Genomic DNA, 72,089 nt, shown 5'->3' with positions numbered 1-72,089 from the left:
CCATCACTTCCCTCCCGAGAGGTACAAGAAGAGCCCCCGGCAAGGTAACCCTGCCAAGGAGGAAAAAAGGCCCGAAGAGAGGCGCGGGCCAAGGGCTCCTTCGCGCCCTGTAGACGCCTTCACTGGCGAACATGCCACCGCCGATGCATGTACCACGCGTCCTCCCACATGCCAGCGCAACACCCCAATGGTTCCACGTGTGGGTACGTGTCCAACTCCCCGTGAGAAGGACAGGCAGCCTGTCAAAGCATTTAATGCGCCACAGTAACACTGTGGCAGGAGGTCGCCGCTCTTCCACTCGTGTACCCACCGTTCACCCTCTAAGCCACTATGGTGACCCCTTCGCCTATAAAAGGAGGCCCGAGGCTCAGTAGAAAGGACTTTTGGCTTTTTGACAATTCGGAAGGCCATAAGAAGGACAGATCTATGGTAAACTAAAACAAATAACTAAACACATGCAGGAGTAGGGTTTTATGCACAACGCGGCCAGAACCTGTGTGAAAACTATCTTGTCAGGCCCTGACTGTTGGTTCTGCTCTTGTCGCGACCTCTCTCCCCGCCGAACCAGCAAAAGGGGACCGTTGAGGCCCCCATAGGTGTCGATCCTTTCACCGACCGATTCGTCCATCTATTTTTCAGCTTACTATCAATCCTGAGCCTGATGCTAAACCGGTTGTTGATCATCAACGAAGGTTGAACCCGAAGATGAAGGATGTTGTGAGGACCAAAATCCTCAAGCTTCTAGCCGTAGGTATTATCTACCCTATAGCTAATAGGAAGTGGGTAAGTCCAGTACATTGTGTTCCCAAGAAAGGAGGTACGGCTGTGGTTCCTAAGGATAAGAATGAACTAAGACCTCAAAAAATTATTATTGCATATAGAATGTGTATTAATTACAGGAAGCTGAACAAAGCAATCAGGAATGGCCACTACCCGCTGCCGTTCATCGACCAAATGCTTGAAAGGTTATCCAAAAACACTCACTTTTTCTATCTTGATGGGTATTCTGGCTTCTCTCAAATTCATGTTAACATTGTCGATCAAGAGAATACCACTTTTTCTTGTTCCTTCGGTACTTATGTTTATGCAATGCTGCTGCTACTTTTCAAAGGTGTATGTCTGCTATCTTCCATGGTTTTTGTGAGGAAATTGTGGAGGTCTTCATGGGCGATTTCTCCGTCTATGGAACCTCTTTTGACCACCGTCTCCACAACCTTAATAAAGTCTTGCACAGATGTGAGGAGACGAACTTGGTACTCAACTGGGAGAAGTGCCACTTCATGGTCAATGAGGGAATTGTTCTTGGACACAAGATTTCTGAAAAGGGAATCGAGCTTGACAGGGCAAAGGTCGAAGCGATCGAGAGGATGCGTTGTCCAAAGGACGTTAGAGGTATTCGTAGTTTCCTCGGTCATGCTGGTTTCTATAGAAGATTTATTAAAGACTTTTCTAAGACTTTGAAACCCCTCACTAATCTACTCCAGAAGGATATTCCTTTTGTGTTTGATGAAGATTGTAAGGAATCCTTCGAAGTTCTTAAGAAAGCTTTGATAACCACTCCTATAGTCCAACCATCTGATTGGAATTTGCCTTTTGAAATCGTGTGTGATGGTAGTGACTTTGTTGTTAGAGCTATTTTAGGACAAAGGGTTGATAGGAAATTGAATGTTATACATTATTCTAGCAAAACCCTTGATAGTGCTCAAAAGAATTATGCTACTACTGACAAAGGGTTTTTAGCGGTAGTGTTTTCTTGTGATAAGTTTAGGCCTTACATTGTTGATTCTAAAGTTATCATTCATACTGATCATGCTGCTATTAAGTATCTTACGGAAAAGAAGGATGCCAAACTAAGGCTTATCAGATGGGTCCTTCTTCTTCAAGAATTTGATTTGCAGATTGTTGATAGGAAGGGAGCAGACAACCCTGTAGCAGACAACCTTTCCACGATGGAGGACATACCGCATGATCCTATTCCGGTCAACGACAATTTTCCTGTTGAACGGTCAGCTGTTTTGAAGGTACAATCGAATTTTGATCCATGGTATGAAGATTATGCTATATTTATTGTTGCAAAGTTTTGGCCTCCAGGTTTAACATTCCAGCAAAGGAATAAATTCTTCCACGACTTCAGGTATTACTTTTGCATACCGGAGCAAAAGCAGATGGGATCGTGAGGACATGAATTCTGGAGCATGAGCAGAAGGATATCTTGAGACAATGCCATAACAGTCCTGATGGAGGACATCTTGCCGGTGAGAGGACCGCACACAAGGTTCTCCAGTCTGGTTTTTATTGGCCTACTCTCTTTAAAGACGCCAGAAATTATGTTTTATCTTGTGATAAGTGTCAAAGAGTTGGTAATATTAGTAGGAGAAATGAGATGCCGATGAATTATTCTCTAGTCATTGAGCCTTTTGATTGCTGGAGTTTTGATTTTATGGGTCCTTTTTCTCCTTCACACAAGTACACTCACATCTTAGTGGTTGTTGATTATGTGACCAAGTGGGCTGAAGCAATCCCCATTGAAAGTACTGATCACAAGACATGTTTGAAAATTCTCAAAGACGTAATCTTCCCTAGGTTTGGTGTACCTAGGTACCTCATGACCGACGGAGGATCACATTTTACACATGGTGCTTTTAGAAAAGCTCTATCCAAATATGATGTTAATCATAGAATTTCTTCACCTTACCACCCTCATACAAGTGGGCAAGTTGAGCTCACAAATAGAGAAATCAAGTTGATCTTGCAAAAGACAGTGAACAGTTCTAGAAAGCACTTGTCCAAAAAGTTAGGAGATGCCTTGTGAGCGTATAGAACTGCTTACAAAAATCCCATGGGAATGTCTCCGTATAAGATGGTCTATGGAAAGGCATGCCATCTACCTTTAGAGTTAGAGCACAAAGCTTTCTGGGCTTTTAGAGAGCTTAATGCTGACCCAAAGCTTGTTGGTGATAAGCGCCTCATGAACTTGACTTCTCTAGATGAGTGGAGAAGTGAAGCTTACGAGAGTGCAAAAATGTTCAAAGAAAAGGTAAAGAAGTGGCAGGACAAGAGAATTTTGAAACGTGAATTTAATGTTGGTGATACAATTTTGTTGTATAGATCTCGTTTCAGGTTTTCTCCAGGTAAATTACTTTCCACGTGGGAAGGACCGTACCATATCGAAGAAGTCTACCGCTCCAGTGCAATAAATATTAATAATTTTGAAGGCACCAAACTACATGTTGTGAATAGGCAAAGACTAAAGCATTACATGGCAGGAGACGCCATCAATGTAGAGGTGGATGTGATACAGGTAGCTACTCATGAAAAACATATTGCAATACCGTGTGAGGCAGCAGCAGAAGCAGAATAAGAAAGGTACAAAATACGGTAAGGAAACTGCGCGAACATCAATAAAAGTTCTGTATTATGTGTTTTTGCAAAATTAGGAAAATTCCGAGCCGAAGTGGAGACAGAGAGGAGCTCCAGGGGCTCCAGGCGACCTGGTGGCGCGGGCTACCTCCAGACCATGCCAGGAAGCCGCCTCGACCACCCGAAGTCCGTCTCTGACCCACTTTGTCTTGTTACCTTCCTTTTGATTCAGAATTTTTTGCTATATATTTTCCTGGATCGTCCCAGTATTGTATCTTGCAATTCCGTGCGTTTTCTTTTTGTTTTCTTTGTGCCAGGAGAACTTTCAGCAAACCTAGGTGCCATGGCTTAACCAAACTCCCCCAAGGACAAGTTCTTCGTCAACGTCATCAACCCTTACCTCGCAGAGGTAAAGAGACACCCTCAAACACTCCGGGTGGAGGATGGTGTCCTCCACAAAGAAGATCTGAAGGGACCTGTCAAGGAGGGGAGAACCAAGGCCAGGATGGAAGAAGTGGAGCAAGAAATCTTGAAGTACAAGTTGATGATCGAGCGTGGTGTCGAGGCCAACTTCGATATCATCGCCAAGCTGAACAAGCAGCATGAGAAGGATACGAAGGAAGTGCGATCAACCATATATGCACTACAAACCAAAGTGTTCGAGCTTCAAGGGCACATCTATGACCTTCAAAACTAGAACTGTGAGTATGAAATAAAGTTTTTGCGCATGAGCTTATCTGCCGAAAGCAGGATCCTGGAGACTGAACAATCCTGTGTGGAGGGAGGACCTTTGCCATGGAAGCTTTTCGCTAAGGATTACATAAGGAACAAGAACAAGGATGAAGAGTGAAATATTCTTGGGTAATGGCATTCCCTTAGCTTGTTCCAAGCTTGGGGGAGTGCCCGGTATCTTTATCCTTATCTTTTATCTTTTATGTTCAAGTTTAGTGTAGTATTATGTCTAGGGAAGTTATCTTATGAAATAGGTGTTTGCATTGAGGTCTATCACTCCTTTGTGGGGAGTCTAGTATCTGTGAGTGTGCAATGGTCTATGATGGAATATTAATGAGAAGTCTATTGGTTTCTTTGCTACACCTGGTATTCTCTTCATGCAATCAACCTTATATGTTGATTCCTATGGGAGTATTGATCTTATATATCAGGTATTGCTTCGAAAACTTTATTTAATCTTGGCAAACATAGCATTGGTCATAACAACAAGCATGAGTTTTTCTAGTAGCAACATTGCCAAAACCTTTATGTTCTTATGCTTGAAGTGTTATGCTCAGAAGGAAGACAACTTGATGTTTCGTGCCAATTCTTTATGTTAAACTTTATATTATTTTGCATCCAAGTCAACATCATTTGTCAGATCTCAAAAGTCTTTGCTATCCAACCCTGTACTAAGCGGGAATACTGCTTGTGCATCCATACCTTGAAACCTCAACCTTCCCAAGAGTCCACCATACCTTCCCTATATGTGGTATTTCACCGCCACTCCTAAAGTATATTACTCATTTGCTATATTTAAACCTTCCAATATTACTCCCTGTTTTGTGCCTCTGCTTTACCTCATGATGAAGTAGTGGATAATTCATGATCTTCTCATACTGGACAAGCTTTATCCTGGGTTTGCATGTCTAATCTGCGAACCCCTAATACAAGGAGGAACTGGCATGAGTGCACCTAGCTCGTAAAAGATAATAACAACAAACAAAACCTCCTTCACGCTTTGTCTATGACAAATCAGAAAAGTTGGGTAGTGATAAACAAAGGAGACTAAGGGGATGTGATCGTCCCCACTTTGGGAGTCGTTCCTCAAAACTTGTCCAGTAAGATAAGTATTTGGCTATCTGCTAGCATTCGTTGACAAATTATTTTTATATGTTGATTTGAAAATCTCTAAAAGCTCTAGCACATGAGTTTTCCCTACTTCCCTCTGCGAAGGACTAATCCTTTTTTTATGTTGAGTCAGTAAACCTACTTCTTTCTATCCTATAAAAGAGAAGACACCTTATGTTGACAAAGATGCATGCATTTATATTGTTTCATTGAGGATTGCCATATCACAACTTTGTTGACATTATCATTAAGATGAGTAACTTTTTTGTTAAGCCTAGATAAAGCAAGCATCTTCCTTTGTGTCAGCATTTTCACTTCTTGACTAATAACATGTTCTTTGAAAAAGCTTGAATTGATCTCATCAAAATATAAGAGAAAGAGCAAAAGTTAAAAGTTATTAGTTGTTCTTTGACCAAGGACATGTTTGCCATGGTTGGATGAGTTTCCTTAGCCCTACTTTTGATTGTAACTGATATTACTCTTTCATATGGGCCTTATCAGTTGAGATTGCTGTTGAAGATGGTTGAGTTTAGTAGAGAAATTACGATGCTTCTTGTCTGTATTCTTATTTATCGACACTTCACTCTCTAAAGTTGTGGACAGGTTAACCGAGCTCAGTATTCGCTTGGGGATAAGCGAGGTCTAAGCTTGGGGGAGTTGATACGTCAAAAATGCATCACTATTTTGTATCACAATTTGTCTCTATTCTTTGATATATTTCACATTATGATGTTGTTCTTATAGTGTTTTGGCTTATTTTACACAGTTTACAACTTTCCGGTGCCGAAACAGCAGGCGCAGGATTCAACGGAGAAAATAACACGAAGAGTTGCCAAATCATAACATCTTGTGGGGACCAGATTTTCGGGGATTTTAATTTCCCTTCAAATGGCCCTTAAGTATACCAGCCCCAGGAATACTGCTAGCTGGCACACCCTTCCTTGATACAAATGTCCAAGGAAAATACACATTGAGGGACATAACCAATGTGGTCTAATAAGTACATCAAAAAGGGTTTCTAGTGGTTGATGGCGGAAGCATTACTAGGATCTCCAACTTCTGTGGGACTCCATTTCCGACAGGAACAGCTGACCGGGTTAACTCCTATCTCGCACAACTGCTGTCCTTGAAGCCTACACTCCAAGATCGTGGTCAAGCCTCTCCTCTCCAAGCTTGCAATCTGGCCAAGACAATAGCCAGGGACAAGCCAGTGAGTACTTTGAATGTACTCGCAACATCATGAAGCAAACATATAACTTGCAGTGTTATCCATGCACACATAATGATATCGTAATACTGCCTCAACTCAAAATACCACTCATGCATTTGTAGGAGTAATAATCATACTGAAAGTTATTAAGCAATCAATAAGAATATTAGCATGGGATGAAAAATAAAGCATGCCGCAGTCGGGCTTCTCAGCGACACCACATAAAGGGATTATATGAAATAATAACAAACATGCCACAGTCGGGCGTCTCAGCGACACCACATAAAGGGCTTATATGAAATAATAACAAACATGCCACAGTCGGGCGTCTCAGCAACACCACATAAAGGGCTTATATGAAATAATAACAAACATGCCACATTCGGGCTTCTCAGCAACACCACATAAAGGGATTATATGAAATAATAACAAACATGCCACAATCGGGCGTCTCAGCGACACCACATAAAGGTCTTATATGAAATAATAGAGAATATCCAGGAGGTAGAACCGTCCCAGGGATATTCATAGTAAAAATCATAAGGGTTGTTCACAAAAAATAATGTTTAAAATCATCCACCATATTTCCCGATCAGTCTCATACTCCGTTAACTACCTCCGAATACCGACACTTGACTAGTCAACCAACGTCCTTGACCGTGGACAGGGCTACTTGAATAGTTTTGACTCAGCAGAGGGTGTACTCTTTACCCATAGTTCACGGTTTTCAATAGCCATCATTACTAATCCCGCGTACGGCATTTTAGCAGTGGACACTTAGAATCAGCACACACCCACTTTACCTCCGTGAAGTTTGGATTCACCCGGACTACGCTACCAAGTTAAAACCATAAGACAGGGAGGCTCCGACCTCGACTAGCATGGGATCAACAATACTTATATCGCGCGCTCACGGGGAGTGCCCTCGCTTCCGGTCCCATACTGGAAAGACCCATGTCACCTCACACCGGAAACACCCATGCCCCCTGACCGGATGACTGGATTTATACCACGGCCGTGGATACCTTCATCTCGGTCCCTCTACTGGTGTGTGACTGATAATAGGTTTGTAACTGACTATACCGAATCCATTATCGAGGAAACTATGGTAGCACGCAAATAAGGAGACATACTGACAAGACTCGATCTGTGGTCGACTTAGGAGGTTTAAATATTACTTGTATGATCAGCACAAACCATGTGCAAACATGGTCACTACCTACCTAACATGCCTTGTTGACCACTCTCGTCCACGAAGTGTCAATCCCACGGTCGTGTGTCCATAGGACATCGACTCTTCTGAATCCCGTCCGGTAGGCACGTAGGGTAGGAAAGAGTGACCACTGTGCATGCACCACAATCATAGAAACCTTTACTTTCAAAATCATGAAACCATATGCATGATTTTCCACATGAAATATCACCACAAATAAAACATAACCCTACAATTCTTTCACCAAGCAAGTTTATACAACCAAGTTAAAAGTAGGTTCATGATGCGTGCCTTCCAAGTGTAGAGAGGTGGGGTTCACCACAAAACTTTTGCAAGTTTCAACTCCTCTCTTCAAAGCCTATTTAAAAATATATGCTAATTAACACATAAATTAAAGCCAATAGAAAAAAATTGTCTTAGAAAATTTTCAAATAAATACTAAAAAAACTAGGCATAATTTGAAAGAGATGAGAAAAATAATCAACTCATTTGGAGTTTTCTATAAAAAGTTGTGGCCAAAACCATTTCCATATTGAATCTGTTTTTTAACAAAAAAGAAAGAAAACGCTTCGGGCAAAAAGACTCTAGCGCAGGTGGGAAAACGTACTTGGCGAAATGTGCCTCCACTTGCGCGGGCTCAGGCTGAGGGGAGGGACGCTGATGAGTGGGACCCGCTTGCAGGTTTGACCTGTTGTCTCCTTCCTCTAGCCGAAGGGATAAGGGGACTCCGGGGCGTCTCACCGGCGCTAGGTACCTCCATTCGCGAAGCTGAGGGCATCGGCGTGGTCAGGGGAGCACGACGCGTCCATTCTGGTGCTTTGGAACTGCGGGGGTGGTCGAGAGCGAGCGGCTCGTCCTCCACGGTGGAGGGAGCTTCGGCTCCGACGAGGGGGTGGCTAGGAGGGCTCTAGTGCGGGGCTAAGCTAGGGGAAAGCTTCAGGAGGTCGAGGGGAGGGTAATGGGGAGCTCAGGTGGGCGAAGAGGCTTTGAACCGACCAAATCGTGTTGCGTGGCTGCAGTGGTGGAGTTCACCAGAGTTGGGTACGAAAGGCGTCTCGGCTCAAATTGGGGCTTGGGACACTGGCTGTGGCTTCAGGTGAGTGGCTTGAGTCGACATATGACCTCGGGGCTCCTATTTATAGCCGGGGCTGTCGGTTCCTGCGGTGGAGAGGATAAGGTCACCGGGAACAGCCTCTGGCGAGGGCACAAGAACGAATCTGATGCAGCGACGGGTCAAGGGAAGGCTCTGGCTTGTCGCAGGAGTTGTCCAAGGTGCAGGTGGCACGCTCGGGGCGTTTGGGCGATGCTGCGGTGCTGCGCAGACGTTGTGGCTATCGACGGACGGCGCGGCTATGGCGAGGCATAGAAGCAGGAGTAGTCAGCTGGGTGGCAGGGCGCACAAGGAGCTCGTGCGTGTGTGCCCACGTGCCGAGGTTGCTTCGGGCGACGCGGCGGCTCAGTGCACATGCTACAAACGGCGCGCTCTAGAACAGGCTTAGGCACACATGCCAGGTGCTCGACGAAATGCTACGGCTAGCTAGGGGCTTGGGCTGGTGGTGAAATGCTCCATATCAACTAATGGCATTTCTATGGGTCTGCTAGACATGCTGGTTTGGTCTACGGAGCAAGTCTTGAATACAAACAAAAGAGCATGTCAAAACTGGTCATGGGCACCAGATGTTTGACAGAATGCCAAGGGCATCTAGAAGCACTTGCTAGCCATGGAAATTACTAGACAAAAGCCTCATTGGATGGGCACAAGGATGGCAAGATTTGTTCCAGCAACTCAACAACTCACTAATGCAGTTATAGCAAAAATTCATTCCTGGACAGAAATAAGAAGATGATGCAAGAGGGGTCAAAACAATTCCAATGGGGCTGAAAATTGATACTTAAGGGTTTTATTGGATCGACTACAAGCACAAAAAATTTCAAGAGCATTGGGGAAGGAAAAAGTGGGGTTGTAGTTCAAAAGGTCAATCTGGTCCAGAACATAAAACTAGAAGTGGTGCTCAAATATTTCAAAAGACCCACATATATTTTTGCAGAAAACTAATTCCTATAAACCTCTTGACCTCCACAATTTTTTACGGAATTATTAGAGACTTTAATGAAGAGGTTGTAGTGCAAATCTACAATTAGACCAGGAAGCAAGGTTAATTAATTTGCTTAATCCTCTCAAAACACTTGGCTATATTATTATGTAAAGTTGATTCAGAAACATAGTAGGTAATTGTCAAGCTTATGGTGGAATTTTTAGAATTGATTAATAGGTAGCTGTAGTTTAAAAGTGGACCCTTAAGAAAATAAAAACCAGTTTTTAATAATTGAGTTCGGAGATAATATTTAATGAAAAAGTCTTTTTTCTGAAATAATCAATAGAGAGGAAATATTTGAGTTAACACTCAAGTCACATAAAAGTTCTCAAAAATCTTTAGCTCATAGAGGAGTTATTCACAAAATCAAGAATAAGAGAGGTTTTGAAGTCGATAGAAAACCCAGAAAGAAAAAATTAACAATATTCAGGCCGAATTTATTAAATAGAAATATTAGCAAAAACTTGGGGTGTTACACATCTCCAATTGAGCTGAAATTTAATGGGAAGGAGTTTCCGAACAGATCACAAAGACAGGTCGAAGAAGGGCCGGAGGGGGGCCACCAGGCACCCAGGTGACCTCCTGGCGCGGGTCACCCCTAGGCCGCGCCCAGAGGCCGCCTGGGTGTTGGGTCCCGCCTCCGGTGCTCTGCTTTGGCCTATATGACCCTCATGACCTAAAAGTTATGGGGACAGAAGTTTTTCCAGAGTTCCGTCGCTGCTCCGAGGAGGAAAAATACAGAGAAGAAAAGACCTTTCCGGCGGGCAGATTCCGCCGGGGAGAACTCCTCTCGGTAGGGGAGATCGTCCTCATCATCATGAGCATCATCACGGGCCTCATCGAGATCATCATCACCATCACCATCAACACCAGCACCATCCCCATCTTCACCCGATCTCACTTTACCATTGCAATCAGAGTTGAACCTTGCACTATTCATCCTCTTTACTCTACCGGTGTTGATTACTCTTTTGTGGTGAATTCTATAAAGTATTGTTGAAGAATTATTATTATGACCATATCGTTCATCATATTTTCATCACCTCTGATCATGATCTCTTTTATGTCTTGTGAGTAGTTACTTTAGTTCTTGAGGGCATGGGAGAAGTCTAGTTGATAATAGTCATATGATGTTGAAGTAATATGTGTTGATTGATATTTAAGTTACGGTGTTATTCTTCTAGTGGTGTTATGTGAACATCGACTACATAGCACTTCACCTTTTCAAGGGCCTAGGAGAATACATCGTGTATAAAGAATGCTTATGGTGGATTGCCGGAGTGACAAAAACAAGAACCCCGGTTCGCATGCTTTTGCACGAGGGAGTGTTGGATCCTAAAGCTTATTGCTATGGTTAGGCTTTGCCTTAATTTCTCTCTTGTATTTGTGGATGTGTGCAACGAGTTTAATCATAAGAGTGTACTTGTATTACCCTAGACAGTGCACTAGTTAAGATCCACCCACATAACACTTATCAATACAAAACAAAGTAGCAGCCGAAATATGGCGAAATCACTTGACTATCTCTCCCACATGTCCTTAGGAATGCCTTAGTCTTTATAAGTTTAGTCCCTTGGCTTATTCTTTGTCTTCAAAAGGATTGGGCCATTTCCTGCACCTCAGCACCATTTACTTTCCCTGCATTTATTTCCTTGTTGCTTGTACTAGAAAACCCATAAAAAGTTACCTTTCAGTACTTGTAGTTATTCCTTGCTCAAGATCGCTTGTCAGAATCTTCTGCTCCTCGTTGGTTTCGACACTCTTACTTATCAAAAACGCTACATAGATCCCCTACACTTGTGGGTCATCAGAAGGCATCCCCTCTTTCGTCTCCAACATTATCGGTATATCTTACTTGATGCTATATTTTTATTCATAATATGTTTGCTTGGAGAATCATTTTGTTTTTATATGTTAGATGTTAGTTATAATATTGTTTTTCAATAAAAAGTTCCAAGAATTGCCTTTAGAATGCTTGAATTGCACGTCTGATGTGTATTGTACAAAAATGGAAATTGTTGTTGTAGTATTTGAATTATCCGATTTTAGTGGAACCTCGAAAGTTTATAAATATTTTACAAAATGCTCTCACACAAATTATTTATCATGTCCTAAATTCTCATAATTGTTTGAGTTATATAAGTACACATTTTAAATAGATTGCTATAGAATGTTCTGTTTGGACAGATTGATGTTATAGTTTTGTTATCTACTTACCCTAGAGTTTTCATCGCTTATATATTTTTTTTGACCGGCTACTTTAGGGAAAACCCCCCACAGCCATTTTTCTGTATTCTCAACTATGAAAGCTGTACGTACAAGAGGAGATGTAGAATGTACAAGGGGGGGAGGAGCAAAGGAATACAAACCTCAAGGAGGCAAAAAGGAAATCCATTTAAGGAGATCATCACTGAAACTAGCCTTAATTCTATGAGCTAACAGAGAAATATCATGAATAAATCCAGATCTCCATTTCCTGAACTTTGGCTGCTCCTGGTTGAAGACCTTTGCATTTCTGGTAGTCCAGATATTCCAACAGGTAGTGAAAACTACCTCAGCAAAGAAAGGGTTATGGAAGTCCTTTCTAGCCGCAACAGTAGCACGCCAACATAGATGACCCCTGTCAAGTGATCTGCAGGTAATTCCAGACCCTGGTGCTGAATAGGCAGTTGAAGAATAAATGATCTCTGTCTTCCTTGACTCGAGCGTGGCATAAAACACAAAGGTTAGAATCAAAGACCTTCCAGTGACGCCTTTCCAGCATGTCCTGAGTGTTCAGCCTGTCCATGATAAGCATCCAGGCAAACATCTTAATCTTCATAATACAGCAGCTTCTCCAGATCCAGTTGAGTAAAGGATTAGGTACAATACTGCTATGAACATGAGCATAGTATGCCTTGGCTGTGTAGACCTTAGCATCCTTGCCCCATACCCATCTGTCAGAGGCCTGATGATCAAGGTCCAGGTCCAGAAGCAAAGATTGGACCGAAATCAGTTCCTGATAAGCTTGAGCAGACAGTGGGAGGTGAAACATGGAGAGCATGCTGTCATCAGAAAAAGCAGTAAAGACCTCTTGAGCTCTGCAAAAAGGGTCAGCCACAAAGGAGAACAGTCTTTGGAATCTGGCAGCCAATGGCATAATGGAGTTGCCAATCAACCAGTAGTCAGACCAAAACAGGAAGGAATCACCCTTGTTTGGCAGAACATAAGTAACTGATCTGAATTTGTCAAGACGTTTACAGATGTCCTTCCATCAAAAGGAACCACAAAGTGCAGTGCCCTGAGGTACAGTGTTATGATAGTAAGTGTTCCAAATCAGATGAACCCAAGGGATATCAGCAGGATTGAGGAATTTATCAGCATGTTTGAGCAGGAGTGCTTCATTCTGAACTGCTAAGTTCATAATCCCTAGCCCCCTCTATTTTTAGGCCTGCACACCAGAGGCCAAGCAGCAAGAGAGGGTGCATGATCATTCCCATTTCTTCTCCATAGACATTGCCTTTGAATCCTCTCCAATTGCTTCAGTATATCTGGTGGGATATCCAGACTGCATAGAAAGAAAATGGGTACAACAAACAGTGCTGAGTTTACATATTGCAACCTTCCCCCCTGAGCAAGAAAGGAGGAACTAGCACTGAGTCTTCTTTCCATGTTATCCAATAGAGGCATGAGATCAATGATTCTAGGTTTAGTTGTCCCAACTGGCAGTCCCAGATATGTGAAGGGTAGAGAACCCACTTTGCAACCAATGGAGTCTGCCAGATCCTGCAGTTGCTGAGGAGAAGTGTTGACAGGTAGGAGTGCAGATTTGTGGTAATTCACCTGTAATCCACTGGACTGGGAGAAAAGCAAGAGCATTTTCTTAAACTGCAACAATTGTGATTTATCAGCTGGTAGGATGATAAGAGTATCATCAGCATATTGCACTATAGGATAATCCTTATCATGACAAGGTATAGGCAGCTGTATCAGCCCCTCCACCAGCAGTTGATTAACCAGAGTTTGCAGAAAATCAGTAGCAATAGCAAAAAGCAGTGGGGACATATGATCTCCCTGCCTGACACCTTTCCTACACATGAACTTCTTTCCAGGCACACCATTGATCAGCAGTGAAGAAGATCCAGAGGTTAGTAGCTGCCTAACCCAAAGGATCCATCTATCATTGAAGCCCTTGTGCTTAAGAATCTAGAAGATGATCTCATGCTCCACAGAATCAAATGCCTTTTCAAAGTCAAGCTTAAGAATAACTATAGGCTTCTTAGATTGATGACATTGGTGCAGGTACTCAAGAGTCCATCCCACACAATCTTGAATGGTCCTAGATTTGATAAAACCATACTGATTCTTGTGAAGCCACTTCACAATCTGCAACTGTAGCCTATTAGCAAGCATTTTTGACAGAAATTTGAGACCCATTCCAGTAAGGGATATTGGTCTGTAATCTCCCACATGTTTAGGTGATCTCTTCTTTGGAATGAGTGTAATATAGGAAGAGTTCATGTTTACCAGCTGGGCCTGTCCAGCATGGAATTCCGCAGCAAGTTGGTAAAACTCAGGGGAGATAATGTGCCAGCATTTCTTGAAAAAAAGCCCATTGAAACCATCAGGCCCTGGAGCTTTATCAATGGGCATATCCTGCACAGTCTTGTCCACTTCAGACTTGGAAAAAGGTTCTGTGAGAATGTCTAGGCCCTCCACCTCATTCAGCAGGGATTGTAAGTCAAATGCCATGTTAATTCCAAGAGAAGTTCCCATTCTATCCTTGAAAGATGCCCAAAAACATGCAGCAATTTGATCATGATCAGAGATGATAGAGCCATCATGATCATGGTTTATATTTGTAGATATGAATTTTGGAAATGGTAGTATATACAATTCCTAATGTATTGCCAATATTACCCCGCCGTATAACCCGCCCTATGGGGTCGGGTGATGTTATGGTGGCTTAAGACGGTACTCAAGATGGGCCTGGACGAACAAGACCAAAGGTGCAAAGCGGCGTGTTCCAACAAGTCGCCTGGTGGCTCTCTACTATGAAGGTGGAAGGTCAAGGCCCATTAGGTAGAAGATAGACAGGATATGACCTTGCTTGAAAGACAAGGTTAGTTTGAGACATACTGGGTCACGAATCATAACGTGACCAGGATTCTTGTAAACCTAGGGTCTCGACTTGTATATAAAGGCGAGTCTCTAGGGACAATAGGGTCAAGTAACAATCGATTGAGAGCTAGGTCAGGCAAACCCGCACCCTTGTAATCAGTTTCATCATCAATACACACAAAGAAGGACATAGGCTTTTACCTCCATTGGAGGAGCCGAACTTGGGTAAACTCGCATCCCGTTCTAGATTAAACCCTTTAAGTCATCACAGAGTTGAGATGGCATCATCACTAAGTCCTTTCACGAGGACATCTCCCGTGACAAAACCAGGACTGTTGGCGCGCTTCGTGGGGAGTTCTCAAAAGGAGCCCTTCTAGGGTTTGTGAGCTAGGCGGTTGGTTTCATGACCAAGAGCTGCCGCGGAAAGCGCTGCATCGACAATTCGAGCTAGGGTCCCGAGGCCGATTCGATCGGATCTGGTTACCGGGTCCCCTTTGGCAAGATTCACGTCTTCATCGGCAAGATCGGCACGTCCATCCCCAAGCCACACATATGCACCGACATCATCGAGCCGGCTCGGCTCACTCAACCCGCCCAACGTCAAATCGGGCGGCGTCACGTCTTCGTCTACTTCACGCAAGGGGTCAGCCTCCCGAATGAGCCGGCGGCCAAAGTTGTTAGAATCGTGACTCAAGTCTTCGAATCTTACGATCTTACGATCCAAACTAGCCCCTCTGATTCTACGATTTTTCTCATAGGATCTAAGTTTCTATGATCCTTATAGTTAAGATTCTATGATTCACGATCCTAGCAATGGAGCTCCGACCTGATTCAAAATCGCGATTCTGACAACTTTGCCAGCGGCTGATGAAGATACCTATGTTAACTCTGACGGCGAGTCAACAATGGGAGACACGGAGTGGATCTACCCTCTATATGATGGAAGGCTTGGGGGCTTCCCTGAGGCGGCAATCTCTGAAGGACCGCAAGAGCCGCCTCGATAGGTCACTATCTACATGGTAGGGGCCGCACTGGCCCAGGGTCCGCCAGGAGCAGCAGCCACCAATGGAGCCAGTAGGTCTAGTAAGACGCCGGCTCAAGCCATGATGGATTTGATGGGGGAGATGTCGAAACTAGTAACGACCCGAGTTACTGCCGATAATCAGGACGAGATCAATGTAGAGCTAACAAAGCTTTGTGAGGAGATGGCCATAGTACAACGGGAGATTTATGTCGAAAATGCCCGGATGGCAGAACTGCAGGCTGGAATCAATGATGAGGGAGAGGAACAGCTGAAGCGTCCTTGAAACGCCTCCGATGTGGTGCACCATAGGAGACATCAGAGTCGCCTTCTGGCCAATCTTGACCCGACTAGATTGTTTGATAGCCCTCGCACGCCGGGTGTGGAGCCCCACCCCCCTGAGAGACAAACGTACAGGTTGAGCCAGCTCAGCCTCCACCTGCCCAGCCGCCGACTCAGTGGTTACGGATGCCGCAACGCCACTTCTCCACACGTAACCCGGAGTGTCTCGCCATCCACGGAAACACCCCGATCGAGGTGGAAGCTAGGAATGCCATCGAGATGTTGAAGACTGCTGTTGTTCAACAGACGCAATTCTCCTACAGTCGTGATCGGTTGCATTCCATGCCGCATGCCAGCCGCACGAAGAGTCGCCATGAGGAGTCTCCGACAGTTTCCAGCAACGGTCGCCGTCAACAACCTCAAGACAACCCTCCCGTACCCCCGATGTCGAACACCCACGTGCTTGTCAACGCAGCGTGTGCCGCTCATTAGGGCGAAGCAGAGGTGGCGGCGGCACTGGCGGCTCAGGTGGTTCCGACTTACTCCCAGCCAGCGCCTGCATATAGAGAATTGGGTGGTAGGACCGTAGGGCTCCCCTGCTTGTCTTTCGCTGTTCGCAACGAGCGCATGCATAAATATTTCAAAGGTCCTCGCAAGGTGCCCAACTATACAACAGATCTTGAGCCAGCCGTGTGGATTAAGAGTTATGAGCTTGCTATGGACATGCTTGATCCAAGTGATGCAGTATGTGCCAATTATATCAAGATGATGTTGGAAGGGCCACTACGAACATGGTTGGAAAACCTACTTCCCAATTCTGTCAACACTTGGGTGGAGTTGAAGGAGTTGTTTATAAAAAAATTCCGAGGCACCTGCAAACACCCAATGACGATTGTGGATCTGCAGCATTGCATTCAACGCAGCGACGAGTCGGCTCACCACTGGGCCCGCCGGGTTGAGCAAATCATCCATTCGTCAGATGGTATCACGGCGGTTCAAGTCGTGCTAATCTTGGAGAAGAATTGCCATTTCCAACCTCAAGACATGAAGCATGGCCGTTTGAAACGAAAGGTGCAAGATATGGGCGAGTTGATGGACACCTTCACCAGATTTGTTGAGTGAGATGGCACGAAGGATGCCTGCTCAGATGAGGGCAAAGATAGTGAGAGTAAAAAGGGAGATGCAACAAGGGCCATTGTCAAAACCGTGGACGCAATGGTAACTATGGAGGTCAAGGAAAGAGAAGGCAGCAAGATGGTGGGTCAGATTTTTTTGCTAACACGAATACTGGGTTCAGAAATTAGCGTCAGAATACCGGTCCGTCTCAAGGCTTCACTGGGAAGAAACCGCGTAATTACGAAGAGATGCTCAAGGGACCTTTCTCCAAACATAGCACCCTAGATGTTCCCTCTACTCATTCTTGGGAAAATTATTATGTGATGCAGGAGTTTCGTCTACAAGCTTCTCGGGATCACCAAGGGGGTGACGGGGGTGGACACATGGGTCAGTTTTGTCCTGGCGAGTTCCCTGGATTCGGCTCTCATGGGCAAGGCGGCATGAACAATTTCAATGGAGAACTCTCTGGCCAAAATAACGAGCATCATAATAATCAAGGCGGATTCTAGAGCAACCCTAAGCAATTGAGCAGTGGTCAGTACGATTTTCACCACTAACACATGCAAGCGGGACAAAGAAAGTCGAGCAGAGGGCGATCAGTATGGCTGAGCCGAGAGTTCCCACATATCTCAATATGTCAGAGCATCCCATTACTTGGAGTACGGACGATCACCCACCTCGGGTTGAAAACCCAAGCGACTTAGCACTAGTGGTGGCACCTCAGGTTGGGGGATACACCCTCTCGAAGGTTCTCCTGGATCGAGGGAGCAACATTAATATCCTATACTATGACACCTTCATGCTAATGAATTTTTCTAAGGATGACCTGATGCCTTCAACGACGGTCATTAACGGCATATTCGTAGGAAAGTCAGCATACCCAGTCGGGTGGATCAAATTAAATGTTGCTTTTGGTGATGATTCCAATTATAGGAGTGAGGCTCTGATGTTTGAGGAGGTCAAAATTAAGAGTCCCTACCATGCCTTGTTTGGACGACCGGCTTATGATGGCTTCATGACCCGACCTTCCTATCTATATCTCAATCTCAAAATGTCGGGTCTCAAGGGTATCATCACAGTCGACGGGAAACAAAAATAGCTCAGGAGTGCGAGGAAGGAGATGCTACATATGCTAAATCGGCGTGCACGGCCGAAGAGTCAAAATTTCACAGGGCCAATGTTGACCCGGCCGACATGAGTCGTCTCAAGAAACCTAATGTCGATGTTGAGCCGCCTCTCAAGTTCCAGCCAATGGAGGATACCAAGCAAGTCGACTTCACCCTGGGCGACTCTTCTAAGAAATTCACTATTGGGACCGTATTGGATCCCAATAGGAAACCGCGCTCGTCGAATTCATCCTTGAGAATCAGGACATCTTCGCATGGAAACCTTCTGACATTCCTAGAGTGCCGATAGAATTCGTGGAGCACCACCTTAATGTGGATCCAAAGATGAAACCAGTTCAACAACACCTCCGTCATTTTAACGAGGAGAGATGCAAGGCTATTGGGGAAGAAGTTGCCCGGCTCCTAGCTTCCAGGTTCATCATCAATGTTTTCCATCGCAATGATTGGCTAACCTGGTCTTAGTTCTAAATAAGAACGACACCTTATGCATGTGTATCGATTACACCGATCTCAACAAAGCTTGTCCCAAGGATCCTTTTGATCTCCCCCGTATCAATCAAATTATTGACTCTACGGTGGGTTGTGAGCGCTTATGTTTTCTGGATGCATACTCGAGTTACCACCAGATCAAGATGGCCAAGGAGGATTAGGAAAATACGGCGTTCATAACCCCTCTCGGCGCTTTCTTCAATGTATCTATGCCCTTTGGGCTTAAGATTGCGGGGGCGACTTATCAACGTTGCATCCATAACTATTTGCATAATAAGATCGGGCGCAATGTTCACGCATATATTGATGACATCGTGGTGAAGTCTCAGAAGAGAGAAGCGCTCTTGGAGAAACTGAAGGAGACATTCGATAATCTTTGAATGTACCAGATGAAGCTTAACCCAACCAAGTGTGTTTTTGGTGTTCCTGTAGGCAAGCTACTAGGTTTTCTGGTGTCCGAGCGGGGCATTGAGGCTAACCCGGATAAGATCAAGGCAATCACTTCACCTGGTAAGCCGTCCAATGTCAATAAGGTCCAGCGCATGGCAGGTCGTATCGCGGTGTTGAGCCGGTTCATAAGCCGCCTTGGTGAGAAGGCAATCCCTCTTTATCAATTGCTCAAGAAGACGGATGATTTCGTCTGGAAGGATGCAGCCGATGAAGGTGCCCCAACTGACAAAGAGCCCATGCTCCTCCACGTCGCTGCTAATTCTAAGGCGGTAAGTGTTGCAGTTGTCATTAAGCGCAAGGAAGAGGGTAAGGAATATCTGGTTTAGTGGCCAGTATATTTTGTTAGTGAAGTGTTAACCTTGTCCAAGCAGCTGTACCCACATTGGCAAAAGCTAGTCTTTGGGATTTTTTTTGGCAAGCCGGAAGCTGAAGCACTACTTCCAAGAGCATCCAACCATTGTGGTTAGTTCAGCCCCGACTGGGGACATCATACAGAACTGAGAGGCCACGGGTCGTATTGCTAAGTAGGAAATTGAACTTGGTCCTCATCACGTGAAGTACATGCCTCGTACAACCATCATGTCCCAAGCGCTAGTGGATTTCATCAATGATTGTACTGAGCTTCATATCCCAGAGGATAGGCCAGACAACACATACTGGACTATAAACTTTGTTGGATCCACGCAATTGGAAGGCTCGGGGGCTGGTGTAGTATTATCTTATCCAAGGGGTGACAAGTTCTGTTATGTTCTATGACTCATGTTCCCTTGTACCAACAATGCGGTTGAGTATGAGGCTCTCTTGCATGGGCTTAGGATAGCGAAGGAGATGAACCTTAGCCAGGTCAGGTGGTTGGGCGACTCAGACTTGGTGTGTCAATAGGTGTCCGGAACCTAGGATTCAAAGGCCCCCTTGATGGCGACTTATAGAAGGGCAGTCTCTGATGTGGCAGGTCATTTTCATGGCTATCAGGTTGATCAGATCGATCGATGACACAATGAGGCAGCTGATGCATTGTCACGACTTGGATCTCAATGCAAGACGGTTCTATCTAACGTGTTCCTAGATGTCCTCCACAACCCCTCGATCAAGTTACCAACTGAGGAGGATATAGCCATCCCTGACCCGGAATTGCAGTTGGTGGCGCTCTCCGGGAGATCCCTGATTGGACGACACCATACTTTGCTTATCTCACTCTATGGGAGCTCCCGGCTGAAGAACTTGTCGCTCGCCAGATAATTCGACGATGCAAATCCATAGTTATTCATCAGGGCGAGTTGTACAAGAGAAGTGTTAGCGGTGTTTTTCAACGTTGTGTTCCCCATAGGAAGGTCGAGAGATCCATAACGAGATTCATACTGGCGACTATGGACATCATGTCGGCTCACGATCTTTGGTCCCCAAGGCTTTTCGACATGATGTTTATTGGTTGACGACTCATGGAGACACAGAGGATATAGTCCGCAAGTGTGATGGGTGTAAAAGTTTGGCCGTCAGGTTCATGTGCCAGCTCAAAAATTACGTTCGATCTCAATCACGTGGCCTTTTGTGGTTTGGGGGCTTGATATGGTTGTCCCTTTCAAGATGTCTTCCGACAAAAAGACTCATCTGCTGGTGGTGGTTGACAAGTTTACCAAGTGGGTTGAGTCGCAACCTGTCAGCAATTGTGAAGCAGAGATAGCAATCAAGTTTCTAAGGAAGCTATTTTTTTGATTTGGCTATCCTCATAGTATTATCACTGATAATGGTGCCAATTTATCAAAGGCGCCATGAAGCAGTTTTGCCAGCAGGAGCATATACGGCTTGATGTGTCCGCTATAGCACATCCATAGTCCAATGGACAGGCTGAGCGAGCTAATCATTAAATTTTGTGTGGTATCAAGCCCCGACTCATGGTTCCCTTGCAGTGTACTCCGGGTTGCTGGGTTGAGGAGCTCCCTGGAGTGCTTTTGAGCATCATAACAACGCCAAACAGATCCACTGGTTACACGCCCTTTTTCCTTGTTTATGGAGCCGAGGCAGTTTTACCAAGTGATATACGACATGATTCTCCTTGGGTTGCCGCTTATGTTGAAGCAGACAATGAGAAGGCACGTCAGGATTCCTTGGACGCCTTACAGGAAGAGCGTGATTTGGCAGCAGCATGATCAACCATATATCAGCAAGACCGACATCGCCATCACAGCCGTAGGGTTAAAAGTTGGATCTTTCAGGCGGGAGACTGATACGTCCAAAACATATCTATAATTTTTTATGGTTTCATGCTACTTTTATGCTTTTGATAAAAAATTTATATTAAGTTTATGATTTATTTGTACTAACCTACTAATAGTTGCAAAAGTGCACCATGTTCTTGTTTTACACTTTGATGTGTAGGAACTATCAAAAATAGAAGAGGAAACCTTGTTGGAGTGCGACTCTGACTTTTCTTAAATCTGTCCCCCTACATATTTTAGAGATTGTCTGTTTCCGCCTCGAAGATGACGTCAGATGGAAAACTAATAGATTCGAAAGTTATGGGAATTTTATGCTGATAATTCTACATATAACATTTGGTCCATTTCGAGTTAGGACGCTCTAGGAAATCCTGTTTTACTCGAAGACAAATATCTGATTACAGGATTATGGGAATCGGTGACGTGGTTGAGTCCAACCATTACCATATTAGAAGGATTTGGTCAAGCCATGACTTGGGAACCTCATTAGGCTAGGAGGGGTTCCTAGGAAGGTTCTATAGGTGCTCAAGAGCCCTTGGATCAAAGGGGCATCCATCGGAGGGCCAAGGATGATCGTCCTGACTCATATAAGGAGAGGAAAAAACCTGATTTCTGGAGAGCCACCAAGAGCTACGAGATTTCCTCCTCCGAGGCAGCTGCCTTGGGGTGGAGAACCACCTCCATACCAACACCTTCTCCAAGGAAGAAGGGGGGCCAAGGGCCGCCGCCCCAAGGGCCGTTGCGGCCGTCGGCTGCGGTCTCCTCTCCGGGCTGCACCTCTCCATCAACCTCTTTGTCACCATGGCCATGTGTGAGTAGTCTCTCTCGGGCTGAGGTCTTGTACATGCAGCTATGTGGTCATCTCTCTCTCCAATGATGTGATCTTGATTGTGATCATAGGCTATGTTAATATAGGGTGATCCCATGATGTTTCCCCTTCTTCTATGTATTGGATAGATGTACTTATTTGATCTTATCTAGTATAATCCCTGAGACCATGGTGACAGCAGTCTATTGGACATGGATTGGAAGAATATTTTCATGAGTGATTTCCTCTTTTGTGAATTGATCGAAGATTGAGAGTATCTTCATGCTTGTCTTTGACTATCCTTGAGATATATTGTGGTGATTGTGGTACTCGCTCAGGATGGCCGCGGCGACATTGGGAAATCCATAGATGAGAACTATGAACTCTAAGGTGTGCTTTTGTAGGCCTACATAATTCTCGTCCTCTCTTGATCACAAAGGAATGACCTCCAAGTACGTCTCCATTTCATGTTTTAGTGGAAATATCATGTGATTAGATTATGTTAATGTTATTGGGAGTTGCCACTAGTGAAAGTACGAAGCCTAGGCCCTATTTTTCACCATTGTTACACCGTTTATGCTCACTTTTGTCACTTGCTACCTTGCTGCCATTTTTATTTTATATTTATATTACCTTCCTTTGCCACACCTATCACCCATATTTTACCTTCTCTTCGCCGAACTAGTGCGCCTATACAATTTACCATTGTATTAGGTGTGTTGAGGACACAAGAGACTTCTCGTTTCTTAATTGTAGGGTTGCTTGAGAGAGACCATCTTCAACCTCTACTTCCCTGAGTTCGATAAACCTTAGGTCATCCACTTGAGGGAAATTGATGTTCTCCTTCAAACCTCGGCGCTTGGAGGCCCAACATAGTCTACAAGAATAGAAGCGTGCGTAGACATCATCGACTTAGTGCTTCGACTGATTCATGATCATACAAGCATGCACAAGCTATCACCACCATGGGAAGGTCCGTTCGTCGTCGGCAAAAGTCTTCATAATGGATTATACGATCTAGTAGACCTTTGTCCAGATAAGCCAACTTCAGAGGAGGAGACAACCCGACCATGGAACATTGCTCACCTTCGACCTTACTATACTTGGATACATGGTCTCCTTATTCATGTACGTAGTTCAAATTTGTGCACTATTTTATCAAGACAATAAAGTCGACACCCACGAAATTCCGGGTTTCTGTCATTTCAGCCTATATAATGAGCACGAGCCTTTATTTTTTTCATATGCCACCCAAGAGGATGAACCCTCGTGAGGAGGTCATTCAACCATGGACGCTACTAGTTTCAAAGAGGATGAGATGCCATGTTGAGGTCGTTCAAACATGGATTCTAATAAGCCAAAGAGGACTAGTTGCCATGATGCATGGTTCAAACATAAGCGCCAATTTTGGTCAGGAGTATCAAGTCGGCTTATCTAGGGGCTATTAGTCCCCCGATTGTTTGCCGGTAATAGCATTATCTTCTACAATCATACGCTTGGCTTTTCCTGATCATAGGTCACTTGGGGCTTCCAACTCACTGAGTTTAGCTTTCTCACCCTCTTGGTGTGCGAAAAATTACCGCATTACAATGGTTATACCGGAATGTATATTTGTGTGACTCCCCTTATTGGCCACATATACTCTTGGCAAATCAATCCATTGTGGACCCTGAACTTGTCAAGGTTAAAACATTGAGGTGTCGTGTGAGAGCCGACATATGGAAAATAGAAAAACCATGGGTTCATGAAACCCGCTTCACTTAAGCTAGACTTGGGCCTGATCAGCGAGTCTAAATTATAAAGGGTTATTGCAAAAACCTATCTTAGGGTATGACAAGAGCCTTGCAAGCTCGTCTCCCTGTTTGGCTTACTATGTCCACTTATTTCAAATAATTTGATGTCATACTATGGTGTTACCTTTTTTAGGGAACGATTCAATATTTATATCGGCTCATGCAGAGTATTTGGGTTATGAAGCCATTACCTTATGAAGGAATAATAAATTGCAAGTCGAAAAATTTCAGAAAGGAGGCTTGTAATGAGGGGATGCAAAGGCTAGCAAGCACGAAGGCATGATGCAAAATAGAAATCTTTACATCTAAAGGTATTACAAGGCGGCTACATGGAGCCCAAGTATTTCAATAATTAATACACTAGCCCGGTTGATAGTTCATCCAGGTTAGACGCTTCCGCGTTAGTCTTGGGCAGACTTCTTGTTCGAATCTCCTCCGGGTTATCCTGCATCGAGCCTTCTAGGTCCTCGATATGGAGGTCGCCCATATCCCAGTTGCAATGGATTAAAGCGTGGAATTCAGTTTCTTCATTCAAGATGGGCGACGAGTCAACATTAGTGGCAAAAAGATGCTTACGGCACTGAGGAGTTAGATCCACTAGTTCAAATGTGGGTGGATGCACATGTCTGTTGTTTTCATTATAAGCCGCATGATATGTCTTTAGATCAGCACCTTTAGCCAGTTGACTAGCTAGTAGGCGAGCCGCCTTCATGCAACGAGCATAATCTTCCTGGTTGAACGCTGATCCTCAACTTTACATTCAGGAAACCCGCTAGCGATCTCCTCCGGGTTAAGTTCTGGTGTGTAAGATAGAGCCGGGCTATGAGTAGTGATTGCCCCTCTACGTGCAGTTGTTCTCTTCAATTCTTCAATTTGTTTGGGCATGGTCGAGAGGCGCCAACATATCACTGATGAACTTCACCGGATATTTGTCTCCCATCACAGCCTTGATGGTGAACAAACCGCCAGCATATAGTTGCTCCGTTAAAGTATACAAGGCTTTCATCTTCAGTACACATTTGTCTTGAAGGTTGAATGATCGAGGGCCTGCAAAGAATTCAAGAATATAAGTCGCCGGATGGGTCATGTTTTCTACAAAGATTGAGGATGAATGTCATGAAAACAAATTCTTACAAAAAACATCCATGGTCATCTTGGAGATATGTCATTTGAGACCAGTTAGCTCTTCAGTAACCAGCTTCAACTGACCCTCGGTGTCTTCACCATGTTTAACCAAGGTGGCCTTGTCAGTTTCGGCAGCTTCTTTATATGTTGTGAACTCAGCTTTGATTTTCTCATTTTCTTCAAAGGAGATTCGAAGTTTCTCCTGAGATTAAGCTCTGGCGTCTTGTTGCTATGACAGACTTGTCCTCATTTCCCTTAAATCTGCATCGGCCTAGTTCAAAGTTTCTTATACAATAAAACAACCAGGTGGATATTAGTCAAACTCCGAGCCGCCAACATGGTCTATACATGATTTTCTAAGACTGCCAAGAAGATTGTTCTCAAGTCTCAAGCATATTGCAATTAATATACTTGACACTCGAGGGCTAATGCATATAAATTTTTTAAAACCATATAAAATACATGAAGGCCCGATTAATCTTCAAGAAGATGACTCGGACCTTGGGATCTATAGGTCGAAATTTCACAAATAAGAATGATGAAGACCCGACACATCTTCAATAAGATGACTCAGCCCTTGGGGGCTATAGGTTGCTTCTGCACAATTTTATCAAGACCCGACTCATCTTCAAGAAGATGACTCGGCCCTTGGGGGTTACAGGTTGGTCATTCATAATATTATCAAGACCCGACTCATCTTCAAAAAGATGACTCGGCCCTTGGCGGCTACATGTTGCTTCTTTACAAATTCATCAAAGATTCGACTCATCTTGAAGAAGTTGACTCAACCCTTGGGGGCTACAGGTTGCTTCTTTACAAATTCATCAAAGACCCGACTCATATTCAAGAAGATGACTCAGCCCTTGGGTGCTACATGTTGCTTTTTTACAAATTCATCAACACCTGACTCATCTTCAAGAAGATGGCCCGACCCATGGGGGCTACGTAAGGATATATGGAGTACACAATTGAGTTCAACATACCTCATATCTTTTCTTCATCATACCAACCAGGCTAGCCTCCATATCCCGGCTGGTGGTGAGGCGACTTAGATATCGAGAGTGCGGTTCTTTGAAGCTAAGTTTTTCAATATTGGGAAGCTCAAGCTTAGCTTTCCCTTTCTCTAGTTTAGGCACTGCACCATTAGGAGTATGCTTGGCCAACAAAGTGGAGACATGTGTTGTGTAACCCATCCTAGTAATAACAACCCTTTCCTCGTTAGACCTAGCGTCTTTGGTTGTTTTCACAGGACAAGGCAGGTTAGGATTGGCCTTCGGACTTGTCTCCTTGGGTGTGTCATCAGCACCCGCCGGCTCAGCATGAACATCAGCAAGATCATCAACAGCGCCTTAATGAGTTTCAGGAAGTTCAACATGTGTGTCAACCGGTCAACAAGAGTCTCAGAAATAGTAAAGTCCAATTCTTCCTGTTTAGGTGCTTCAGGGTTATTTGATGGCACACTAGTTTTCCTCTTCTTGCCTTTAGCCTTGTCCCTCGAGAGTAGAATTTAAGACATATACAACGGATTAAAAAGTACTAAGGCAAGTGTTAGATACAAAAGCAAAAGTTACCCTGGAAGGAAAACAAGAGGTGGCAGTTTTGACACGGTTAAGCCGCCCGATGAAGGTGGCGATTCCTGATAATTCGAGACAAAAGATTCAAGAGGCTTATTAAACGAGGCTAGCTTTAAGAGAAAGGAATGGGTTATCTAGTACCGCTTTTTGTCATTTACGAGTGGAGGATTTCTTTGGTAAACCCGTCGCAAGATCACCTGAAGAGCTTCGGATCTGGCACTTTGGGGAAAATAAAGTCTTCTTTAAAAGAAAATCGGGAGCCAAATACACTTCTGGGTGAGACAAAGTAATTTTCCTAAGAACCCGCATTGGTGGCCTTAGAAATAAGAGATCTGAGTCGGAAGAGATTGAAATTACCTCGACATCTTCATCCTGGCTATCAGCATCATCATCTACAGACTAAAGAAGTGTTTAGTAAGTATAAGTTAAAGACAAGGTGAAGATAAAGGTTTACCTCACATTAGTCATCAATGGTTCATGACTCCCCCATGACCGATGAATCTTCAACAGTCGCCTTGTTCTTTTCTTTTTCGGGGTGGCTTTGGTTTTCTTGGTAGTCACCTTTTGTGACCTCTGTTTCCAGAAGAGCGATTTCTTATGCAACAGTATTGACAAGGAAATGCGAGCTTTAAAGCACTAAAGGAGTCCATAAGCAAAGCATGAGATGTTAAAAGTTATTTACCTCGGGAGCTGGGTTCTGAGTATAGAACGGTTTCAGTCCAATTTTATTGCAAACTTCTTTGGGTTCACCAGATAGCTTCTTTACAATTTTTTTGACTTCATCCGAATCAACCATGATGTTGTTGAAGCGTTGCGCATTGTTCAAGTCACCGTTGTACTCACACATCAAGGCGCCACGATGACTCAGGGGCATGATTTGCCAATATACCCAACACCAGGTCAGATCAATCCCGGTTAAACCATTGGCTTTCAAGGCTTTGAGCACGGGACATATAGAAGCAATGGTAGTACGCTCTTCTTGAGTTAGTGAGTCAGGAAGTTCAAAATCGATTAGAAGGCGCTCCGCTCTAAAACCCGGCAGGGGGTATCTCTTTGCCTCTGGATTGTCACTCCATCAAGTTCCAAACTGGGTCCATCAGCAAATTCTGTTTGGCGGTTGAGGTAGAAGAATTCCCTATATAAAAGAATGGTGGGTTATATTCCCAAGTATACCTCACAGGAGACTTGGAATTGGCATAAGTTACTGACGGAGTTAAGTCCCAGATCTTGCTGGTGGAGATTGTAGAAGTGTAAAACCTCGCTCTAGTTGATCTATGAAGACTACTACTTCTCCTTCGCATGGTTGTGGACGTTCCTCCCCAAAGGCGGCTTGCCAACCAATCTCCTCTTTTGATGACAAGGCCCCTAAAGTCACGTACTGCTAGAGAGCGGCATCAGAAATTTCGGAAGGTTGCCATTTGCATGAGACATGTTTTGACATGGTCATGGATTCAGGAGGAAAGGTGTTGCAAAAGTGTACTTGGCAGTTATTCAAACGATAAACATATTATTTGATGAGCAAGGGATTCAAGAAGGAACTGGTTTGGGCGATTCTAGTTTACTGTGACAGAGCAATTTGCAAAATTCAAACCGCCTTAATGTGAGTCGCCACTTAAAAGAGAGGTGACCCATAAGAGCGGACAGGTTACAACCCTATCGAAGAAGCGGGCATATAGTAAAAGGAGGCTTATGAATGGATAATGATTCCAAATTTTCTACTAAGTGTGGGACAAACATGTTTCTACCTAAGTATTTAAAAATAAGGATCTACAAAGGATTTATAAAAGGAAACCCTAGAAGACAACAAGGTATAGAAGTATTAACCCTAGAAGACGCAAGGTATGGAAGCAGCAATAATTTCTACTTGCATATCTCAAAAGGCATCTAGGGGGTATTATGCATCAAACCGGATCACGACATCTACGGCTATCTGTCGCTGGAAAAGGTTTGGTGGAGGATAAGGCAGATTGCCAATGGTGATGAACACAGGAAAAACTCTGATGAACTCCATTAGTTGTGATGGATTAACGGACAAATCTAAGGAGAACAAAGTAACTTACCTAATGATGCTAACAGTGGCGGAGAAGATCCACGGTGATTAAGTGAAGTCGTGGGATGCGGCGGTCCTAGATGTGGTGGGCCAACGATGAAAGGGCGACAGTGGCGGAGCAGAAAAAGTACGAGCTGGAGCAAGAAGAAGAAGTAGGCAATCAAGGTAAAAATAAAAAGGGCCATCGATGGTATTTAATGTCCGGGATCCGAAGCGTAAAAACACGCGCGAGAATCAAGGAGGTCCACCAAGCGTCGGAGCTAGGGGCGCCTTGATTTTCGGGCTAAACGGATAAGTACGAAGTGTTGGAAATATGCCCTAGAGGCAATAATAAAGTGGTTATTATTATATTTCCTAGTTCATGAGAATTGTCTATTATTCATGCTATAATTGTATTAACCAGAAACCGTAATACATGTGTGAATATATAGATCACAATGTGTCCCTAGTGAGCGTCTAGTTGGCTAGCTCCTTGATCAATAGATGATCATGGTTTTCTGATCATGGACATTGGAGGTCATTGATAAAGGGATCACATCATTGGGGAATGATATGATGGACAAGACCCAATACTAAGCGTAGCACTAGATCGTGTAGTTCGTCTAATTAAGCTTTTCTAATGTCAAGTATCATTTCATTAGACCATGAGATTGTGCAACTCCTAGATATCGTAGGAGTGCTTTCGGTGTATCAAACGTCACAACGTAAATGGGTGATTATAAAGGTGCACTTCAGGTATCTCCAAAAGTATCTGTTGGGTTGTACAAATCGAGACTGGGATTTGTCACTCTGTCTGATGGAGAGGTATATCTGGGCCCACTCGGTAATCCATCATCATATTGAGCTCGGTGTGACTAAGGAGTTAGCCATGGGATGATGTGTTCCGGAACTAGTAAAGAGACTTGCCGGTAACGAGATTGAACAAGGTATAGGGATACCAACGATCGAATCTCGGGCAAGTATCATACCAGTAGACAAAGGGATTTTCATATGGGATTGATTGAATCCCCGACATCATGGTTCATTCGATGAGATCATCGAGGAACATGCGGGAACCAATATGGATATCCAGACCCCCGATGTTGGTTATTGACCGGAGAGGTGTCTCGGTCATGTCTACATGCTTCCCGAACCGGTAGGGTCTACACACTTAAGGTTCGATGACGCAAGGTTTATAGGGAAATAGTGTACGTGGTTACCGAAGGTTGTTCGGAGTCCCGGATGAGATCCCGGACATCACGAGGAGCTCCGGAATGGTTCGGAGGTAAAGATTCATATATACGAAATGAGGATTTGGTCATCGGAAGTGTTTCGGGCGACACCGGTAATGTATCGGGACCACCGGAAGGGTTCCGGGGGGTCCAACGGCAAGGGCCACAACCCCCAAGCTGCTACATGGGACAAAAGTGGGTGCGAACCAGCCCCTAAATGGGCTGGTGGGCCTCCACAATCAGACCAAGGCGCAACAAGGGGTGGAGGAGGCAAAACCCTAGGCGTCGGGAGGCCACCTTGGGCCCCAAGGCCCACCCTAGGGCGCCTCCACCGTGGCCGTCGCCCCAAGGGCCATGTAGGGATGTCGCACCCTTAGGGTGGGAAACCCTAATGGTGGGAACCCTCCTCCCTCTCCTCCTATATATAGTGAGGGTTTTGGGGCTGATTGGAGACAACTTTTCTCTCACTCTCGGCGCAGCCCTACTCCTCCTCCTCCTCGTCCTCCGTAGTGCTTGGTGAAGCCATGTCGGAGTGCCACATAGCTCCACTATCACCACACTGTCATGCTTCCGGAGCTATCCCTCAACCTCTTCTCCCTCCTTGCCGGATTAAGGCGTTGGAGACGTCACCGGGCTACACGTGTGTTGAACACGGAGGCACCATTGTTCGGTGCATAGATCGGAATCCACCGCAATCTGAATCACTGCGAGTACGACTCCATCAACCGTATTCTAGCAACGCTTGCACTTAGCGATCTTCAAAGGTATGAAGATGTTCTACGCATTCGCTCGTTGCTGGTTTCTCCATAGATAGATCCTTGCATGACATGGGATTTTTTTTGAAATTACTACGTTACCCAACACAAAGAGCCGTTACATTGACATCATTAAGTCCCTAAAATCCTAGGGCGGGTGATGTCACTCGTGAACAGGGCAAGAGCTCATAAATATGTTTGAAGATGACATTTCTACCTCAGGAGACAAGACATAAATTACACACAATCCGCCAAGATTAAAGTAAAGAATATTGACATGAATAAATTCATGTCAATCTAAGGCCTAATGTTGGGGATATTATTCCACCGTATAACGCTCCTATGGGGATTGGGAACGGGTCGTGATTATGGTGGCTTAAGAATGTACTTGGGATGGGCCTAGATGAACAATAGGAAAGGTGCAAAGCGGCATGTTCCAGCAAGTCGCCTGGCGGCTCTGTACTATGAAGGTGGCATGTCCAGGCCCATGAGGTAGAAGATAGGCACGAGATGACCTTCTTGAAAGATAAGGCGAGTTAGAGACATACCGGGTCACAAATCATAAGGTGACCCGAATTCTTTTAAACCTAGGGTCCTGACTTGTATATAAAGGCGAGTCTCTAGGGCCAATAGGGTCAAGTAACAATCGATCGTGAGCTAGGTCAGGCGAATCCGCACCCTTCTAATCGATTTCATCATCAATACACACAAAGCAGGACGTACGCTTTTACCTCCATCGGAGGGGCCAAAACTGGGTAAACTCGCCTCCCATTCCCGATTAACCCCTTTTTGTCGCCACAGAGTTGCGTTGGCCTCATCACTAAGTCCTTTCACGAGGACATCTGTCGTGACAAAACCACGACATAATGTTTGATAATTATTATGTAACTTGTCTTGGCAGTACATGATGTATTGATTTTTTCTTATGCGCACTAACCTATCTCATGAGTTCTTTTCTAGTTTTGTGTGGATGAAGTTTTTGAGACTTAGGTGATACTGGGATATGAGAGGATTGAAGAAGATACAAAATCTCAAGATTTGGGATGCCCAAGGCATCCCAAATAAATATTTCAAGAAGTCTCAAGCTTGGGGATGCTACGCATCCCACTTCTCTTCGTCAACAAATATCGGTTAGCCTATGTTGAGCCTAAACTTTTATTTCTCCACATGATATATGATATTATTGGAGTGCATTTTTTCTTTACTTTTTGAAATAAAATATCAGATTTGAAATCTTTATTGAGAGAGCATCCTCACATAGCTACTTAATTGTTTGACTACTCATTGATCTTCACTTATATCTTTTGAGAGTAGTTTGATTATTTGCTCTTGTGCTTCACTTATATCCTAAGAGTAAATTGTGATTGAATGAAATATAAAAAATCTGAAATTATCCATGTGCTTTATGCTTAGTAGTAGTTTACTTTTTTTATAAAGCAAAATCTATTGAATTTGACAATCATCAAATTGGCCATACAAGCAACTCATGAGTGATTAGTATAAGAAAGAGAACTTTCACATACAAATATATTATTTTGGACACCTTTTACGATTGTGAACACCCATTAATTATTTCCAAACTTGATCAAATAGTTGAAGTTGGACAAGGAAGACAACGGAATGGTTATGTTTGGATATATTTGCATAGAAGTTATATTTTCATGGATCCTCCAATGTGTGGTGCTTGTTTAGAACCTTTTGCTAGCAAAAACATTCTACTAAGTAGAGATACTACTTGTGCATACAAATCCTTAAGCCAAGTTTCTTCCATGAGAGTCCACTATACCTACCTATATATGGTATTTCACTTCCATGAGAATCCATTTTGTGTGCTTGTACCGTTCATGGATGGACGGGGCAATCATTATCTTCCATGCTAAGCAAGTTATTTTCAAGATGAGTGTTTATTCACTTGTCATTGCACGAGAGAGTCCAGTAAAAAGGATTCCCAGTCCTACATAATACAAAAATAAATATACAAGAACTCCCTCTAGAAAGTTGATTGTTTGGAGGGCACCCGTGGATACGGCTAGCCATGGAATGTGATTGAATGGTTGAGGGGGAGTAAAATTTCAATTCTCTTTGGGAACCACCAATAATGTGATTAGCACACAAGATACTAATACGTCCCAAACATATCTGTAATTTCTCCTTGTTCCATGATCTTTTGGGTGACATTGGTATATGTTTGGCTACACTTTTATATATTTTTACACATATTTGCACTATCCTACTATCTCAGTGCACCCAGTGCCAGTTCCTGTTTGCGGATGTCTTATTTGCAGTGGCTGTTACCCAATTTTCCGAAGCCCGAAAAATCCCGAGAAAAATATATAAAAATCAGCGTACCGGAAGCTTCCATATCACCAAAGATGGGCCACAGGGAGGCGAGGGGCCGCCCAGGCGACCTGTGGGCGCGGCCTACCTCCTGGCCACACCAAGAGACCGCCTAGGTGGGTCCCACCTCCTCCGGTGCCCTCCTTTGGCGTACATTTACTCCTCCATGAGAAAATTCTTCAATCAGATCCAGATACGTGAATTTGTCCATCGTCCCGCCGCCGCAACGCTTCCGAGATCAGGAGCGTCAGGAGACCTCTTCCCGGCACCCTGCCGGAAGGAGGATTGACCTTCGGGAGCTTCTCCACCACCATGGACGCTTCTCGGACGTGTCGTGAGTAGTCCTCCTTGGACCATGAGTCCCTGACCAGTAGCTATGTGATGTCTTCTCTCCAATCTTGTGCTTCAATGGTTAGTCCTTGTGAGCTGCCCTACATGATCAAGGCATCTATGTAATTCTCTTTCTATTGCTATGCTCGGTTTGTTGGGATCCGATGGATTATGAGATTATGTTCAGATTGTTATGAGTTATATATTTGATTATCATTTTATATTATGTTCCTTAGTGACTCATGCATGTTCTCCGTTGCTATTTATTGCTTTGGCCGAGTAGTAGATTGCAACTCCAAGAGGGAGCGTTACACATGATTGTGGGTTCATGCCCCTCGATGTCTAGCTTGAGTGAAAGAAACATGAGAGTAGGGGATGTGTTGTTGCCACCAGGGAGAAAACAACGGTGGTTGTGACCACGACTCCAAGGATTGTTTACCTTATGCATAGTTCGTTAATGCAGTTGTGAGTTGCTTTGAGTTTACACTTTGGGCGGGGCTCGCAACTTAATACCAGAGAGATGTTCTGGATAGATATCTCAAGGTGGATGATTGGTAAGTATATGCTGATGAATAAAAGGTTTACTTGTCTTGGCATACTACCCATAACTATTGAACCTCTAACTATCAAGTAGCATAATTAGCATTGTGGTGTGATCATAATTCTGTCAATTGGCCAACTGTGATTTGTTTACCCAAGCATAGTTGTTTATCGTCTTTTGGGAGAGAGACATCACTAATGAATATCATGTGACTCCGGTCCATATCTCCATCATTGTTTACACCTCCACCATTTACCGTTTTCATTTACTTTTCCGTTGCAATCAATATTACTTTCTTGCTTGTGTTTTGATCCTTTGCAAACTACGAGGCCGAAGAGATTGAAAACCTCTCTGTACTCGCTGGGAGCAAAGTTATTTGTTGTGTATGCAGGTCCACGTCTTCTGCTAGCGCCACGGTGGAAGACACCTACTTGTTGGTCCTAGGAGTCCTCCTGGTTCGATAAACCTTACAGTCTCTGTGTGAGGGAAAACTTGTTGTTGACTACATCTCAACCTTCCACTTGGGGTAACCAACTAGGTGCGACAAGTATATACATCATCTCGTCATCAAGCAAAGTTTTCTGGCACCGTTGTCGGGGATTCCAGTCTTCAAGATAGGGGACTTGCACGCTATCCTTTACCTTTGATTTTTAGTCTTGTTAGTTTGCTTTTTAGTTTTTTTCTTTAGAGTCTTATACCAAAAACCACAAAAAAATAGTTGCTTTGTTCTTCCTTGTTGCTATGGGTTCCACTGAGAACACTAAGTTGTGTGACTTCACTAGTTAGGCTTATGGAAAACTGCACTCTTAGTTCGCTGCTTGGGGAAGGCCGCTTTAACACACCCGTGGTAGAGAAGTCTCCTCCACATACTGAATGTGTCCCATTCAAAATACCACTTGGGATAATTGAAATAATTAGGAATGATTTTTATGCAGGAGATGGAATACTGTCGGGACCCCGATCCTAAGCCATAGGAATCCATCCTGTAACCCAACGCATCCCTTTGCGGGATCACGCACGGTTAACCCCACGGCTGTCACCTTACCTTAGCCGGGACCGTTTGTGCCTTTTGACTCACGTATGCATTTGTGTCGCTAGCATTCCAATGTCAAAGAACCCGGGTCGACATAACTAGTCATACACTCAAGTGGCTCAAATGTACAGAGACAGACATACATAACCCAGCAAAGCAGGTGTCGGTCATCAGCGAGTGTAGACGAGTCATAGCAAGCTACAAGGACTGACTATCTACAGATCCCTTCTGAAAGGGGCCAGGTCTAGCTGGGACACCAGCTACTCGTCATCATCGAGGACTAGATAGAACCCACGTGTCAGCTCGTGGGTATCCTCTGCAACATTTATTAAGAAAACATGTGTACAAAAGTACTCAGAAAGACTTTAGAACAGCTCTATCTACTCATGCACAGGTATCAACAAAGGGGTTTGTGTGTTTCATGCAGCAAGCCAGCTTTGACTCTTGGCTAGACTAACCTACAATTTTAAATAGTTTTAACAACTTTGATAAGTCATACACGAGTCCACCACCACCACAACAATACACTATCATGGATTCCTTTTTGTCTCCCTACGGAAATGCCATACATGATACTCACACTAATCTTGATACTTTTATGAGTAGCCATTAAAGTTATCTATGAACAACATATGTCTCCAAGTAGTCCATATCCGCGAACGCGGCTATTCGAATAGATCATAACCCTACAGGGGTGTACTTCTTCACACACGCTCTCGCCACTTATCGCCATGTGCATGGCATGCACCTCGACAACCTTCAAGAGGAAGCCCAGCAAGGGAGTATGCCACAATCGTTAACCATGCTAATACCTACTCCAGGTTTACCGCCTATTTGAGAGTGAACCCGCACGGAATTCCGGCCAAGGTTTCCGCCACGGCCCCAAACGATGTGCGCAGGGTTCCCAAGCCCACCATCCGGGTGCCACTTGGTACACCGTGCCACTGCCTACCGCATCATAGCCCACCTCTAAGGTCAGCACTATGCATGGCCTCCAGCATGACTGTAAACATCAGAAACTACTTGCAACTCCTGGACCGAGTACTAGGCGATTAATAAGTCGAGTAGGGTCATATTTCAGGGCCCAACATGTGGTAGTATCTATTCTTGGATTACATACACGGAACTCAGTTCCTAAGGACGGTTCCAATGAAACAACCCACCATGTACTCCTACAAAGCCTTTCATCGGTACCTTTACAAAATCGGGTTCCACACTTATTCTTTGTCACTAGAACACATTCAGCTATTCCGGTTCATCACCCAAATAAAACAAACCTGACAAAACTCTAGGCATAGCAAGCATAGAAGGATAAAATACATCATAGCTCAAGAAACTACCGGGTATGCTAGGTTGCAAGGTTTGGATATTTACTGTGACAATGATAGGTCATGCAAAGGAATAGGTTCAGCTATCGAAGTAAAGCATTTGAAATATTTTGTCCTAATGCAATAAGTGGGAGCAGGAGCAAGAACATGGGATTATATCGGGATGATCAAAAGGGTGCTTGCCTTTTTGCTCAACAGAGGGATTAAATCCATCAGTCGGATATTCGGACGTATCCGGAAGGGCAGAGCCTATCGAATCAATAATGACAATCAATAACAATCATATGCAACAATATGATGCATGATGATGGCATGAAATGAAATGTAGCATGAGCTAGTGTGGCTTATCAAATCTTTGTATGAATCTGATTTGAATTCAAAATTCAAATATTAATTAAAGTAATATATTTATCAAATTCATTTAATTGATTTGACCTGATGTTGTTTTATAACTTTGTTTGTCATGCATGAAAATAGCACCATTGTGTTCATTGAATTGTTCTGATCAATTTGCATATATTATTTGTCAAATTTGGAGTTATATTTAATTTTCTATGAATTCCAAAGTTTCAGCATCTTATGGAATTAGTTTAATCACAGAATTGATTTATTGCGCCATGCTCACGTCATTAGGGTCAACAGGGGCTGGTCAGGTCAAACCCGACCAATGGGGCCCACTGGTCAGTGGCTTAGGGACTAATCCCGCGCTCACCAGAGGCTAAGTGGGGTTTGGCCCATTCTGGGGCCCACTGGTTAGTGGCCCTAGGGGGTGGATTAAGCTCTAATGAGCTATCCACGTCGACCCCCACCGAAGGGTGGTCGCCGGTGACCTTAGCCGTGGTGGAGGGCTCGCCAGAGATGCTCTGGATCGCTTTACGGGCCTCGGATTCGGGATCTGAGAGCATTGGGATGAAGCCCAGGCTCAACCCCATCTAACAGAAGCATCGAGAGGGGCTGAGGGTGGCCGGAGGGCACCATCAACGAGCTGTGGTGGCTGTCGGAGCTCGGGCCCGATGACTTTGGTGCTAGGATGCAGGAAAGAGAGGGGAAATTGGGGGGAAACTCTCACGAGCTCACTACGGTGTCGATGGAAGGCTCAGGCTGCTCGGGGAGGCGCTGGATCCGGAGGATCAACGACGACTTGCCGGCGGCCGAAGGTGGAAGACGACGGTGATGGAGGCGATGCAGTGCTCGGGGGCTCTTTTTGTTTGGCGGGGACGATGTGCTGGACGAGGCAGAGCGAATGGCATGCTCGGCGGAGTTTGGAGTGGCCGGAGATGACGACGAGCTCGAGCTCGATCTCGGCTCCAATGGCGGCCGAGAGGAGGGATACAGGGGAGCGAATGAGGAGAGGGAGAGAGCTGGAATGGGTGCGGGATGCTTATCCCTCTGCGGCCAGCGCGACGGGGAGGCCAGGCAGGCACTCAGGTGCGTGGCCGCGCCGGAGAGAGCGGCGGCCACCTCCTGCTGCCTAGTGGCGCGAGGAAGACGAGAGCGAGGGATAAACTCTGGGGTGTTATTTGGATAGCATTTTTCCATTCTTCTTTCTTTTCTCTTTTTGTTAAACATTTCTGACACATGTTTGATTTTATTTTTGGCTCCAAACTATTTCTAAAATAGTGAATAAACTCTGGGTTATTATTTGGAATATTTCCAACCCCATATAAAAGATTCAACATTTTATGAAACTCTGAAATATTTGATATCATATATTTGGGTCATTTTAGTAGTTTTTAATATTTAAATCAAAAGCCCAATATTTTGTAAAAATAAGTTTGACCCTAAATTGTTATTTCCAATATTTATAAAAAATGATGGACTTTTATGAAGACCATTTTGGGTTCGTTGATTTGTCCCAAGTTTTGAATTGGATTGAATATGAAGTTGCTAGGGTTTTTCTCTTGGATTTCTATTTTCACTTATAATGCAATAACAAATATGAGCACAATCTTGCTAGACTTCAAAGGGTAGCTAGGGATGTGACAAACAGTCAATCCTAGTATTCGTTTGTTGAAACTTACAGAACATTGTGAGTTGTTTAAGATTTCAGGTTTGACAAGAGATGGAGTCATGAGGAAATAATTTGCCTTGTCACTAAAAGGAAAAGCATTGGAATGGTATAGGTTGTTAGATGATTCTCACCTATGGGATTGGGAAGTGATTCAGTATCTCTTTTACTCCAAGTTTTATCCTCTTCATGAAGTCCATGTGGATCATGGTAAAAATGCTTTATGTGATACTTATATTGTTGAGTTTATTTATGCTTTATGAGTATATTTCAATAATATCAAGTTCCCTCTCTTTATGTTGAGGGTTTTGAAGCTATACTTGTTTTGCCTTCCTATGCTTATTGCTTTGTGTTTCAATGAATTATTCTATTGCAATATTCCTATGCATAGGAATCATGTTAGACTTATTGGTGCTCTCTTTTGTTCTACAACTCTTATTCCTACGAGAGCATCATTAAAATCTTAGGCCTATCTTTATGGCTATAAACAAAGAGCTCTAGGGAGACAACCCTTGTTATCTTTACTTTGAGTTTTTACTTTCATTTTTAGTGGTATTGATGTGTGTTACTACTGTAGCAACATCATTGTCTATTTATTTTAAGCTTTGTGCCAAGTTATAGCCTCCGATTGCAATAAAGTTCAAAAATTGTAACATGTTGTCCAGAAACAGATTATGTCTGCTTCACGGAACAATTCACCAAAAATCACCAAATCATCTTCTTAATCTGAATTATTTTGAAAACATGCTCTATATAATTGCCTTTCTGGCATTTGTTTTGGGTTTTTTGATTTGAGTTGCAGAAGTGCCCCGAATAAATTATTTACTACCTCTTGTTATGTTTTTCACAGATTCTGCCATGTTTTGCGTTTTCATCATTTTGCAAATCCTAAGCGTAATTTTTATTTGCAAAAACCATTTTGCAATCATGAGAAACAGTACTTATTCATGAAAATCTTTATTTCAAGAAGGTAATAAATTACTTTATTAAGGGTACTAACCACTCTAATCAGCATATGATGAGTTCCGTATGAAGGGAGTTTTCAAGTATGCGATGGGAGATGATGAAAGAAGATACAAGAGTGTCAAGCACTCAAGCTTGGGGATACCCCCATACACTCCAAGAAATATTCAAGGAGACTCAAGCATCTAAGCTTGGGTATGCCCCCGTGCATCCCCGTCTCTATCACCAATCATCAGTTCGTCCATCTACATGCTATATTTTAATCACTTCATATGTTATGTGCTATGCTTGGAGCGTCCCTCTATTTACTTTTTAGTTTGCTTTAGTTTTGCTTGCTGGTCATAACAAGTCGGAATCTAGCCTACCTTGTTTGGGAGAGAAACACAATCCATTCCACTCTAGAACACAACATAGGGTTTCATGCTTATCTTTTTTATGTGTTCTTTATCTTTCCATAGCTACTGTCATGCTTAGCTCTTAGTTTTAATGCTTATCCTTTTTAAGAGATTTTATTTAGGTTGCTTTTGGAACTCTCTTGAGTTATCATGCTTATCTTGTTTATAGATTTAGCTTGTTGCACTGAGTTGTGTGTCTTAAATGAGTAGGTAATTAAGGTTGCAATTTAAGTATAGTAATAACTTGTAATAGTTTTGAGGTATTGATTTGAGTAATGTTTGGACTATTGGTGCCAAGATCTTAAGCCTATTAGTGATAGGTGTCGTATTTTGGGAAATTCGTCTGTTTTTTAAAAACTAAAAATTAGTTGAGAATTCTAGCTACTAAATTGATCGCTAACCTCTGGAGGGGTTGTAATATATAGAGTACCCTCATGTTACCATGAGTCGAGGATGCGCAAGGATAACCAAACCCCCAAACACTCCTCCTCGGGGTACTTGTCTCTTTGTGAACCTCCTAACTAGATAGAGAGTTACCGATAATAAGTGTATGAGTTCTTCGAACAAATGTGAGTATTCGATTGTTGCCACTTCAACCATCCATATGTTGCTAGCCTCTTCGGTACCGTGCATTGCCCTTTCTCACATTGAGAGTTGGTGCAAACTCCACCGGTGCATCCAAACACATGACATGATACGCTCTCTCATACATAAACCTCATTATATCTTTCCTCAAAACAGCCACCATACCTACATATTATGGCATTTCCATAGCCTTTCCGAGATACATTGCCATGCAACATCCACCATCTCATGACTTGATCTTCATGTCATACATTCTTTTGCTTGATTGTAGAGCCGCATGATAGTAAGGCCTTGCCCCAATTATTGCCACATGACGCGCTAGTATGCTTGCATATCCTGCTACACTTGCACATGCATACATTTGCGTACATCATGATAGTTTTCACTTGTCTTTATGTTGAGTACTTCTTATAAAGTGTGATGATCTTATTTTTATTCGTGTAAAACATAGAGTGTTGCCCTTAAGTGAGGAAAATATCCCAAAGAGGACAAAACAAAAGACCCCAAAGAGGACAAATGAGAGATAAATAGAAAGAGCTAAAGAGGCCACGCAAAAAATAAAATAAAAAGAGAGTAAAAAGGGAAAAAATAATAAAATAATAGAGAAGGGGGCAACACTACTATTACTTTCAAATATCCACACTCGTACGCCATTAATATATTTGTACTACATAGAGATTATCATTCATTCATAACTATGTACGGACCCTTACACTATAGAACTTGGTTTGCATATTCCAATGATGAGCCACCTCAAATGAGCTCTAGGCCTTCATGAGCAAACAAGTTGGATGCACCCCCACTAGTTCCATTGGAGAGCTTACCTTAGCTCATATGTGCATCCGTTACATGGAAATCCCTACTCCTCACATCATATCTATCATTTGGCTTTCTCTGGCCTATCGTTGTCCTCATTGATGTGAGGCTTTCACACATTTTTGTCTTCCTTCCCAATCATTATTCTATTTTCCATCCTAAGTGCCGACATATCTTGCTTACACTCATCCATTGCATGAGTGCTCAACATCGGAAGGGAGAGGATCATTTTGACTTGTGCGTGACTAGTGGTTTGGGGATGAGTCAAAATAAGATTCTAAAGGAGACCAAGTTTGAAATTTTAGTAGATTGAGTTCCCAATTAAAAAATATATTTTATGATATCAACCCATCTCCCACTTCTTGCACGCAAACACCGTTTGGAGACATTTGATTCACGGACAACGAAAGCTCTTGCACCTTTATGTTCTTACTTTGCTAAACTCAATACTAGATATATAATCTTGCTTGTTATTATCTTGACTTGAATTGCATATCTTACTTGCTTTACTTTGAAGTTCTTATATGTGTGTTAGCATGTCACCACATAAATTATTGTGTTATCATTTATCTACTTGAGGACGAGTAGAAATTAAGCTTGGGGATGTTGATACATCCCAAACGTATCTACAATTTCTGCTTGTTCCATGATCTTTTGTGTGACATTGTTATATGTTTTGCTACACTTTTATATCTTTTTACACATATTTGGACTAACCTACTAACTCAGTGCACCAAGTGCCAGTTCCTGTCTGCTGATGTCTTTTTTGGAGGGGCTTTTAACCAATTTTCCGAAGCTCGAACAATCCCGAGAAAAATATATACATATTAGCGTACCAAAAGCTTCCATATCACCAAAGATGGGCGAGAGGGGGTCAGGGGCCTCCCAGGAAACCTGTGGGCGTGGCCTAACCCCTGGCCATGCCAAGAGGCCACTTGGGTGTGTACCACCTCCTTCGGTGCCCTCCTTTGGCCTATATTTACTCCTCTACGAGAAAACCCTTCAATCATATCCAGAATCGTGAATTTCTCCATCGTTCCGCCGCCGCAGCGCTTCCGAGATCGGGACCATTAGGAGACCTCTTCTCGGCACCCTGTCGGAGGGAGGATTGACCTCCGGGAGCTTCTCCACCGCCATGGATGCTTTCCAGACATGCCATGAGTAGTCCTCGTTGGACCATGAGTAGTCCTCCTTGGACCATGTGATGTCTTCTCTCCAATCTTGTGCTTCAATGGTTAGTCCTTCTGAGCTGCCCTACATGATCAAGGCATCTATGTAATTCTCTTGCTACTGCTATGCTCGGTTTGTTGGGATCCGATGGATTATGAGATTATGTTCAAATTGTTATGAGTTATATATTTGATTATCATTTTATATTATGTTCCTTAGTGATTCATGCATGTTCTCCATTGTTATTTATTGCTTTGGCAGAGTAGTAGATTGCAACTTCAAGAGGGAGCGTTATGCATGATTGTAGGTTCATGCCCCTCGATGTCTAGCTTGAGTGAAAGAAACATGGTACTAGTGGATGTGTTGTTTCCACCAGGGAGAAAAGAACGGTGCTTGTGACCACGGTGGCAAAGATTGTTTACCTTACACATAGTTCATTAGTGCAGTTGTCTGTTGCTTTGAGTTTAAACTTTGCGTGGGGCTCGCAACTTAATACCGGCGAGATGTTTTGGACAAATATCTCAGAGTGAATTATTAGTAAGTAGATGCTGATGAATAAACAGTCTACTTGTCTTGGCGTATTGCCCATTACTATTGAACCTCTAACTACCAAGTAGCATAATTAGCATTGCGGTGCATTCATAATTCTGTCAATTGCCCAACTGTGATTTGTTTACCCAAGCATAGTTGTTTAGCGTCTTTTGGGAGAGAGACATCACTAGTGAAAAGCATGTGACTCCGGTCCATATCACCATCATTGTTTACACCTCCACCATTTACCGTTTTCATTTACTTTACCGTTGCAATCACTATTACTTTCCCGCTTGTGTTTTGATCCTTTGCAAACTACAAGGCCGGAGGGACTGACAACCTCTCTGTACTAGTTGTGAGCAAAGCTATTTGTTGCGTGTGCAGGTCCACGTCTTCTGCTAGCGCCAGGGTGGAAGACACCTACTTGTTGGTCCTAGGAGTCCTCCTAGTTCGATAAACCTTACAGTCTCTGTGTGAGGGAAAACTTGCTGCTGACTACATCTCAACCTTCCAGTTGGGGTAACCAACAAGGTGCGAGAAGTATATACATCGTCTCGTCATCATATACTAAAAACTCTCATGTGGTGTTGCCAGGAAAGGCACACCACTAAAATATATATTCATCTCTATTTTAAACAATGAGCTCCCGCACCTATGCAAATCCCTGCTTCCCTTTACGAAGGGACAATCTATTTAATTTCATGTTATTTACTTTTCATGTTGAGTCAACTTGCTATTCCAACCTCAATCTATTAGCTGCCAAGCACCATGTGGTGGGGAAATATCCAAACATATATACCCACTCAAATATATTTGATCGTGATTGATTATTGTTGTCAATTATCTTTATGATAAATATGTTGGGAGGAAAAACATTAGGCCCATATATTTCTCTGTTTTCAATGATGTTATTTGTTCTAAAAATGTGCTTTGAGTATTAGCAATCATAGAAGACTATATTATAAATGAGTATGTGGAGCTCTCACTTAGACTTGATGATGCATTGAAATTTTTTGATGTCCAAGAACATATGATGTTGCGTTTCAAGAGACTGCATTGTTTGAACCATCACATATGAATCGACTGCTACTCAACCTGGATGATTTTCATGAAAAAGTTGCTGGTAATGATGCTATAAAAACAGATTGGAATTATCACTGATCAAACATTTACACAATGCTATCATTCGCAATTAATAAATTATTATTTTTATCATTTACCTACTCGAGGACAAGTAGGTAAGCCTGAGGATGTTGATACATCTCCAACGTATCGATAAGTTATGAAGTATGCACGCCATATTCACCTACGTTTACAATATTTCTATATGGCTTTGATGCACTTTTTTGATTTATTTACAACTAACCAGGAATTACCGTGGTGTTGTGTTTTGTGTAGAAAATTAAAGTTCTCGGAATCACTAGAAATTTTTTTAGAATTTTTTCTAGAGGAAATAAGCAATATTGGAGCAAAGAACCACTGGAGGAGAGCCACATGTGGGCCACAAGCCAACAGGGCATGCCCCCCTAGGCCATGCCGTGATGGCTTTTGGAGCCCATGTGGCTCCGTTTGTCGTGGTTCCAACGCTAAAAAATCGTATATATACCAGAAACTCCAGAAATAAAGAGGATAACTTCGGCTCCACCACCGCAACTCTCTGTATCAATGAAAACATAATATGGAGACATTACAGTACCCTGTCGGAGAGGGGAAATCATCTTTGGTAGCCATCTTCATCATCTCGGTGGAGGCCATGACGAGGAGGGAGTATTTCACCCTCGGGGCTGAGGTTTTGTACCACTAGCTATGTGTTTAATCTCTCTCTCTCTCATGTTCTTAAGATGTGACGATCTTGATGTATCATGGTCTTTGTTAATATAGTTGGATCATATGGTGTTTGTCCCTTGCTATTGTTTCGATGAATTGAATCTTTCACTTTAAGATCTAGTTATATTGGATTGTATATTCAAGTTTGAGAACACTTGATGTATGTCTTGCATGCGGATACACGTAGTGACATTAGGGTATTCAAGTGATTCACTTGATATATGTTATAGTATTAACTTGCAGATTCCAGTGACCTTGGGGATCTATGCATAGGAGGTGATTGCATTTTTTCATACTATGTTCTCAGATAGAAATCTTGGGGTGCTCCTTGAAGTTCTTTTTGTTGGATTGAATATGAAGAGTCTAAAATTGTTTGATGCATGTCATGTAATTAGCCCATGGATACTTAAGTTGACATTGGAGTATCTAGGTGACATTAGGGTTGATTGATATGTATCATGGGTGTTGTTCTAGTACAAACTCTATGAATGTTTTTGACACTTATAGGAATAGCTCAAAAGATTGATGAGAAACAATAACTTTGAGGTGGTTCTACTACCTACACCAATTTCATATTATTGTTTTCCGTTACATAGGAACTTTGGAGTGATTCTTTGTTGCACTTTGAGGGATGATCATATGATTCTATTATGTTACCATTGTTGAGAGATTGCACTAGTGAAAGTATGAACCCTTGGCCTAACTACCAATCATTTATACAACATTTTGCTTGTTGTTTTGCACTTACTACCTTGCTATTTTTAATTTTTCAGATTACAAAAACCTATATATACTATCCATACTACACTTATATAACCATCTCTTCGCCGAACTAGTGCACCTATACAACTTTACTTTGTATTGGGTGTGTTGAGGACATGTCGGGGATATACCCCACGGTTTGTCCTAGCGAGGACGTATGACCTGGCCAGGAGGTTTTACCTGGCTAGGAGGTATGACTCGGCCAATCAGCTGGCGCCTTGTGGATCGCCCTGCTCGCCGGATCGACGTGGACGACGAGGCCCAAGGCCCAGTGTGCAAGCCGGCGTAAGGCGGCTCATGGAGAGGCGTGGAAGGCGGCTCATAGAGAAGGCCCAAGAAGAGGAGGAATTCCCTTCGATGAGAAACAAGAGTTGGATTATGATTGAAGAGAAACTAGTCCTAGTTCTAGTAGGGCTCTATGTAAGCCTAGCCCTTCAACAAATATAAGGAGGGGCACGTGTCGGTGCACTAAAGACTGGGGTCTCTAGTGCCCCGGACTAGTGCGCGGACACTGGCAGCCCCTCCGCAGCGGCAAGGCATGTTGCTGGAGCTTAGGGCGAAAGCAAGACTCAGAAGTCACCAAGTGTTGATTGCAAGCCCACGACAAGCACTCGCTTGCTAGGAAAGAAGAAGAGACCCCGACAGCAGCTCCCTATCAGGGAGATAGACAATGCCACGGCGAGACCCTCCCGCCGAGGGAGAAGGATAGAGCCCCGACAAGCCACCCTTGCTAGGAATATTGACAAGGCCTCGGCAGGCCATCGCCTCCCTCTCGAGAGGAACAAGAAGAGCCCCGGCATGGCAACCCTGCTGGGAAGGAAGAGAAGGACCAAGGAGAGGCACGGGCCCAGGGCGCCCTCGCGACCTATGAAAGCCTCCACCAACGATGCATGGACCACGCATCCGCCCGCACGCCAGCACAAACCCCCGAAGTTGCCACGTGTGGGTACGTGTCCACCCCCCCCCCTCATGAGGTCAGGGAAGTCTATCGAAGCATTTAATGCACCACAGTAACACTGTAACCGTCGGTCGGCGCTATTTCACTCGTGAACCCACCGTTCACCCACTGAGCCACTATGGTGACCCCTTCGCCTGTAAAAGGAGGCCCGAGGCTTAGTAGTAAGGACTTTTTGGCTTTTGACCAATCGAAAGGTTGTAAAGAGGGACAGATCTAGAGTAACCCAAAACGATTAACTAAACGCATGCAGGAGTAGGGTTTTATGCACCACGTGGCCCGAACCTTGGTAAAAAGATCTTGTCAGGCCCTAACTCTTGGTTCTGCTCTTGCGGCGACCCCTCTCCCTGCCAAACAAGCAAAAAAGGGACCGTTGAGGCCCCCATAGGTGTCGATCCTTTCACCGACATCTTTGGCGCGCCATGTAGGGGGGTCGCCGGAAGTAGGCCTGCGTCAGCGCCGCCCCGATCCGACGAGCCGCTCGTCGGCTCCACGGATCCCAGTTCGCCGCTGCATCTTCCCTAAGAGGGAGGAGGCAGTGGCTCCACTGCCCGCGCAAGATCTCATAGCGCCTCCATAGGTGTTATGCGAGCGCGGGTGGAAGGAGCGGAAGCCCCGAGCTCCGCATCGCCCGGCCGACACACCTCCTTGGAACGCCGCGCTGCTGTCGAGGGCGTGACAGGGGGCATCGGCCAAGCCTCCGACCGACGCATATCTCTGGAGTGCTGCATGGTCGTCGAGGACGTGTCCGAGGCCCCGAACCGCCCCTTCACGCGCCCTCCGGCTCGCATTTCTCCTTGTAGCACTGTGACGCCCGAAAGATGCGCTCGGGGGCTCCGCCAGCAAATCTCTTGCAAACGAGATGAGAAAGTTATATGACCCAGCGTGCCTCTTTCCTTCAGAGTGGCCAAAGGCCACCAGCAAAAACCTCGTCGGCAAGAAGGCTGCTGGAGGCAACATCAGCTTGCCGGGGGTACAGATGTTCCTCCCCGACAACACCTACAGATGTTGCGGCTAGGACTGCCGCGACATGCGGGATAAGTACATAGGCAAACCTCTTGCCAGACTCTTGGTAGATTAGTTGTATCCTTTCGAAGCATCGACTTCTGTATGAGAATCATGCGCGCAGATGGACCTTGATAGGATCAGTGCACTCCGATTTCGTTTCAAGCCTGTTCAACGACTTGAGCGGCCACAGAGCGCCCTCATCTCGTTTTGAACACGTTCAACGTTTCAGACGGCTACGTAGCACCTAATTTCGCCTCGAGCCGTGCTCGAAGATTTACATGGTTGCACTGAGTGCGGCAAGGAGTCTTGCCGGTGACGACCTCCTCTGTTGAGTTTTCTCAGGATCCACTCCTCTAAGTACTCGCGGCAGGATAAGTCAAGTCGGCAAGCATCCGGAAAGTACAAAGGAATAATCATACAAAACGAGAGTCGAATAAAGGATGCACATATTCATTCATTTGTCTTGATACGTTTGATACCAATTACAAAGCATTTTTGTCCTAACCTAAAGACTCTGTCTTTTGACGAGGAACGACCTACGCGAAGGGAGTGAAGTTCAAAAATACAAAAAGTGTGTCAGCCCCCCGACACAACCCAGGCTAGTCCCTCCTGGACCAGCATTGCGCAGTGGAGAGCAGCGATAGTGGACAGGGCGACCAGATGAGATGAAGGGGCCGGAGCCAATATTTGCGCCTCCTCAAAGACGAGGCGTCTATGCGGGCTCCGGCAAGATACCCTCGCTAGGCGGGGAAAGGGCGCGAGCGGGCCTCGGCGGCACGGCCAACAGTCAGTCAGAGCTCGGGGAGTCGTACTACAACTTGACCCCCCGGGATCCTAACCTGCCAAGAGTGAAAGTGTCGCCGCAGTCCCCCTCGTTGCTATCGCTCAAGGAGGGACACTCAGCGCAGCTCGAGCCCTCTTCGCAGCATCCGAGATGCACACGTGTGCACCCGTGAAACTTGACACATAGCATATTTTCCTCCGCTAGCTTAAAGCGGAGGATATGCCCATCCTCGAGGTTGTGGGCATGGGCGAGGGCTTTCCAACCCTGCCCGAGCAACATGGAGTGACGCTTCAGGTACTCCAAGTGCGCCTGCATAGCGCCGTGGGAGCAGTCGTGCAGCCTCGATCGCCCTAGCGAAAGGGCGATGGAGATGAAATGGCCCCACGGGACGCCGTGAAGCTCCACGACGAACTCCAGCGTCGTCCCGTCCGAGTGCCCGCCAAGCCCAGGAGAAGGCGGAGACGCTGGAGTAGCACTCCGCCTCCCTCGGCCACGACCCCGGCGTCCTTGGCCCCTCGAGCCTCTCCCGCCAGGATCAATGGGGCTGCCGCTGGCTGCTGCTCCTGAAGCTGTGGCATGATCTGAGCGATATCCCCTTGCCGCCCTGGCGGACGACGGAGGCCGGCCCTGTCCCCAAATTCTGGTTAGGGGCGGGTGCCACCGGCAAAGCTGAAAGAAAAAAGAGAATACAAGGAGATAGGCGCGGAAGGCTTCGAGGTTGAGATGGATGGGCAAAACCTCCGCGCAAACACCCTAATTTATAGGGCAAAGCTTGGAGGCCACCCTCCTCGTTCCAAAATCCACCGCCCCTCTCACCCAATCACCCTCAGGTCACGGGCGTAACATGGAACCGCCCTGATGCACCAATGCATGGAGGGCGGGCCCATCCACGCCCACGGCTTTTGAGGCTACGATCGCCACTTGCCCGACGGTTGCTGCGCATGTCCTACGCGTGGCAGAGCCGTTTTCATGGAAAAAAGAGGCCATCACGCGCACGCCGCACACCCTCCCACTTCGCGCGTTGAATGCGCGACGTGGGGAAAGAAAGCCTGTAACGGCTCGATTCCAATAAGCCCAGCGCCCAGGAGTCCACGCACCGCTTTGGGCCTGGCCCAACAACGCCTCGCATGTGTGTGTGGCCCAGGCCCGGGGGCTCCTGTCGGTGCACTAAAGACCGGGGTCTCTAGTGCCCCGGACTAGTGCGCGGACACCGGCAACCGCTCTGCCGCGGCAAGGCGCGTCGCTGGATCTTAGGGCGAAAGCAAGACTCAGAAGCCACCAAGTGCTAATTGCAAGCCTCGGCAAGCACTCGCTTGCTGGGAAATAGGAAGAGACCCCGGCAGGTGCTCCCTGTCGAGGAGATAGACAATACCATGGCGAGACCCTCCCGCCGAGAGAGAAGGATTAAGCCCCGGCAAACCACCCTTGCCAGGAAGATTGAAAAGGCCTCGGCAGGCCATCGCCTCCCTGCCGAGAGGAACAAGAAGAGCCACGGCAAGGTAACCCTGCCGGGAAGGAAGATACGGCATGAGGAGAGGCCTAGGCCGAGGGCGCCCTCGCGACCTGTGAACGCCTCCACCGGCGAACACGCCACCGACGATGCATGAACCACGCGTCTGCCCGCGCGCCAGCACAACACCTCGAAGTTGCCACGTGTGGGTACGTGTCCACCCCCCCCCCCCCCTGACGAGGTCAGGGAAGTTTGTCGAAGCATTTAATGCACCGCAGTAATACTGTAACTATCGGTCGGCACTGTTTCACTAGTGAACCCACCGTTCACCCACTAAGCCACTTTGGTGACCCCTTCGCCTATAAAAGGAGGCCTAATGCTCAGTAGTAAGGAATTTTTAGCTTTTTGACCAATCAAAAGGCTGTAAAGAGGGACTGATCTACAGTAACCCAAAACGAATAACTAAATGCATGCGGGAGTAGGGTTTTACGCACCACGCGGCTCAAACATGGGTAAAAAGATCTTGACGGGCCCTGACTGTCGGTTCTGCTATTGCCGCGATCCATCTCCCCGCCAAACCAGCAAAACGGGGACCGCTGAGGCCCCCATAGGTGTCGATCCTTTCACCGATAGTAGGGAACACCAAGAGGGACAAGTTAGGTTAAAGCCTAGACGAGACAAGTTATTAGAGATAGATAGATTAGACACTCTCGAGATTAGAGGTGGTGACTTCACACACTTGTAATCGAGATCTTCATCAATGAAACACAAGCAGGATGTAGGCTTTTACCTTCATTGGAGGGGCTGAACCTGGGTAAACTCGCGTCTCTCGATTCTGACCAACCCCTCTCAAGCCGCCACATAGATGCAATGGCCTCACACTTAAGTCCTTTCACGAGGACATCTGCCACGACAAAACCAAGACAGTTGGTGTCCACCATGGGGCAAAGCACGCTGGTGTTAAGTTCTTGATGGGATTTCCACAGGGATGAAGAAGATCACGATTGGCTGGGAGGAAGAGCAAGCTATTTATAAGAATCTACATTGACTCTGAATAAATCAGTTGAGATTTAAGAAGTCTGGTGGCAGGCTAAATCTTATCAAAGTAAAAACAAGATTCGGTAGCGACGACTCACGCACAAACCTGCTGATTGATAGCAAGCAAAACATTGTTGACCTAAAAGCAGCAATCAGTATTAGCGAAAGCACGACATAGGTCTAACGGACAAGCACAAGGATCAAGGTCGCATGAAGACCGTGACCAACAAATTATCTTATGGTCTATTTCGCAGGTTGGCTAAGAAAAAGAAGAAAAACGGAATAAGCAGCCGACTAAAGTTGCATAACCTAGTACTCCCAAGCCTCGAGCCCATTGCCCACTATACCATACACGACAGTAGTTGTAGGTCAAGGCAAAAGAAAAAAGAGATGGAGGTAGACGCGGACAAGGATTCGCTTCTCTGTCGTCGCGGCCTCATCTGACCCAGCCGGCTCTGCCTCATCGCACCTGTGCGCCGGTTCCCCATCGCCCAACCTACGTCTGTTCCCCTGCGCGCTGGCTCCGCCTCAGTCAGCCGCACCTATCTCTACCGCTGTGACCTCACATTTTCCCCTCTACAGTCGCAGCTCGCCTCGTTGCACCTGTCGTAGTCACACGGTACAATCTACATCATATCGACATGGCTGACTTGCCGTCCACGCCAACTTACAACATGGTGGCCAACTCGCCATCCATGCTAGCTTATAATGCCACGGCCAACTTACTGTTGATGATGAGTTGATGGATATATTTCTCGCCCCTCCTTGGTTACCCCAAGTGGAAGGTGGAGATGTAGTCAGCAGCAGATTTCCCTTACATGGAGACTGTAAGGTTTATCGAACCAGGATGACTCCTAGGCTCAACAAGTAGGTGTCTTCCACCTTGGCGCTAGCCGAAGACCTGGACCTGCACACACAACAAATAACTTTGCTCCCAACGAGTACAGAGAGGTTGTCAATCTCTCCGGCCTTGTAGTTTGCAAAGGATCAAAACACAAGTGGGAAGGTAATAGTGATTGCAACGAAGAAGTAAATGAAAGCGGTAAATGATGGAGGTGTAAACAATGATGGTGATATGGATCGGAGTCACATGATGTTCACTAGTGATGCCTCTCTCCCAAAAGACAATAAACAACTATGCTTGGGTTAACAAATCACAGTTGGGCAATCGACAGAATTATGATCGCACCGCAATGCTAATTATGCTACTTGATAGTTAGAGGTTCAATAGTAATGGGCAGTACGCCAAGACAAGTAGATTGTTTATTCATTAGCACCTACTTACTAATCATCCACCTTGAGATATCCATCCAGAACATCTCTCCGGTATTAAGTTACAAGCTCCACCAAAAGTGTAAACTCAAAGCAACGGACAACTGCATTAGCGAACTAAGCATAAGGTAAACAATCCTTGCAACCGTGGTCACAAGCAACATTGTTTTCTCCCTGGTGGCAACAAGCACATCCCTTAGTCTCATGTTTCTGTCACTCAAGCTAAACATCAAGGGGCAGGAACCCACAATCATGCATAACGCTCCCTCTTGGAGTTACAATCTACTACTCGCCCAAAGCAATAAATAGCAATGGAAAACATGCGTGATCACTAAGGAACATAATATAAAAGGAAAATCAAATATATAACCCATAACAAGCTGAACATAATCTGATAATCCATCGGATCCCAACAAACCGAGCAAAGCAATAGCTAGAGAATTACATAGATGCCTTGATCATGTACGACAGCTCACAAGGAGTAACAATTGAAGCACAAGATTGGAGAGAATACATCACATAGCTACTGGTCACGGATCCATGGTCCAAGGAGGACTACTCACGTCACGTCCGGGAAGGTTCTATGGTGGTGTACAAGCTCCCGGAGGTAAACCCTCCCTCCTACAGGGTGTCGGGAAGAGGTCTCCTGACGCTCAGATCTCGGAAGTGTTGCAGCGGCGGAACGATGGAGAAATTCACGATTCCAGAAAGTCTGCAAGGGTGTCCTCTCAAGACTCTAAATATAGGAGAAAGAAGGGCACCGGAGGAGGTGGGACTGCTATCCCACAGACTACAGCACCAGAAATTGACACGTTGACAGAGGCTGGGTTTGCGTTGGTTTTTCCCTTGAAGAGGAAATGGTGATGCAGCACAGGAGCAGTAAGTATTTCCCTTAGTGTGAGAACCAAGGTATCGATCCAGGAGGAGGGCCTTGTCAAGTCTAGAGCACCTGTGCAAACACAAACAAGCTTGCACCCAACGCTTCAAAGGGGTTGTCAATCCCTTCAAGATTGTTTGCAAAGTGAGATCTGAAGGCGGAAAGTGCAACGAAGTAAAAAGCGTAAGGCTGAAAATATGGTGTGGAGTAGACCCTGGGGGCCATAGTGTTCACTAGAGGATTCTCTCAAAATAGCAAGTGTTACGGTGGGTGAACAAATTACTGCCGAGCAATTGATAGAACCGCGCAAAGTCATGACGATATCTAAGGCAATGATCATACATATAGGCATCACGTCCGAGACAAGTAGACCGATACTTTCTGCATCTACTACTATTACTCCACACATCGACCGCTATCCAACATGCATCTAGTGTATTGAGTTCATGACGAACAGAGTAACACTTTAAGCAAGATGACATGATGTAGAGGGATAATCTCAAACAAATGATGAAAACCCCATCTTTTTACCCTTGATGGCAACAACACGATGCGTACCTCGCTACCCCTTCTGTCACTGGGTGAGGTCACCGCACGGTACGAACCCAAAACCAAGCACTCCTCCCATTGCAAGAATCATTGATCTAGTTGGCCAAACAAAACCCACAACTCAAAGAGAATTACAAGGTTATGAAATCATGCATAAGAGATATCAGAAGAATCTCAAATAAGATTCATAGATAATCTGATCATAAATCCACAATTCATCGGATCTCGACAATAACACCGCAAAAGAAGATTACATCGGATATATCTCCATGAAGATCAGGGAAAACTTTGTATCGAAGATCCAAGAGAGAGAAGAAGCCATCTAGTTACTAACTATGGACCCGTAGGTCTATGGTGAACTACTCACGCATCATCAGAGAGGTCATGGTGTTGATGGAGAAGCCCTCCGTGTCCGAATCCCCCCTCCGGCAGGGCACCAGAACGTGCCCCAGATGGGATCTTGCGGAGACAGAAGCTTGCGGCGGCGGGAAAGTACTTTCGATGATGTCTTGATTTTTCCTGGAATTTATGGGAATATATAGGCTAAAGACCTAGGGCAAAGGGCGTCTAGGGGGCCAACAAGCCTGGATGGTGCGGCCTCCCCCCTGGCCGCGGGGTGGGGGCTTGTGAGGCCCTTGAGGCTCCCCTGCCTTGGCTCCCAAGCTTCCCGATCTTCTTCCGTTCCAGAAAAATCTTTTCAGGGGTTTTGTTCCGTTTGGACTCTGTTTCAAAATCTCTTCTGAAAGGGGTCAAAAACATGGAAAAACAGGAACTGGCACATGGCACTGAGTTAATAAGGTAGTCCCAAAAAATATATAAAAGGCATGCAAAACATCCAAAGTTTGACAAGATAATAGCATGAAACCATCAAAAATTATAGATATGTTGGAGATGTATCAAGCATCCCCAAGCTTAACTCCTGCTCGTCCTCGAGTAGGGAAGTGATAAAGAACGAATTTTTGATGTGGAATGTGACCTAGCATAGTTGTCCTTTGCAACTTATTTCACGTGACATGAATGTTCAGATCCGTAAGATTCAAAACTATAGTTTGCTATTGACAGGAAAACAATAATACTTCAAGCAATCTAGCAAAGTAATCATGAACTTTCAAAATAACAAGGCGAAAGAAAGTTATCCCTACAAAATCATATAGTCTGGCTATGCTCCATCATCCTCACACAACTAATGTAAATCATGCACAACCCCGGAATTAGCCAAGTAATTGTTTTCACACTCTTACTTTCTCAAACTTTTTATAACTATCACGCAATACATGAGCACGAGCCATGGATATAGCACTATAGTTGGAATAGAGTGTGGTGGTGGTTGTGAGACAAAAAGGAGAAGATGGTCACACTGACTTGGTGTATCAATAGGCTATGAAGATGCCCATTAATAGATATCAATGTGAATGAGTATGGATTGCCATACAAAGGATGCACTAGAGCTATAAGTTTGTGAAAGCTCAAAAGGAAAACTATTGGGTGTGCATCCAACTTGCTTGCTCATGAAGACCTAGGGCAATTTTGAGGAAGCCCATCATTGGAATATACAAGCCAAGTTATAAAATGAAGATTCCCACTAGCATATGGTAGTGAAAGAGCAACAAGCTCTCAATCATGAAGAAGATGGTGCTAACATGAAGCACAAGTGTGGAAAAAGATAGTAGCATTGTCCCTTCTCTCTTTTTCTCTCTTTTCTTTTTTTTATTTGGGCTCTTAGGCCTATTTTAAAAAAAATTCTCTCTTTTTTTTGTCTTTGGGCTCTTTGGCCTCTCTTTTTTATTTTATTTTTTTCCTCACATGGGACAATGCTCTAATAATGATGATCATCACACTTTTATTTACTCACAGCTCAAAGATTACAAAGATGATGACTCCATAGGAAATGCCTCCGGCAGTGTACCGGGATGTGCAACGATCTAGCATGGCGTATGACGTTGAAACATATCGCTAGCTATCTTACGATCATGCAATGGCAATATGAGAGTGATGGAACAAGTCATGAGACCGAACGGTGGGAGTTGCATGGCAATATATATCGGAATGGCTATGAAAATTCCATAGTAGGTAGGTATGGTGGTTGTTTTGAGGAAGGAATTTGGTGGGTTTGTGCACCGGCAAGAATTGTGCGGCACTAGAGAGGCTAGCAATGGTGGAAGGTGATAGTGCATCTATACCATGGGCTCACTTTAGTCATGAAGAACTCACATACTTATTTCGAAAGTTTTTATTTGTAATCGAAACAAAGTGCTAAACACATACTCCGAGGGGAAGGGTTGGTAGGTGTAAACCATCGCTCGATCCCGACCTCAACACAAAGGATGACAATCAATAGATCAATTATGCTCCGACTTCCTAACATAGAGGTTCACCATACATACATGCTACGGGAATCACTAACTCCAACACAAGTATCTCTACATTCACAACACCCTACAAACATAACTCTCAATATTACCGAATCCACGTCTCAAAACTAATTGAGAGGAATCGAAACTTCTCTTTCTACTCAATGCACATGAAGATGGAGGTTTTTGTATCCTCTTTGGGTACCTAGCAAATTTGGGACTACTTTCATAGCATAAGCCAACTACCAAATCACGCACCACCGTGCTCTAAAGATATAAGTGAAGCACAAGAGCAAAAGCATCTAGCTCAAAAGATATAAGTGAAGCATTATGAGCATTCTAGCAAAATCATGATGAGTGCATGTCTCTCTCTCTAAAAAAGGTGTGCATCAAGGATGATTGTGACACAACAAAAAGAAAAGACCGCTAAGATACAATACGCTCCAAGCAAAACACATATCATGTGGTGAATAAAAATATAACTCCAAGTAATGTTACCGATGGATTGCAGACGAAAGAGGGGATGCCTTCCCGGGGCATCCCCAAGCTTAGGCTTTTTGGTGTCCTTGAATTTGGCTTGAGATGCCTTGGGCATCCCCAAGCTTGAGCTATTTTCACTCCTTATCTCTTTGTCCATGAGAACATCACCCAAAACTTGAAAACTTCACAAGACAAAACTTAAACAGAAACTTGTGATAACATCAGTACAAGAAAACAAACTACCACTTCTTTGGGTACTGTAGCAACTTGAATTACATCTATATTGATGATGGGCTACTATATTCTCACTTTTCCATGGCTAGTACCCCCCGATAGTAACCATAGTTTCATGAAAACAAGCAACCAACTCAACAAAAACAGAATCTGTCAAAAACAGACCACTCTGTAGCAATCTGTATACTTCGTATACTTATGGTACCTCAAAAAATCTGAAAAATTACTAAGGCCTGGGAAAAAAGCATATCAATCAGGAGAAAAAAATAATCAACTCAAAACCTCTTTCTGAGTAAAAATTAAAAATCATCTCATGAGCGAAAAGTTTCTATCTTTTTCCAGCAGGATCAAACAACCATTACCAAGACTAGTCATAAAGGCTTTGCTTGGCTCAAACAAAAAAGAAACACAAAAAACATAATCACAACAGAATTATGAAAGTGTGGACGCAACAAAACAGAAAGAAAAAGATAAATTCATTGGGTTGCCGCCCAACAAGCGCTTTTGTTTAACGCCCTTAGCTAGTAATAGAAGCGATAGAATCACGTATCGTCGTCTTTGGTGCTCAAACCATAAGTGGCCCTCATCATGGATTCATAAGGCAATCTTATTTTATTTCTAGGAAAGTGTTCCATGCCCTTCCTTAAAGGATATTGAAATCTAATATTCCCTTCCTTCATATCGATGATAGCACCGATAGTCCTTAGGAAAGGTCTACCAAGAATAATGGGGCGTGTAGGATTGCAATCAATGTCAAGCACAATGAAATCCACGGGTACATAGTTCCTATTTGCAATAATAAGAACATCATTGATCCTTTCCATGGGTTTCTTGACCATAGAATCAACAAGATGCAAATTAGGAGAACACTTTTCAATCTCATTAAAACACAGAACATCACATAAAGACTTTGGAATCGCAGAAACACTAGCACCCAAATCACACAAAGCATTGCACTCATAGTTTTTGATTTTGATTTTGATGGTAGGTTCCCACTCATCATGAAGCTTTCTAGGGATAGAGACTTCCAATTCAAGTTTCTCTTCAAGAGATTTTATCATAGCATCGACGATATGATTGGTAAAGGCTTTGTTTTGGCTATAAGCGTGTCGAGAGTTCAACATGGATTGCATCAAAGAAATGCATTCAATCAAGGAGGAACTATCATAATTGAATTCCTCAAAATCCACGGTAGTAATTTCATTACTACTCAAAGTTTTAACCTCTTCTACTTCACTTTTAATGCTTTTAGCATCAAGATAGATGGACTCCGAATCATTGGGGCACTTTTCAACCAAAGTGGATTCATATCCAGCCCCATAATCATTAGGTTTGACACAAGAAAACAAAGATTCAATGGGAGTCACACCAAGCACTTTAAGATCTTCGTGATTGTCATCACGAGAACACGCCTTTTTAAGCCATTCATGTCTAGCACGAATTTGGGTGGTTCTTTCTTGGCTTTCAATCATGGAAACACGCATAGCTTTCAAAGTTTCATCCATGTTGATTTTGGGAGGAGCACATCTAACTTTCAAAGCATCAACATCACAAGATATTATATCCAGCTCTTAGCCAAATCGTCAATTTTGAGTAGTTTTTCCTCTATGGACGCATTGAAAATCTTTTGAGACTTGATGCACTCTTTGATATTACTCTCTAGATCAGAGGGTAATCTATTGTAATTTCCATGAGTATTGTGGTAGGAGTTGCCAAAGTTATTAGAGGAGTTACTAGGAAAAGGCCTAGGAACATAGTTTTCTCTAAAGGCATTGTTGTTGCCAAAGTTATTCCTACCAACAAAATTAACGTCCAAGCTAGCGTTGCTACTCTCAATCAAAGAAGACAAAGGCATATCATTAGGATCCAAAGTAGCACATCTACTAACAACCAAATTCATTAACTCATCCATCTTAGCACTCAACGAGTTAATTTCTTCTATAGCATGTACCTTCTTACTAGTAGGTGACCTTTCAGTGTGCCATTGGGAGTAGTTTGTCATGATGTTGTCTAAGAGCTTTGTGGCTTCCCCTAACGTGATTTCCATGAATGTTCCACCTGAGGCGGAGTCCAAGATATTTCTAGAAGCGAAATTCAAACCAGCGTAAAAGATTTGAATAATCATCCAAAGACTCAAGCCATGAGCGGGACAATTTCTAATCATTAATTTCATTCTCTCCCGAGCTTGTGCAACATGCTCATGATCAAGTTGCTTGAAATTCATGATATCATTACGGAGAGAGATGATCTTAGCCGCCGGAAAATACTTGCATATATAAGCATCTTTGCACTATCTTTGGGCAAAGAAGAAAACCAAGTTTTTGCGCGATCTCGCAACGAGAAAGGAAAAAGCTTCAATTTAATCACGTCATTATACACATCTTTTTTCTTTTGCATATCGCTAAGCTCAGTGAAGGTATTGAGATGGGATGCGGCATCTTCACTAGGAAGGCCAGAGAATTGCTCTTTCATAACAAGATTCAGCAAAGCGGCATTGATTTCATGACACCGCACTAGTGGCGGGAGCAATCGGAGTACTAATAAAATCATTATTATTAGTATTCGAGAAGTCACAAAGTTTGATGTTTTCATTCATGGTAACTTCAGCAAGCAAGACAGCACACAAGCAAACAAAGAGTAGGCGAGAAAAAGGGCGAACGAAAAGGCGAACAAAAAAGGCAAACGAAAAAGGCAAATTGGTGAAGTGGGGGAGAGGAAAACGAGACGCAACTGGCAAACAAAGTAAATGCAAGAGATGAGTTTGCGACACCTACTTGGATGATTCCTTGACTTGATCTTCCTCCCCGGCAACGGCGCTAGAAATTCTACTGCTATTCCACAGACGACAGCGCCAGAAATTGACACGTTGACAGAGGCTGGGCTTGCGTTGGTTTTTCCCTTGAAGAGGAAAGGGTGATGCAGCACAAGAACAGTAAGTATTTCCCTCAGTTTGAGAACCAAGGTATCGATCCAGAAGGAGGGTCTCGTCAAGTCCAGAGTAACTACGCAAACACAAACAAGCTTGCACCCAACGCTTCAAAGGGGTTGTCAATCCATTCAAGATTGTCTGCAAAGTGAGATCTGAAGGCGGAAAGTGCAACAAAGTAAAAAGTGTAAGGCTGAAAATATGGTGTGGAGTAGACCCTAGGGGCCATAGTGTTCACTAGAGGCTTCTCTCAAAATAGCAAGTGTTACAGTGGGTGAACAAATTACTGCCGAGCAATTGATAGAATCGCGCAAAGTCATGACGATATCTAAGGCAATGATCATACATATAGGCATCACGTCCGAGACAAGTAGATCGATACTTTCTGCATCTACTACTATTACTCCACACATCGACCGCTATCCAGCATGCATCTAGTGTATTGAGTTCATAACAAACAGAGTAACGCTTTAAGCAAGATGACATGATGTAGAGGGATAATCTCAAACCAGTGATGAAACCCCCATCTTTTTACCCTTGATGGCAACAACATGATGCGTGCCTCGCTACCCCTTCTGTCACTTGGTGAGGTCACCGCACGGTATGAACCCAAAACCAAGCACTTCTCCCATTGCAAGAATCATAGATCTAGTTGGCCAAACGAAACCCTCAACTCGAAAAGAATTACAAGGATATGAAATCATGCATAAGAGAGATCAGAAGAAACTCAAATAAGATTCATAGATAATCTGATCATAAATCCACAATTCATCGGATATCGACAAACACACCGCAAAAGAAGATTACATCGGATAGATCTCCATGAAGATCATGGAGAACTTCGTATTGAAGATCCAAGAGAGAGAAGAAGCCATCTAGTTACTAACTATGGACCCGTAGGTCTATGGTGAACTACTCACGCATCATCGGAGAGGTCATGGTGTTGATGGAGAAGCCCTCCGTGTCCGAATCCCCCTCCGGCAGGGCACCAGAACGTGCCCCAGATGGGATCTTGCGGAGACAGAAGCTTGCGGCGGCGGAAAAGTACTTTCGATGATCTCTTGATTTTTTCTGGAATTTATGGGAACATATAGGCGAAAGACCTAGGGCAAAGGGCGCCCAGGGGGCCCACAAGCCTGTATGGCGCGGCCTCCCCCCTGGCTCCCCTGCCTTGGCTCCCAAGCTTCCTGATCTTCTTTCGTTCCAAAAAAAATCTTTTCGGTGATTTCCTTCCGTTTGGACTCCGTTTCAAAATCTCCTCTGAAAGGGGTCAAAAACATGGACAAAACAGGAACTGGCACTTGGCACTGAGTTAATAAGTTAGTCCCGAAAAATATATAAAAGGCATGCAAAACATCCAAAGTTTGATAAGATAATAGCGTGAAACCATCAAAAATTATAGATACGTTGGAGACGTATCAGGGACCCACCGAGACGACCTCGTGACGTGACCTAGGGCCTGTCCACGCCAGCAGGCCGTCTGGAGGCCCCTGGCCCATCTTCGGTTATCCGAAGCTTCCGTTTCGCTGATTTTTTGTATAATTTTTCTAGAATTTTCAGGGCTTCGGAAAATTGGGTAAAAGCCCCTGCAAAATAGACAACAGCACACAGAAACTGGCACTGGGTGCATGAGTTAGTAGGTTAGTCCAAATATGTGGAAAATGATCTAAAAATGTGGCAAAACATATAACAATGTCACCCAAAAGATCATGGAACAAGCAGAAGTTATGGATATATTTGGAACGTATCAACATCAGATACGTCTCAAACGTATCTATAATTTTTGATGGTTTCACGCTGTTATCTTGACAACTTTGGATGTTTTGTTTACCTTTTATATCTTTTTTGGGACTAACTTATTAACTCAGTGCCAAGCGCCAGTTCCTGTTTTTCTGTGTTTTTGACTCTTTTCAGATCTGATTTTGGAACGGAGTCCAAACGGAATAAAATCCCCAAAATGATTTTTTCCAGAATGGAAGAAGATCAGGAGGCTTGAGGGCCAAGCAAGTGGGCCCACACGGAGCCCACAAGCCCTGTTGCCGCGGCCAGGGAGGAGGCCGCAGCAACCAAGCTTGTGGCCTCCCTCGCGCTCACGTGCCCTAGGTCTTTGGCCTATATATTCCCTAAAAATCCCAAAAAATCAGGGCGTCCACGAAAACACTTTTCCGCCACCGGAAGCTTCCGTTTCCGCGAGATCTCATCTGGAGACCCTTCCCGGTGCCGTGCCGGAGGGGACTTTGGAGTTGGAGGGCTTCTTCATCGACATCATCGCGCCTCCAATGACTCGTGAGTAGTTCACTTCAGACCTACGGGTCCGTTGTTAGTAGCTAGATGGCTTCTTCTGTCTCTTGGGTCTTCAATACAAAGTTCTCCATGATCTTCATGGAGATCTATCCGATGTAATCCTCTTTGGCGGTGTGTTTGTCGAGATCCGATGAATTGTGGATTTGTGATCAGATTATCTGTGATATATATTTGAGTCTTTATTGATTTCTAATATGCATGATTTGATATCCTTGTAAGTCTCTCCGAATCTTGGGTTTTGTTTGGCCAACTAGATCTATGATTCTTGCAATGGGAGAAGTGCTTGGTTTTGGGTTCTTACCGTGTGGTGACCTTTCCCAGTGACAGTAGGGGCAGCAAGGCACACATCATGTAGTTGCCATCAAGGGTAACAAGGTGGGCTTTTTCGTAGATATGAGATTGTCCATCTACATCATGTCATCTTGCTTAAGGCGTTACTTTGTTCTTTTGGACTTAATACATTAGATGCATGCTGGATAGCGGTCGACGTGTGGAGTAATAGTAGTAGATGCAGAAAGTATCAGTCTACTTGTTTTGGACGTGATGCCTATAGATATAATCATTGCCATAGATGACATCACGACTGTGCGCGGTTCTATCAATTGCTCGACAGTAATTCGTTCACCCACCGTCTACTTGCTTTCATGAGAGAAGCCACTAGTAAACACTACGCCCCCGGGGTCTATTCACACCTAGCGTTTACACCTCCGCTTTTACTTTGCTTTGTTACTTTGTTGCTTTTAGTTCTCACTTGGCAAACAATCTATAAGGGATTGACCACCCCTTCATAGCGTTGGGAGCAAGCTTTTTGTGTTTGTGCTCGCACTTGTGATACTCCTTCACTGGATCGATACCTTGGTTCTCCAAACTGAGGGAAATACTTACCACCGCTGCGGTACATCACCCTTTACGCTTCGAGGGAACACAAACGCAAGGCTCCAAGGCCAGGGGGAAATCCTTTGCATATTTTCCTAGGAAGTCCCTAAAGGCGTAGCCGCAACAGAAGGATTCCTGGTGCCGTTGCTGAGGAGTATCAAGAACAGTCTCCCGTCAGCACGTGTTTCTCGCGCCGTTGGAAGGTGTTTTGTTGCATCAGCAGAAGAATTTCTGGCGTCGTTGCCGGGGAAGGAGAGATCTATCCAAGTAGGTCTCACATACTCATCTCCTGCATTTACTTTTTTGCCAGTTGCCTCTCGTTTTCCTCTCCCCCACTTCACATTTGCCGTTTTCATTTGCCTTTCTCCTTTGCCTTTTTTCGTTTGTCTTTTCCGTTCTCCCTTTTCTCTCGCTTGCGTTCTGTTCGCTTGTGTGCCATGTGCCTTCAATATGCTTGCATCTTCGCTTGCTGAAAATCTAGTGATATGGATCCTCATCCACTTGCTAATCTCTTTAAGAGATCCAATTATGTTGATCCAATTGCTAGTGAGTTGAGCGCACTTGACTATCTTTATGGAGTTTTTCTTGAGATGCGTGAATCTGAAAATTGTGTGGAAGAAATTTATGAAGTGCTTCACGAGGGCTCCTTGGATTAGAAACATGATTGCAATGGTTTCACTATAAATTCTCTTAGTAACAATCATGCTAAAAATATGCAAAACCCTAAGCTTGGGGATGCTAGTTTTGCTATGACCACTACTTATTGCAATAATCATGATTGGGGTGATGATCTTTCTTATGATCTTGAAAATTTGTTTAAACCTCATGATGAATATGATATTTTCAATATTATTGAAAGTGGCTTTGGAGAAGTCATGACTTCAGTTGATGATAATCCCACTGTTTTTGAAGAGTGTCAACTTTGCATGCATGTGGATCATGAAAAGAATATCCTATGTGATAGTTACATTGTTGAATTCAAATATGATCCCACATGTAATTATTATGAGAGAGGAAAATATGGTGGTAGAAACTTTCATATCACTAAATCACGTCTCGTTATGTTGAGATTGCTATTGTCTCTTTCTTCTTCCTTGCATTTGGTAACTATTGGTTGTCTTGACAATCTGTTTTTTTATAAAATGCCAATGCATAGGAAGTATGTTAGACTTAGATGTGATTTTCACATGCTTTATGATGCTCTCGTTGTGCTTCAATTCTTGCCTTTTGTGTGAGCATCATTGAATTATCAATGTCTTGGTAAGGGCGTTAAACAATAGCGCTTGTAGGGAGGCAACCCAACGAATCTATCCTTTTTCTTTCTGTTTTGTGTTTTCCACACTTTCATAATTCTGTTATGATTGTGTTTTTTGTGTTTGTTTTTGCGTTTGTGCCAAGCAAAACCGTTATGATTAGTCTTGGGGATGATCGTTTGGTCATGCTGGAAAAGACAGAAACTTTCTGCTCACGAAAAGAATTTTCATTTGTTTTCTGTAAGAGCTTTTGAGTTGATTGTTTTTTCTGCTGATTGCTACGAAAATTCTTCAGACTGTCGTAAGTTTTCAGAATTTTTGAAGTACACAAGTATACGAAGTATACAGATTACTACAGACTGGTCTGCTGTTAACAGATTATGTTTTTATTGTGTTGGTTGCTTATTTTGATGAAACTATGGATAGTATCGGGGGGTATTAGCCATGGAAGATTGAAAATACAGTAACCCAACATCAGCATAAGTAGAATTCAAGTTTGCTACAGTACCTAAGGAAGTGGTGGTTTGCTTTCTTATACTAATGTTATCATGAGTTTCTATTTAAGTTTCGTGTTGTGAAGTTATCAAGTTTTGGGTGAAGTTCTTATGGACAAAAAGATAAAGAGTGGTAAGAGCTCAAGCTTGGGGATGCCCTAGGCACCCCAAGAGATTCAAGGATGTCGTAAAAGCCTAAGCTTGGGGATGCCCCGGGAAGGCATCCCCTCTCTCGACTTCAATCCATCGGTAACGCTACTTGGGGCTATATTTTTATTCACCACATCTTATGTGTTTTGCTTGGAGCGTCTTGTATCACAGGAGTCTTTTTTTTGTGTCACAATCATCCTTGCTGCACACCTAGAGAGAGAGAGACATGCACTCACCGTGATTTTTTCGAGCTTCACTTATATCCTTCGGTAGACAATTCAGCTCACATGTGCTTCACTTATATCTTTTGAGCTAGTTGATTTTGCTCTATGTGCTTCATTTATATCTTTTAGAGAACGGCGGTGCGTGGCTTGGTAGTTGATCCATGCTATGAAAGTAGTCTCAAAGGGGTAGTTATCCAAAGGGTATGAAAACTTCCACCTTCATTTGAATTGAATAGTTAGAGAAGTTTGATTCATCTCAACTAGTTTTGAGTTGTGGTTATGGTAATATTGAAGTTATATTAGTAGGGTGTTGTGGATCTAGAAATACTTGTGTTGAAATTAGTGATTCCCGTAGCATGCACGTATGGTGAACCGCTATGTGATGAAGTCTGAGCATGATTAGTCTATTGATTGTCATCCTTTGTGTGGTGATCGGGATCGCGCGATGGTTTATACCTACCAACCCTTCCCCTAGGAGTATGCGTTGAATGCTTTGTTTCGATTACTAATAAAACTTTTGCAACAAGTATATGAGTTGTTCATGAGTAATGTTGAGTCCATGGTTTAGATGCACTTTCACCTTCCACCATCACTATCTTCTTTAGTGGCGTGCAACTTTCGCTGGTGCACAAAACCCACCATTAGCCTCCCTCAAAACAGCACCATACCGACCTACTATGGCTTTTTGAAAGTCATTCCGAGATATATTTCCATGCAAACTACCACCATGACATGTGCCACCACATCTACATTGCCATTGCATGATCGTAAGATAGCTAGCATGATGTTTCCATTAATGTCCATGCCATGCTAGATCATTGTCACGGTACACGACCGAAGGCATTTCATATAGAGTCATCGTTGCTCTAAGTTTTGAGTTGTAAGTGTGATGATCATCATTGATAGAGCATTGTCCCATGTGAGGAAATAAAAGAGGCCAAAGATGCCCACCAAAATAATAATAAAAAGAGGCCAAAGAGCCCATCCAAAAAATGAGAGAAAAAGACAGAAGGGACAATGCTACCACCTTTCCACACTTGTGCATATTAAGCACCATGATCTTCATGATTGAGAGTCACTCGTTTTGTCACCACCATATAGCTAGTGGGAAATTTTCATTATATAACTTGGCTTGTATATTCCAATGATAGGCTTCCTCAAAATTTCCTTAGGTCTTCGTGAGCAAGCAAGTTGGATGCACACCCACTAGTTTTCTTTAAGAGCTTTCACATACTCATAGCTCTAGTGCATCATTTGTTTGGCAATCCCTACTCATTCACATTGATATCTATTGATGAGCATCTCTACAGCTCATTGATATGCCTAGTTAATGTGACCATCTTCTCCTTGTTTTTCTTGCAACCTCCAGCCCACTCCACATCACTTATAGTGCTAAAACCATGGCTCACGCTCATGTATTGCGTGAGAGTTGAAAAGGTTTGAGAAAGTAAAGGTGTGAAAACAATTACTTGGCCAATACCGACGTTGTGCATGATTTAAATTAGTTGTGCAATGATGATAGAGCATAGCCAGACTATATGATTTTGTAGGGATAGCTTTGTTTTGGCCTTGTTATTTTGAAAGTTCATGATTACTTTGCTAGTTTGCTTGAAGTCTTATTGTTTCCACGTCAATAGAAAACTATTGTTTTGAATCTAATGGATATGAACATTCACGTCACATAAGAGGAGTTACAAAGGACATCTATGCTAGGTAGCATGAAAGCATCAAAAATTCATTGTTTATCACTTCCCTACTCGAGGACGAGTAGGAGTTAAGCTTGGGGATGCTTGATACGTATCAAACGTATCTATAATTTTTTATGGTTTCACGCTGTTATCTTGAAAACTTTGGATGTTTTGTTTACCTTTTATATCTTTTTTGGGACTAACTTATTAACTCAGTGCCAAGCGCCAGTTCCTGTTTTTTCTGTGTTTTTGACTGTTTTCAGATCTGATTTTGGAACGGAGTCCAAACGGAATAAAATCCCCAAAATGATTTTTTCTAGAACGGAAGAAGATCAGGAGGCCTGAGGGCCAAGAAAGTGGGCCCACATGGAGCCCACAAGCCATGTTCCGCGGCCAGGGGGGAGGCCGCGACAACCAAGCTTGTGGCCTCCCTGGCGCTCCCCTGCCCTAGGTCTGTGGCCTATATATTCCCTAAAAATCCATAAAAAATCAGGGCGTCCATGAAAACACTTTTACGCCGCCACAAACTTCCGTTTCCGCGAGATCTCATCTGGAGACCCTTCCCGGTACCATGCCGGAGGGGACTTTGGAGTTGGAGGGCTTCTTCATCAACATCATCGCCCCTCCAATGACTCGTGAGTAGTTCACTTCAGACCTACGGGTCCGTTGTTAGTAGCTAGATGGCTTCTTCTCTCTCTTGGATATTCAATACAAAGTTTTCCATGATCTTCGTGGAGATCTATCCGATGTAATCCTCTTTGGCGGTGTGTTTCTCAAGATCCGATGAATTGTGGATTTGTGATCAGATTATCTGTGATATATATTTGAGTCTTTATTGATTTCTAATATGCATGATTTGATATCCTTGTAAGTCTCTCCGAATCTTGGGTTTTGTTTGGCCAACTAGATCTATGATTCTTGCAATGGGAGAAGTGCTTGGTTTTGGGTTCTTACCGTGTGGTGACCTTTCCCAGTGACAGTAGGGGCAGCAAGGCACACATCGTGTAGTTGCCATCAAGGGTAACAAGGTGGGCTTTTTCGTAGATATGAGATTGTCCATCTACATCATGTCATCTTGCTTAAGGCGTTACTTTGTTCTTTTGGACTTAATACATTAGATGCATGCTGGATAGCGGTCGACGTGTGTAGTAATAGTAGTAGATGCAGAAAGTATCAGTCTACTTGTTTTGGACATGATGCCTATAGATATAATCATTTCCATAGATGACATCACGACTGTGCGTGGTTCTATCAATTGCTCGACAGTAATTCGTTCACCCACCGTCTACTTGCTTTCATGAGAGAAGCCACTAGTAAACACTACGCCCCCGGGGTCAATTCACACCTAGCGTTTACACCTCCGCTTTTACTTTGCTTTGTTACGTTGTTGCTTTTAGTTCTCACTTCGCAAACAATCTATAAGGGATTGACAACCCCTTCATAGCGTTGGGAGCAAGCTTTTTGTGTTTGTGCTCGCACTTGTGATACTCCTTCACTGGATCGATACCTTGGTTCTCAAAACTGAGGGAAATACTTACCACCGCTGCGCTACATCACCCTTTCCGCTTCGAGGGAACACCAACGCAAGGCTTCAAGGCCAGGGGGAAATCCTTTGCATATTTGCCTAGGAAGTCCCTAAAGGCGTAGCCGCAGCAGAAGGATTCCTGGTGCCGTTGCTGATGAGTACCAAGAACAGTCTCCCGTCAGCACGTGTTTCTCGCGCCGTTGGAAGGTGTTTTGTTGCATCAGCAGAAGAATTTCTGGCGTCGTTGCCGGGGAAGGAGAGATCTATCCAAGTAGGTCTCACAAACTCATCTCCTGCATTTACTTTTTTGCCAGTTGCCTCTCGTTTTCCTCTCCCCCACTTCACATTTGCCGTTTTCATTTGCCTTTCTCCTTTGCCTTTTTTCGTTTGTCTTTTCCGTTCGCCCTTTTCTCTCGCTTGCTTTCTGTTCGCTTGTGTGCCATGTGCCTTCAATATGCTTGCATCTTCGCTTGCTGAAAATCTAGTGATATGGATCCTCATCCACTTGCTAATCTCTTTAAGAGATCCAATTATGTTGATCCAATTGCTAGTGAGTTGAGCGCACTTGACTATCTTTATGGAGTTTTTCTTGAGATGCGTGAATCTGAAAATTGTGTGGAAGAAATTTATGAAGTGCTTCACGAGGGCTCCTTGGATTAAAAACATGATTGCAATGGTTTCACTATAAATTCTCTTAGTGACAATCATGCTAAATATATGCAAAACCCTAAGCTTGGGGATGCTCGTTTTGCTATGACCACTACTTATTGCAATAATCATGATTGGGGTGATGATCTTTCTTATGATCTTGAAAATTTGTTTAAACCTCATGATGAATATGATATTTTCAATATTATTGAAAGTGGCTTTGGAGAAGTCATGACTTCAGTTGATGATAATCCCACTGTTTTTGAAGAGTGTCAACTTTGCATGCATGTGGATCATGAAAAGAATATCCTATGTGATAGTTACATTGTTGAATTTAAATATGATCCCACATGTAATTATTATGAGAGAGGAAAATATGGTGGTAGAAACTTTCATATCACTAAATCACCTCTCGTTATGTTGAGATTGCTATTGTCTCTTTCTTCTTCCTTGCATTTGGTAACTATTGGTTGTCTTGACAATCTGTTTTTTATAAAATGCCAATGCATAGGAAGTATGTTATACTTAGATGTGGTTTTCACATGCTTTATGATGCTCTCGTTGTGCTTCAATTCTTGTCTTTTGTGTGAGCATCATTGAATTATCATGTCTAGCTAAGGGCGTTAAACAATAGCGCTTGTTGGGAGGCAACCCAACGAATCTATCCTTTTTCTTTCTGTTTTTTGTTTTCCACACTTTCATAATTCTGTTATGATTGTGTTTTTTGTGTTTCTTTTTGCGTTTGTGCCAAGCAAAACCGTTATGATTAGTCTTGGGGATGATCGTTTGGTCATGCTGGAAAAGACAGAAACTTTCTGCTCACGAAAAGAATTTTCATTTGTTTTCTGTAAGAGCTTTTGAGTTGATTCTTTTTTCTTCTGATTGCTACGAAAATTCTTCAGACTGTCGTAAGTTTTCAGAATTTTTGAAGTACACAAGTATACGAAGTATACAGATTACTACAGACTGGTCTGCTGTTAACAGATTATGTTTTTATTGTGTTGGTTGCTTATTTTGATGAAACTATGGATAGTATCGGGGGGTATTAGCCATGGAAGATTTAAAATACAGTCACCCAACATCAGCATAAGTAGAATTCAAGTTTGCTACGGTACCTAAGGAAGTGGTGGTCTGCTTTCTTATACTAATGTTATCACGAGTTTCTATTTAAGTTTCGTGTTGTGAAGTTATCAAGTTTTGGGTGAAGTTCTTATGGACAAAAATATAAAGAGTGGCAAGAGCTCAAGCTTGGGGATGCCCAAGGCACCCCAAGCGATTCAAGGATGTCGTAAAAGCCTAAGCTTGGGGATGCCCCGGGAAGGCATCCCCTCTCTCGTCTTCAATCCATCGGTAACGCTACTTGGGGCTATATTTTTATTCACCACATGTTATGTGTTTTGCTTGGAGCGTCTTGTATCACAGGAGTCTTTTATTTATTTTTGTGTCACAATCATCCTTGCTGCACACCTAGAGAGAGAGAGACATGCACTCACCGTGATTTTTTCGAGCTTCACTTATATCCTTCGGTAGACAATTCAGCTCACATGTGCTTCACTTATATCTTTTGAGCTAGTTGATTTTGCTCTATGTGCTTCATTTATATCTGTTAGAGAACGGCGGTGCGTGGCTTGGTAGTTGATCTATGCTATGAAAGTAGTCTCAAAGGGGTAGTTATCCAAAGGGTATGAAAACTTCCACCTTCATGTGAATTGAATAGTTAGAGAAGTTTGATTCATCTCAACTAGTTTTGAGTTGTGGTTATGGTAATATTGAAGTTATATTAGTAGGGTGTTGTGGATCTAGAAATACTTGTGTTGAAGTTAGTGATTCCCGTAGCATGCACGTATGGTGAACCGCTATGTGATGAAGTCTGAGCATGATTAGTCTATTGATTGTCATCCTTTGTGTGGTGATCGGGATCGCGCGATGGTTTATACCTACCAACCCTTCCCCTAGGAGTATGCGTTGAATGCTTTTTTTCGATTACTAATAAAACTTTTGCAACAAGTATATGAGTTCTTCATGACTAATGTTGAGTCCATGGTTTAGATGCACTTTCACCTTCCACCATCACTATCTTCTTTAGTGGCATGCAACTTTCGCTGGTGCACAAAACCCACCATTAGCCTCCCTACTATGGCTTTTTCAAAGTCATTCTGAGATATATTTGCATGCAAACTACCACCATGACATGTGCCACCACATCTACATTGCCATTGCATGATCGTAAGATAGCTAGCATGATGTTTCCATTAATGTCCATGCCATGCTAGATCATTGTCACGGTACACGACCGAAGGCATTTCATATAGAGTCATCGTTCCTCTAAGTTTTGAGTTGTAATTGTGATGATCATCATTGATGGAGCATTGTCCCAAGTGAGGAAATAAAAGAGGCCAAAGATACCCACCAAAATAATAATAATAAGAGGCCAAAGAGCCCATCCAAAAAAATGAGAGAAAAAGACAGAAGGGACAATGCTACCACCTTTCCACACTTGTGCATATTAAGCACCATGATCTTCATGATTGAGAGTCACTCGTTTTGTGACCACCATATAGCTAGTGGGAAATTTTCATTATATAACTTGGGTTGTATATTCCAATGATAGGCTTCCTCAAAATTTCCTTAGGTCTTCGTGAGCAAGCAAGTTGGATGCACACCCACTAGTTTTCTTTAAGAGCTTTCACATACTCATAGCTCTAGTGCATCATTTGTTTGGCAATCCCTACTCATTCACATTGATATCTATTGATGAGCATCTCTACAGCTCATTGATATGCCTAGTTAATGTGACCATCTTCTCCTTGTTTTTCTTGCAACCTCCAGCCCACTCCACATCACTTATAGTGCTAAAACCATGGCTCACGCTCATGTATTGCGTGAGAGTTGAAAAGGTTTGGGAAAGTAAAGGTGTGAAAACAATTACTTGGCCAATACCGACGGTGTGCATGATTTAAATTAGTTGTGCAATGATGATAGAGCATAGCCAGACTATATGATTTTGTAGGGATAACTTTCTTTTGGCCTTGTTATTTTGAAAGTTCATGATTACTTTGCTAGTTTGCTTGAAGTCTTATTGTTTCCACGTCAATAGAAAACTATTGTTTTGAATCTAATGGATATGAACATTCACGTCACATAAGAGGAGTTACAAAGGACATCTATGCTAGGTAGCATGAAAGCATCAAAAATTCATTCTTTATCACTTCCCTACTCGAGGACGAGTAGGAGTTAAGCTTGGGGATGCTTGATACGTCTCAAACGTATCTATAATTTTTTATGGTTTCACGTTGTTATCTTGAAAACTTTGGATGTTTTGTTTACCTTTTATATCTTTTTTGGGACTAACTTATTAACTCAGTGCCAAGCGCCAGTTCCTGTTTTTTCTGTGTTTTTGACTCTTTTCAGATCTGATTTTGGAACCGAGTCCAAACGAAATAAAATCCCCAAAAAGATTTTTTCTAGAACGGAAGAAGATCAAGAGGCTTGAGGGCCAAGCAAGTGGGCCCACATGGAGCCCACAAGCCATGTTGCCG

Source organism: Hordeum vulgare, chromosome 1H (assembly GCF_904849725.1).
Source record: "Hordeum vulgare subsp. vulgare chromosome 1H, MorexV3_pseudomolecules_assembly, whole genome shotgun sequence".
Classification (NCBI taxonomy): domain Eukaryota; kingdom Viridiplantae; phylum Streptophyta; class Magnoliopsida; order Poales; family Poaceae; genus Hordeum; species Hordeum vulgare.
This window is presented reverse-complemented; position numbering follows the sequence as displayed.